Source organism: Marmota marmota, unplaced genomic scaffold, assembly GCF_001458135.2.
Source record: "Marmota marmota marmota unplaced genomic scaffold, marMar, whole genome shotgun sequence".
In the NCBI taxonomy this organism is placed as follows: domain Eukaryota; kingdom Metazoa; phylum Chordata; class Mammalia; order Rodentia; family Sciuridae; genus Marmota; species Marmota marmota.
Window position 1 is genome coordinate 1,630,375 of NW_026000206.1, and position 59,284 is coordinate 1,689,658.

Here is a 59,284-nt window from a genome sequence, read left to right on the forward strand (position 1 = left end):
GAGAGGCTTGTGGAAAGCCGGTGGTGGCAGTTGAGGCTCTGAGGATTTTTCCTGAGAGGCTGTTTTGTTTGGCGTGTGTGGTTCTAAAAATAAAGTTAGTTTCTTTTGACAAGTGGCTCCTGATTGTGCCCAGCCAGACTGCGGCAGCGTGGGTCACTGGCGAGACCAGGGAGTTACAGAGAGTAGCAGGGTCACCTGATGAGACCCACACTGTCACTCCTACTCTAGGCTGTTCTTCCCAGAGCATCAAGGTCCAGACACAAGGCCTCTTCTGGGTCATGTGCAGGCACAGGTAGTGATGTTGGAAGTGCCCATGCTCCAGAGGCCCGAGGAGGGAAGCATGTCCCCCAGCTGTGAGAGCAGGCCCCGAGCCAAGCCACACCTGACAAGCTGCAGAAGCCCTTGCACTCCTGACCCCAAACTTCCCATGAAGAGCATCTGTCTCCGTGAGGAGGGGGCCGGGGAGGTGCAGAGGGCTCTGCAGCATTCCCAGGTTGGAGTATTTGCCTCCAACAGCACTGGGAAAGGAAAGGCCCTGAGAGCTCTGTCCCTGGGGTGAAGCTTCTAGAGACACAGAACTGAAAAAGAGAGCAGATGGGGAAAACTGGCCGGGGAAGACAGAGGAAATGCTTTGCTGAACCGTTTCTAGAAAATATGCTAGAAACCACGTGCTATGTTTTGTTAAATATAGTTTATTAAACATATATTTTAAAATAGGAGAACTCTTTTTTTTTTTTTTGGCAGGGGGTGGGGGTGGGTCTTGAACACAGGGGTGTTCAACCACTGAGCCATTCCCTCGTCCTTTTTTATATTCAGAGAGGGTCTTGTTAAGTTGCTTAGGGTCTTGTTAAGTTCCTGAGGCTGGCTTTGAACTTGTGATCCTCCTGTCTCAGTCTCCTGAGCTGCTGGGATTACAGGCGTGCACCTCAGTGCCCGGCTAGGAGAACTCTGAATGTGATATATTTTTTCACAAGAGAAGATACTAGACCATACTTTGGGAGTTCTATTTGTAAAGTTAGATATTAGTCCATGGTTGACAATATGTTGGGATCCCCCAGGAGGGCTATTTCACTTTAAACTCTGTTCAGGAAGTCCCTAATTCCCAGGGTTAGCCTTTGAGATTCATAACTTCAATTTTGCATTCTGCTTTGGCTTAGCCCCTTGAACACAAGCCAGATTGTGCTGTACAGAGCCTGGACATCCTGTCTGTAGTCTTCTTCCATACTAACAACTCTCTGGCTGCCTGATTGAGGCTGCTTCTCTGAAGAGTGGAATTGACATATCTCTGACCCACAGCCTGCCAAGTGCAGCCATAGCATCTGCCGAGGAGTATAGAACTTCCCTTGGAAATCCGGCCACTGCTCTCAAAGTCCATCTAATGAGAGCAAAATTTGTAGACTGTGCATCAGAAGAGACATTGTAACAAATTAATTGCAAAAATCACTCTTAAAAGTAATCTGGGATGGTCTCTATTATACACCCTATCTTTAAAACTTTTCAAACAAGTATCTTTTTTGAAAGTTTCCAAGAATATGAGAAAACCTAGCCAATGCTGCTGCAAACCTACAAGGATCCATTTACTTCATGCAGCAAGCCGTCTAGAAGGAAATTCCTGGTGTGACCACCTAAAGAACGCAAGAAGGAGCCAGGGCGGTGATGCACGCCTGTAATCCCAGCATCTCAGGAGGCTGAGACAGGAGGATCGCAAGTTCAAAGCCAGCCTCAGCAAAAAAAGAGGCACTAAGTGATTCAGTGAGATCCTCTCTCTAAATAAAATACAAAATAGGGCTGGGGATGTAGCTCAGTGGTCGAGTGCCCCTGCATTCAAATCCTGGTACTGCCCCACACCCCCCCCCCAAAAAAATAAATGCAAGAAGGACTTACATCCTCTGAATTCTTGTGTCACATGTCCTGTGCAAGCCCAAACAGCCTCCATAGCCACAAGATGGGTGCAGCAATTTCCAGACTTGCAGGAGGAGAAGGATGAAGGGCAAAAGGGCCAAAATGCCTTTTCCACAGCAGCTGTATTTCCTAACACTTTATTTTCACAATATCTTAAATGTATAGTTGAAAGTAATTTATAGGAAACATTTGTATACCCAACACCTGGATTCTATTAATATTTCGACATATCTGTTGAATCACACATCTGTCCAGCTATCCATCATCAATTGTCAGAGACGTTTCAACATAAATTACAGAATCGGTACACTTTCCCCTTACTTAAGCATCCTCATGAGTTTTGCCCTGTCCGAGACACTCTCACATCTCATTGGTCAGAAATGTATCCAATGGCCATCTTGCTGCAAGGAAGGCTGGGAGATCATGTGTTTTAAGTCGTCTTGGCATTCCAAATAAAACCAGGGTTGTGTGAGTTAAGAAAGAGATGGGCAATGGACATTGGTTGGGCAACCAGCAGGGTCTGCACAAAAGGGGCAGCTCTTTATAAAGTTTAACCTTACTGGAATTTTTATCGTTCTTAATCTGAAAATGTGCCCAGAGCAGAGAACCAACCCAGCAGCACTGGTGTGCAGCTCTGGAGGCTGAGGCCACATTTGCGATGGCTTAGTTTCACTGGCTGACTTTTACTGGCTGACTTCTCTGGGGACAGGAGCAAACCCGGAACTGGCCCTTTCTCCCTTCCAGCTGCTGGTATAGTTTTTTGGTCTCTCAAAATTTCAACAGAAGACCCAGTTAATGAATATTTATATAGTAAAACATATCAATCTGTCAGCTATGCTTCCAGAAACTCAGCTGCTCAAAAGGTAGCCATGAACCTGAGTACCACTGTGTGTTTCTACTTTCTGAAAATAAGTTGTCGGGGAAGGGAAGTCCTGGGGTCCAGATTGGGGAATTTAGGTTCTGGTCTTTGTTCTGCTCCCAACTAGCTCACTCCTTTTGGGGCCTCCTTTTCCTCATTTGGGATATAATCTATGCATGCTAACAAACAACCTTTGATGAGCAATCCTACACATGGGGTCTGGAATGATTTCATTAAATATTACATGGTCCCCACCTTTGAGAATGTGACGTCTACTCTCTCTATAGGGCAGGTGGCAGCAACCAGGCACCGTGCAGCAAGAACTGACAGCCCGAGGAGAAAGGAAATCAAAGCACATAAGCCCAGCTACAGAGGGGCGTTTGGTGGGGTGAGGGGTGGGGTAAAAGCTCTGCACCCTCAACCGCCCCACGGACAGAGCACACCTATTCTTGATGATTATGGTGAGTACCCTGACCCATGAAAAGGTCCAAATTAGCTTCTAAGTCTGGGTAAGAAAGCAGAGGTATTTGAAACTCATTTTAGAAATATTTCATAAAATGGTTTAATATTTTAAATGCTATTACCTTTATGTTACCGGATGACTCACACGTTTTATGGTATATACCAACATCACAGGGTCAGACCACGATCTGCTGAATGTGTCCCAGACACAGACTCATAACCACACTCACTCAACTATTTAACAGGAGGCATTCTCCTCTGTGCAAAAGCACTGGGTCCATGAGGAGCACACAAAGGGTGACAGGAAACTAGAGGAGGGTCAGAGAGCCACCTTGAACTTCAAGGAGAAAATGGTCCTTTTTCTACACCTTCTTAAACATCAGGTGCAGAGCATCCAATGGGGAGGCTTTCTGAAACAACAGGCAGAGGGTCCAGGAAAAGGCAACATGCAGGAGAGTGGGATTTGTGGAGACAGAGGAAAGGTGCCAAGTGTTTATTAAGTGATATAGAAAGAAACATGGATGCTTTTGGCAACTAAGAATCTGACCTTTACTTACAGACTATGAACTACCATTGAGGGTCTGACAGGATCAGAGCTGTGCCTTTGGAAGAATGTTCTGGAAGCAATGTGTAGGCTGTATTAGTGCAGGGTGAGGCTAGAGACAGCAAGATCCAGCAAGAGGCTACCAAAATCATCTCTTAAAATCACTAAAATGAGCCAGGTGCAGTGGCACACCCCTGTAATCCCAGTGGCTTGGGAGGCTGAGGAGAAAGGATCACAAATTCAAGTTAAGCTTTGCCTACTCATAGCCTTTGCCCAATTTTCTGTTGGGGTGTTTGTAGTTTTGTTTTTGTTTTTGGTTTTTTTTTTTTTGATGCCCTATGTTTTATGTTCTATGTTTTTACATGTTCTGTGTACAAATAATTTATTAGTTTTATGCTGTACATGTGTCCTTGTAAAGACCACGGCTGCTTCTAAGCTGCTTATGGTATCTTGTACAGAATTTTGATCTGGTCAAAATTACCAGTATTTTCCTTTGTGAAAAATAACTAAAGTAAAAGATTAAATAATGAAAATATAATATTAATATTAAATAATGAAATTATAATAATATAATAAGACCTTCATTTTATTTATTTATGTGTGGTGCTGAGAATCAAACCCAGTGCTGCTTACTCTTGTTTTTTTTTTTTTTTTGTTTTGTTTTTATAAGTTATAAGTTGTGGCTCAGTGGTTGAACATCCCTGAGTTCAATTCCTGGTATTTTTTCAATAATAAAAAATTATTGAAATTAATAACTAATGAAAAGGTCCTTGCAAAGACTGATACACAAATGTTTACAACAACATTAGTCACAATAACCCAAACTGGATATGACCAAATGTGCTTCAAAAGAAGAATGGTTAAACAAATTGTGGTATATCTACACAATGGAATACTACTCAGTAATATAAAGAAATGAACTACCGGTACATGCAACAACATGTCTGAATATCAAGATCATTATGATGTTGTAATAAAGAGGCCATTCCCCCCACCGGCCCCGAAAGTATATATTGTTTGATACCATTTGTGCAAAATTACAGAGTTACAAAGTAATCTGTAATGATAAAAAGGATATCAGTGGTTGGAGAATAGGAGTGGGAGATGAATGGCCAATGGGGTCACAAGGAATCTTTTGGGGCTCATGGAAATTCTTAGAAGGTTTTTCAGTATATAATTCTATCTAAACTAATCAAATTGCTTATTTTAAATGGATGTGCCTTGCTGTATATGAATTATACCAAAATAAAATTTATTTAAAAAGTTAAGATTTTTGGATAAAGATGGTGGGTGGAACTTAACTGTTCTATTCTTTCCTTGCAATAATAAAAGTGTTGTTTTTAAAAGGCACATATCTAAAAGGGCAATAAAATGGAAAGAGAGTCATTAGCAGCAAAATTAGTAGAAGCTAGAAGGGAGCCCAAATAGAGCAGACCTGAGATGATGGGATCCAGATGAAATCTGGTGAAGATTTTCTTTCCCATTAAGTCTCAGGTTTTCTTCCTTCCTTCCTTCCTTCCTTCCTTCCTTCCTTCCTTCCTTCCTTCCTTCCTTCCTTCCTTCCTTCCTTCCTTCCTTCCTTCCTTCCTTCCTTCCTTCCTTCCTTCCTTCCTTCCTTCCTTCCTTCCTTCCTTCCTTCCTTCCTTCCTTCCTTCCTTCCTTCCTTCCTTCCTTCCTTCCTTCCTTCCTTCCTTCCTTCCTTCCTTCCTTCCTTCCTTCCTTCCTTCCTTCCTTCCTTCCTTCCTTCCTTCCTTCCTTCCTTCCTTCCTTCCTTCCTTCCTTCCTTCCTTCCTTCCTTCCTTCCTTCCTTCCTTCCTTCCTTCCTTCCTTCCTTCCTTCCTTCCTTCCTTCCTTCCTTCCTTCCTTCCTTCCTTCCTTCCTTCCTTCCTTCCTTCCTTCCTTCCTTCCTTCCTTCCTTCCTTCCTTCCTTCCTTCCTTCCTTCCTTCCTTCCTTCCTTCCTTCCTTCCTTCCTTCCTTCCTTCCTTCCTTCCTTCCTTCCTTCCTTCCTTCCTTCCTTCCTTCCTTCCTTCCTTCCTTCCTTCCTTCCTTCCTTCCTTCCTTCCTTCCTTCCTTCCTTCCTTCCTTCCTTCCTTCCTTCCTTCCTTCCTTCCTTCCTTCCTTCCTTCCTTCCTTCCTTCCTTCCTTCCTTCCTTCCTTCCTTCCTTCCTTCCTTCCTTCCTTCCTTTCTTCTTTCTTTCTCTCTCTCTCTCTCTCTCTCTCTCTCTCTCTCTCTCTTTCTTTCTTAAGGCTAGTCATTTTACTACAATTTGCTTTGCTGTTGGGCAAGACCAATAATTGTCAGGCAGTATGTCCTGAAGCTGACGATTCTGGGTCAATATTCTCAGCCACACAAGATAGGTCTTCAATATGTTTTCGAATCTTTTTCTTTCCAGCTTTTGAAAACATTGCTTGAGTGCAGGGTTTTTAATAGTTATTTTGTTCCTTGTATTGATTTTCCTCTTCTATTATCTATATCTTGTGTCTTCTTCTCTTAATTTCCAAAATTTGTCACTTTCTTTTTTTCTCACAAATTCTTTTGACATCTTTTTGCAAAACTGTTTTGAAATTTTCTTCCTTTTCACTTCCTCTTCATTCCTTCTACTTTACTCCTCATTTCTGAAATTGTCTTTTATTTCTAATTCCTTCTTGCATTTTGTCACCTCATCCCTGAGTTTTTCTAATTTTGTGTTGGTTGTTTTCATATCATGTCATTGTCTGTTGTCTTTTAACCTGTCTTGAAATGGTACATTACAACTTTTGTGAGCTTTTATTCTTTGGGGTAAAAGTTTCATTCTTTGTCATTGCTTATAGGGATGTTATCCTGTTTCTTACTCTTTAAAAAAAAAATTTTTTTTTTTAGTTGTTGATGGACCTTCATTTTATTTATTTATGTGTGGTGCTGAGAATCAAACCCAGTGCTGCTTACTCTTGTTTTTTTTTTTTTTTTTAATAAGTTTAAACATTCGACCCCAATGTTTCTGATGTTTAATTATATATAACTTTAGTTTTCCTAAACTTTTAGAGAGAAGATTGAGTCAAAGTGCTTTTCTAACTTGATAGCACCAATAACGGTGTGTGTGGGTGTGTGTGTGTGTTAAAAAATATGGTGGCTTGGGCTGGGACATAGTTTAGTGGTAGAATGCTTATTTGTGCCAGGAATGAGTGAAGCCCTGGTTTCCATCCCCGCTGCATTTTATACACACACACACACACACACGCACACATTAATATATACAACATATATAGCATTACATATATAATCACACACACACACACACACACACACATGCATGAGCACGCACATGGTGGCTTACTTTCCAAGATTTCCTGGCTCTTCCCTCTCAGCAACTTAACTCTAATCTGAACCTTCTCTTTCCCTCTTCGTCCCTATTGCCCTTGTACTACCCACCTTGATTTCAGCCCCAACACTTTTCCTCTGCTGGGCCCTGACTTGAAAGGGAGCCTCACAGGTTCAGTTTTGAGTTCACAGTGACCAGACTGCAGTGGCCCCTTCAGTGTTATTGCAGTCTCCTGGCTTCCACCTCCCCTGTCCCACCTGTTCAAAATGTCTTGCTGTGCTTTCCTGTGCACACCTGGTGACTCTGTCAAGCTGACTTGGGTCCCTCAGATGCTCTATTGATTTCCGCTGTGAAGATGCTAATAGCATTCAGGTCTTGAAGTTGTTGAGTTTCCCCAACCTTTTGAATGTTGGAGTTCATGGTTTAGCTATCTAGTTGCTGGGGGATTTTGTTTTTGTTTTATTTCAGCTGAGAAGTATGTTGCCCAAATCACAATCACCTTGTGGATTTCACTAACTTAATGGGTAGTTTAGGGAGATAACAAATACAGCCAAGGAGAGAAGGAGTAGGACAGACACAATGAACAAATTGGTCAACTCTTTCTTTTAACATTTTTTTAGTTGTTGATAGACCTTTATTTTATTTATTTATATGCACTGCTGAGAATTGAACCCAGTGCCTCACACATGCCAGGCAGGCGCTCTACCACTGAGCCCCAGCCCCAGCCCCAACTTTGCTGACTCTTAACGTGTGACAGCAAACGAAAAATATTAATCCTCTAATTTTTTTTTTCTATGTAATCCTCACCTCAAGGGCAAATCTGTCAAAATTTTAAAAGTGAGAATTCTTTCGTACAAAGCTAGGTCTTTGGTTCTTAAAATAAAACATCTGTCAAGACTAGACCTCCAGGGCTGGGGATGTGGCTCAAGCGGTAGTGTGCTCGCCTGGCATGCGTATGGCCTGGGTTCGATCCTTAGCACCACATACAAACAAAGATGTTATGTCCGCCGAGAAATAAAAAAATAAATATTAAAAAAAAAAAAAAGACTAGACCTCCACACCAACTCTCCCTACTCCACCCTTGTTTTTCATTTATATTATCTGCCTGAAGTTCAGAACCCTACAGTCCAGAGAGAGACAGAGACAGGGTCAAAGAGACAGAGGAGCTGGGGACAAAATATAATCCCCAAGGGCACAGATGAATTAATCCCCTGATGAGATTACAGCTCATCTATAATCATCTCACTTTGAACATTGCTGTGTTGGATAGCATGTCTCCCACACATGAGCTCTTTGGAGGGCATTTCACAACCAAACCATAGCACAGGTTCTTTTCATGTGCCAAAAATCGTTCCTTATACAAACAGGTGTTAATTCCATGTGTTTATGCTCCAGTTCTGTGAATGATATGCTATTAGGTATCTGCAAAATTAACCAGAGTCAGAACTCCATTGTTACCTCCCCTTGACCACCATTGCTTGCCAATAGAGGCACCCCATTAGGATAAGCTCCAGCTTGGGACAATGAACAGCAGAGGATAGAGATTATTCAAACTGTATCAATGTGAAGATTGCAAGCTTTACATTTTACAACATCAGATACAGTCATTATTTCACCAGGGACATTATTTTTGGCATCATGAAACGTGAAGATAAGTGATGAAATGCACGGGGAAGAGGTTTCAGTAAACAGTCACTATCTTTAACATCCCGCCCAAGAGTGATCTAACCTTTGCAAAGCATTCACTGATTTGAGAAGCTCGAACACATTTTCATTGTTAGGTCTCACTGGTAATTCTCTGTTGCATTACCTTTTCTGTTTAAAAAATAAATTAAAACAATCTAAGAAGGCAGATAATGTTTAATGGAAAAGGGCAGCAATGGACTAATGGTTGCTTAGCAACCACTAGACATTGTTTTGCTGCTTCATTTTACAGAAGCCAAAATGGCGGCTGTAATCCTTCTGCAGCCCCCTGGACTGTGTATGTGTGACAATTCCCTCTGGGTGAAAATCATTTTATTTTTTTGTCTTGGGCTCTGGATCCTTCCTTTTTTCAACCTCCAAGTGGAGAAAACTCACTGCCTAATATTTGGACATGCTAATGCTTTCATGAACTTCTTTGGGTGACAGTATTGTTTTCAGACCTTCCCCACTTGTTGAGTCTCCCTTCCTGCCACTCTTGATGGGTGATTGGATGAATAACCAGATCCTGGTTACATATATTTTGAGGTGAAGAAAGTTACTTGGTATGGTTTAGTTTTGGAAAGTACCCTCTTGTCTCACCCTCCCTTCTGTTTCCAGAGAGTCTTGACTGCTCAGTTCCCAAAGGCCAAGGGAAGATGCTAATTCTTTGTCAATGGGATTTTTCTCACAACTAGAGGATGGAAGGGTGGACAAATATGGCTACAAAAAGTATATTTAGAATTTTCAGGATTATAATTATGTCCAATAAGACTTAATGAACCTATTTTTAAAAAATAACATTTCTATTAGCTTGTCTTGAAACACAATAAGAAAACCCAAAATATCTGAATTTCTTTAACTTTTTGCTATCCTTATCTCACAAGTAGACTGGAAGTAGGTCTTTTGTGGCCTTGGCTACTATGAAATAACAACCATGTTGGGGTTGTTCATGATGGCTTGCTGATTTGGGGCAGATACAGGGGAGGTGATTTCTCAGCCACCTCATGGTGGAAACTGTAGTAAAGCAGGCTGGAAATTGGAGTATTTAAGAGGTAGGAAAGTTTTAAGAGGTTTGTGATCTACTGAAACTGTGCTTAGAATGCAGTGTGTATGTTCATATGTACATCTTTCTAGAAAGAGGGTCTGTAACCTTCAACAGTTAAAAACCAGGAGCAGAGAGGGAGATGAGGAAATGAAGAGTTTTGTGAAGAATCTTTGCTCACAGAACAATACATTGAGGACAAGCTAGAGCAGAAATATCTTCAAAGGAAAGATGAGAGAAAAGGAGGAATTGTCAAGTTAGTTTTTTAGTTCATTAATTCAGTCAACAGACACCTTTTGGACACTTACCATGTATGAGTCATTGAGAAAGGTCCCAGGAACACATCATGAAAGACAAGGCCTATGGTATGCAGCCTAGGGCACTGAACATTGGCTGAACACATACTGTATGCTGGAGCGTTGTGCACATTAATAAAATCTTCATGAACAACCATATAAACTTCAAATTATTATATGACCATATTAAACCTCAAAGTGTATATGAACTAAGATCTGACTCCAAAGCCAGTCCTTTACCAACCCCACCCATAGACTCTTAGCTTTGGGGAATTCTTTGGGCAAAATCCAGGAATATATCAAGCTGGGATTTGGGTGATTCCAAAGACAGCAGCTTCCACCTGGAATGTGCACTGTATTGGGGCCTGACTTCCCTAAAGGTCCAGGGAGGGAACAGAAATGTTCTGACTGTGTGCTAAGCACCAAAGGAGAACCAGTGCTAATAACTGAGGCCCTGACTGCATGCCTGGCTCCGTGCTAAACTCTCCACCTGCGTCATTGGAACATCCACCATACGTTGAGGCTTAAAGGGTTTCTGTCACTTTGAAATTCTTTGAAAACGGGAGTTATCAATTACACTTTTGTTTCTTCACATAGACTAGAGTAATAACTCCAGTCAAGCCAACATTTACACGGACACGGGACGCTCAAGAATTGTGAAGGAGCTTAGATTTCGCCCTCCTTGCAAGTTAGCCTGCACTGTTACATGGATGCTGGCAGAAGACCCTAGATTCTTGGGTCCAAGAGATAAAGGACAGTTTACTATTCACCATGAGAGAAGTAGCTATAGTTTCAGTGTTTTGCACTGATTCCTAAAGTGTAATCTTAGGAGGGCCGATGTCACATTGCAGAGGGGCTCTGATATTAGGGAATATCCTGGTGGAAGTACTGCTGCTCTTGCCCGAGTGAGACACCATCTCAATCTTCCAAGATTGTTTATAATATTTATAAACACCCTTACAAAGATAGTTTGGAACAAAAGGGTAAAGTGCTTCCTGTTTTGCTTGTCAAGATGTGAAAAAAGTCCAAGAATTGTCTGGAGAATCATCTCCTAACAGGCATATTGTGTGCTCCATGTCATAGTCTATTGTAAGTACTTTCATGCTCATTAATTTCTTTAATTCTCACAACCCTATTATCACCTTCATTTTTTTCAGAATAACCTAAGGTACAGGAAGATTAAGCAATCTGCCTGATGTTACACATTCTGCAATCCACCATGCGGCCTGCGCATTGGTTTCATTAATGAGGTTCTTGGCATAAAAGTTAGCTAGCAGAGATGGAAATAAAACACACAGACTCAGTTACCTTTTTCTATGACCAGGTCGGAGACAGCTCCCCTCTCTGGCTCTGACCTCGAACCACCGGTAGGGCAGCAAGGATTACTCAGGGCTAGCAGGAGAGAGCGTGCGAGCACGCCAGGGAGTAGCCTTTTATTGGGGAACAAGAAATTCAGGGGAGAATTCCATCCAATGAAGGTTGAGGGGGGCCACACTCCAAGGTCAGGGTCAGTGATTGGGCCCCCGGGGTCAGTGGTCAGTCACACCCCCACACAGACGGGTTCTCTCATCAGGAGAGGGCCGGGAAAGCTCCGACACAGATTAGTCAGAGCACCTCAGACCCAAACCGGGAGTCGCCCAGTCACGTGTGAGAATGGCTCGCCACACTGCAAGTGTCAGGGCTGAGATTTAAATCTGGGTTGTCCCATAGCCCACTGTGATGTGACTTCACCACTTGCATATCTTCTGGAGTCGGCAACACGTCCCTCTGGGCCCCTTGTTATCCATAACTTATCACCATTGAGAGCACAGTGCTTCTCAACCTGGAGTGCACATCAGAATCCCCAGGGTCTTGTTACAACAGTTCCTCATTCAGGTCCCGTGTGGGGCCTGAGCACTTGCATTTGTCTTTCCCAGGTGATGTCACAATTTTATTATCTGTTCTCCCCACTATAGTACAAACTCTACAAAGTCCAGTATTTTTGTTTTATGCACAGTATCCTCAGTGCTTGCCACAGTACCCAGAACATCACAAGCCTTCAATATGTATTTATTCAAAGAATGAGGAAAGAAAATGGGTATGCGTGTGTGGCGTTTCTTCCAGATTCTCTTATCTGACCTTGAGTTTGGAAAATCTTCTAGTGCCATCCTGGCAGACCATGGAGCAGTCCTCATTGCCTCAAGGCTACAGAGGTAAAGGGACCAGGGCACTGAATCTTGAAGAAGGCAGCCTGCTCCTGAGAGCTGCACAACTGACAAGGTTTTAGACAGCAAGGATTGTTGAAGCCACTTTTGGTAATATATGAATTTCATAAACACACCTTCTGAGGTGCAGAGAAACATCTGAGGACTTTAATTAAGCCCTCCACCGTTGGGAATGGAACTTTCATGTGCGTGGACTTCGGATTTTTCTTTTTGAACACTGCTGGCAAGAAAGCAAGTATCAAGCAAGGATTCCAATTGAGTTCTTTGACACAGACCCTTTCTTTTCTGCTCTTTTTTGAAAATGAAAAGTGGTTTACCAAGTAGAGCCAGCCTGTTTGGGGCTGTGAGCATTATATTAATGCAGTTACTCAGTATTCATACTATATGGTATTCCACCTCCCTATGGTTCGTGGAAAGATGTATGAGTCTCATTGGCTTGCCTTTCTTTCCTTCTCCATGTAGGAAGGAGGTGTTACTCTACAACAACATGTCATTGTTAGGATGCACTAATCACAGATGAGTGTATTAAAATACAGACTCCCAGGCCCAGTTCCCCAAGTGGGACCACGAAGTTTATATTTTAGCAAATGATTCTGCTTGCAGAATGGGCAGGTGGGCATTAATCACACTTTGAGAATCACTTGTCTTACTCAATTTTATGTTACTATAACAAACTATCAGAGACCAGGTTATTAACAAAGCACAGAAGTTTATTTGGCACACAGTTCTCGAGCTGAGAAGTCCCAGAACATGGCACCAGTGATTGCTTGGCATTTGGTGAGGGCTTTCTTACTACAGCCTAACATGGAAGGTGTCACATGATGAAACACAACAAGTGTTAGCCAGTGTGGGTCCCTCTTCCTATTAAGCCACTAATGCCATCATGAGGATTCACCCTCATGAATCCAAATACCTCTCAAAGGTCCCACCTTCAAATACCATTAACATAAGACTTTGGGGATTAAGTTCCCAATACAGGAACTTTCAGGGGACACTTCATAGCAGAATAGGGGGAAAGCGCAAAGGCCTAGCCTTGGTTCTAATGCTGGAGCTTTAATGCTAGATGTATAGCTCTTAAATCTCCTAGCACCTCACTGTCCTCATTTTACAGAACAAAGTATAATGCTTGTTGGGCTTCCTTAGAGAGGTGGTGCACAAGCACTGTATGCAAATAGTAAAAAAAGAGTCTTCAATTTTTGATTACTAGACATTTACACGATGTTTGTATAAGTAAGGTGTCTCTTTAAGGCAGGAGCATAAATAACAATAAATTCTCAGTGTTTAAAAATTTTTCAGTTGAGGGGCTGGGGTTGTGGCTCAGTGGTAGAATGCCTGCCTACTACTGAGGCACTGGATTTGATCCATAGCACCGAATTAAAAAATAAATAAATGTCCATCTATCCATTCTTTCATCCCATGTAAAAAGCTGGCCTGCGATCCTGTACTGGGTAGCTGAATAGGAATCACTCGAGAGGTAGAAAGCAAAGAAGAACAGATCAAGATGGCATGCTTGGAGGCTCAGCAGATCTGGCTGGGTTGGGCTCAGAAATCTATGAGGGTTTTGAGGATGTGATTTCCAACCTAAAGGTCAAGAAAAACCTAGAGGAGTAGGGGACTGTAAATGATCCTTGAATAGTTTCATTTATCCTGGAAGTCAGTAGTCACAATATTTATGACTTCAGCTCCAGCACGCTTCATCCAGCGTATGATTCCACTGAATCATAACCACCAGCTAGAGTGTGCACTATTTAATCCCTTTGACTTCAATTCCCCACCCCATGCTGCCTTGTTTAAACATATCTCAGCAGAAGAACAGCAACGAGAATGGCTTGTCCTGGCGCACACTGCACTGCCCTCTTCTGTAGTAGGTGCCCAGCTCATGGCTGCCAACTGTTCTCAGCTGTCCCTTTTCTGGATAACTACCCTCCACTGGAGAAAGTCTCTAGGTAGAGGCCCCCTTGCTCTAGGCACTGATAGACTGATTCCAGGTGTAAGGATCGTTCCCTCCATGCAAACAGGAGCGCCCCCACCCCATGCACTGGCTTTATCCTGTTCTGCTATTCCTTTCCCTTGCGGGTTTTTCCTGAAGTGCATTCCTTTATAAATTACTTTCACAAGAGATCTGAGGTACTGCTTCTAGGAAACCCACCTAAGGCACCCTCTACTGTGATCCTGGCTTACATGTTGGTTTGGCCATGATCCCCAGCACCGCTGGGTGCTCACAGTCACCTCTCTGCCATTCTCTTGCTTGACATCTCAGATGTTGCTGTTGAAGTGCTACCTTTTAAAACTTTCCTCCTCAACCTGTCTTCTGCACAATCTTCCCTTCTGGAAGATTTTGACTCAGCTTTGTCAACACATTCGAGTAAGTCTGACTACACCAAGTTACAAGAAGCAGTTTCTGCTAGTTAAAATCAGAAAAACTTACAGGTACTACTACTTCAAGGTCATGTGTGATTAAGGCAATGTGGCAGGTCTGCTGTTTATGAAAGCTTACTTCCTCTTCTTTCTGGAAGCAGCCAGTCTACATTTCCCAGCTTCCCCTGCAGTTAGGTGTAAAGTGATGAAGTTCTAGCCAGGGCAGTAAGGAGTACTGAGTTCCACTTCTAGGCCAGGCCTGTAACTTCCAGGAGTACTCTTTCCCTGCCAGTGTACTGGGGCAGGGACACCTGGCACAACTAGGAAAAGGTGGCACAGCACCAACAGCCCGGGTATGAATGAGTGTCCAGGGCAAAGGCTCCAGTTGGTAGGATCATCCCTTGTCCCTTGTCTCATACGCAAGCAACAAACTTCTGTGCTTGAGTCATTATATTTTGGGGACACACGTTTGGCAGAAGCTAGCATTACCCTAACGTGGGCAGGCACTGACACCGCCTACCTGAGGACATATTGACACAGTCTAACAAAAGCTCCAGCTTAAGTTACTAGGTGGTGAACAGAACCCAATGTTAATGTTCATTCCTGAGTCACACTCCACCAGCAATCCTCACCTCTAGAGTGAGCACAGGAAGTGAGGCAAAAGTCAGGGTGTCATCCACCCACTCTAACACAAGCACCATGGATCAGTCCCAAGCTTGAGAACAACTGTAGGCAACTGCTCAGCTAGGCAATTCAACGTCCTGCACGCACACATGTAGGTGACTAAAACTGTTAATTTACTGCATGTGAATTATTTCTTTGTATTCAGCAAAGGAAAATCTCACTGATTTTCTTAATAACCCATCTAAAAATCCAGTTGTCCAAAACTTGGTTTATATATATTTTCCATTAGACTGTGCTTATTTATCTTTGGGTGTGCCAGAGTTAGCTCAGTAAATGCCACATGGTTAAAGCTGTTCAGTAAACGCTCCTCAGATATCATGTGGGGAGGAATTCAAAGAAACTCAAAGCTTCATTGTTTGTTTCATTATTTCTTGTGACATTCATAATTACTTCTCCTGGTATCACCCACTTTACAAATGAAAACACCTTTTTTCCTGGGCAGTCATAATTGTATGCTATCCATCAAACAATAAAACTTTGATAGCTGAGACACATTCAGCATGAAGATGAAGTGATATATTAACTTCTTGACCAAATGCCAGAACTTACAGATGAATATGAAACAGACATCAATAATTACAGCTTGTACTGTAGCTGTTGGTTTCTAAAGCTCTCGGTTCAATGAACAAGTAATGACTGGATGGACACACCCTTCAGAAATGAGAGGTGGGAAAAGATTACCTCATTCCATACCTGTCACCAAGCAGGCCCCCTGCAGCAATTCAGCAAGAAGCAGCCCACGGGCCCATGAGGTGGCACTGGCTGCAGCTGCTAGGGTGGTGCTCAGGAATGGGCACAGAAGGCAAGCTGGCATAGGACCAATAGGAGCCAAGTTTCTCTCAGGCACTGCCCTCCCTCTTTTTTGTTCCTGGGCATTTCTGTTTCCTTAAAAAACAGACCTGGGCATAAAACTAAAAATCAATTTCTTAAAAATGCCATCTCATTTGGGATATTTTTCATGTTTTTCTACTTGAATTTAGAAAGGGATTACTAATACCAATAAAAATATAATTATGCCTCAGATAATTCTTGATTTTACAAGCAGCTCTAGAAACACAGTATACTGCATGGCATTTCATAAACTGTTCCACCAGAGCCTGTCACTGTGTTCCAGGGATCAAAATCACCAGAGCCAGCATAACAGGAAGCTTTTCAGAAGGCACAGCTGTACTTGAAGACACCCGGGCAAAATGAACACCCACCAAAGAGCAGGAGGAAGTGCCACTAAGGAAACACTCCACTCCACTCCCACACCATAGCAAAACTGTGACTCCTTTCTAAGTTCCCTTACAGCCACCCTGAGCTGCCACACGCTGCTCTGCTCCTGACCAAAGAACCCCTTCCCCTAAGTGGGTGCTGATGATTGCCACCATGCTAACGTGTGTGTGTGTGTGTGAGGGAATAGTGTGGAGAGAAAAATAAAATAATAAAGTAAAAAAAACCACAGTTCTGCTCACTTGATTAAAAATCTACAGAGAACCTCAACCTCAGAAATATAAAATTGGTCTCACTAAGTGTGCTACAACGTCCAAGAACCACATATCTTCATAAAATGTATCTTGATAGTTCACTGAAACTTATTCTATTGTATTCTGCTTTACAGCATAAGTCTCTCACTTAAGTTTGAAAACTTGGAAACACGTTCTGATTGTTTCACAATAAAACTACTTGAACTGTGTTGCTATGAGTTTTACCTTCAACCTTTAAAAGTACTTTCAAGATCTGTTACCAGGTTAGAAGGCACCGATGCCACAGATACCAACCTATGCTCGGTTTTGGAAAAAGATTTTCATGTACACATTTTGTCCAAATATTACTATTTGTTTCATGAAAGTCAGAGCTAAGACTTTAGTAGAGTGTAAATTTTAAGCCAATGAATAAACAGTTGGCTTGACAAAATATTAAATTGACATGCAAAGCACTTGCAACCCTGCCAGATACTAAAAATAAAAGTGACTTCTGCCAACACTGAAAAACTTCAATTGTCCCAGTTGGTTCTGAGTTAGATGACTAGGTTTCACTGAGTTAATTTTCCAAAATGGTACTAAACATAACATAGGCTTGTTTCCCCAAACTTTATTCTCTCTTAAAAAAAAAAAAAGATGTATAATGGGCATTTTATTTAAATATCAGATTCATACAATATTTTTTGGTAAAACACATTGCTAAAATAGTAATAATCTTTAACAAATGAGAATTTAGACATTCTGTAAATTACATCTTCATATTTTGAGTTAAATTCAAACTTCTCTAAGTTGTTAATAAGCTGAGTTATTAAAATATTTAAAAAAGAACACTTTAGACAAAAGGCATAAAGGAAATCAGTAGATTTCAACTGTGACGTTCTAAGTTGTTAACTTGAGATAACATTTTATTCCTGTCCTTGGTCTGCCCCTCCTTAATCTGTCTGCCCCCAAAAATAAGTGTTTAAAATATGGAGTCTGAGATTTATGATCAGTTGCAGAAACCTGTTTAACTACTGATTTACAGTCTTGGCTGAGGTATTTAACTCTGTCATCAGAACTAATTATAGCAAGCCTGAGATTATATATTCAAACTCTCCTTTTGGTGAAGGAAATAGATAGAATGTTCTGCTGAAAATCAGAAACATCCTGAGGGCTCCTACACAAGAATGCACTACCAACTTTACTTCTCAAAACCAGGGCTGTAAAGCTCCAAATTACTGTTCTTTAGTAAGCTGTTTTAGCCTAAAGTACTTAAACAATAAATCATAGTTACATTAATGCCATACCAATGGCTTAAAACATATTAATCTCAGTTAACAATAACTGACATTTACATTACTAATCTAATTCAAGCATTCTGGTAGTAGTACATGCACATGTTGAAGCTTCAGGAACTGAAGTTATTACTGATCCATAAAGAATCCTTATTTTAATGTGATCGGAATGGAGAGCCCTTGGGCAACAGGGGTACTCTAGGAATAATGCTCCCATTTCACTTTATAATGAGTAAAATGTCTAATTTGTATCAAGGCTGATCAAACAAACTGGTCCCAAATAAGGTGCAGGCAGGGCCAACATAAGACACCAGTTCCTTCCTCTCTTGAAAATCCTTCCCTTCCACCCACTCTTTGGCTGAACCAGTGTTTTGAAGCTTTTCACAGCTCATACCCTTAAACGAGTAGGGACATCATAGGAGATAGGGTTCCCTTGTCAAGTGAGTCCCCTATTGCATCTGACCCCACCACCTCTGTATTCCACTCAGTTAAAATGCTCACACAGACATAACCATGAACTGGGGGGCACTGTAGGAGCAGTTGCTAGCACCAAACAGGGGTGAAGAAGGGCTTTTGGAGGCCAGCCTTCATTCAGAGACTCTCAGATCCAACCCTAAAGGAAGCCATTCTGGTGAGGCCTCAGCAGGAGAAACAAGGTGTGAAGCACCTGCAGGGGTCACTAAATGCCAAAGGAAGCACATATTGGGGTGGGGGAGGCAGGGGCAAGGCAGAGGTCAAAGAGAAATCTTGTCTTGGGGACCTGTGTATGAGAATAACTACACCACCCAGTGCTCAAAGACAGTATTTTTCATACTGCAGACAAAACCAGTGGATTATGTCATGGATACCTCTTCCACAATGGCTTTGTAGAAGAAAGGTTCCTGTGCTCTAAGTTTGTATTGACCCTTTAGGAGTCTAAAATAAATGTTGTAGGTAACTAGTACATGATAATATCTATAAAATGGAACAAGGAATACTATGTTATAAAATATACAGCTTCCCAATATCTGGTCTGAATACTTGTTCATGATAAATTACTAGATGCACAATCTCCTAAATCTTGCTTTCTCTACATCAGCTTTCCTCAACTATACAGAAGCAAGATATGACTTTTGGACTTTTAAATAACAAGCAATTATTCACTTATTCTAGAACATAAAAAAGTTAAATGCAACACCATAAATGAATAAAGTTTTATTACTATTTATAACATAGGTTCAACTGTGGACTTCCTTACCAGCTTATTGTATGATTTCTCAAAGCCCCTTCCCATTAGGACTATGAAACACACATCTAATGAAAACTACTTCCTGTGGGACCATTCCTCTTTTCAGCCTCATTCATACATTCATTCATTCATTCTATCTGTTAAGGAGAAATGGGGAAGAGAATAAAAACAAACCAGTTCTTAGACAATTCAAAGTTATGTTATCTTGAGTTATAATTGTCTGCTTAATATAATTTTACCACTTTCTATTCCAAGAATCATCTCACAATTTAAAGAATGACAAGGTCACGAGATATTTAGGAAAACATTTCTAGGCCGTGCTGAATTTAAACCATCCTCCAAATACTACATTCTAAAGTATTTTCATACCTTCCAATTGAAGGTATGCAAAAATAATCAGAAGGTATGCAAAATATATCAATTGCTTTTAATATGTGACTTTGAAATATCAACTCTAGTGCCTCCAATAAATAAAAAAGTTGTTTTGATGACATCAGGGTAATTAAAGTCATTTGTAAAGACAGCATCAATTGAGACTTACTTGCACTTATAACTAATCCATTATAAACAAAAGCCAATCTTAAAAACACAATTCTAGAAAAAAGTGTAGTTATGCCAAGAACAGATAAGCAAGTAAAGTACAAGGACCTCACATGCTATGCTATACCAAACACATGAAAAGCAAAATTGATTTTATACTGTAGGTCTATACAAATAAATAAATAAAATCCCATTTCTTTTCTTGTATGTATGCTTAGATTCCTTACATAAATAATAAAATGCTTCATTTCATCCACTTCAATAGAAAGAACTCCTTATGAAAAGGCTGAAAAGAGTTGATAATCAACTCCATAGTTTTATGCTTATTTTTTCTACTTCTATCAATTTCCTGATATATTTAACCTAAGTAGGAAAATCTTTTCAGTAAATTTCTGCAAGTGTCTTGAAGAACTCTGACAAATTACATATATCCCATGTTGCTTTTGGTTTCCCATCTCTTCTTTGCTTCAAATCTAAAATGAAGAACATAAAAATTTCAATTTATTTCTAAAATAGAATAATTTGTTAAAGTAACATGTTTACTAAGTGATCAAAGTCAAAACAAATGTAAAAACGACACATACTCCATTGCTTACAAAACAAACATCAAACAGGGTAAAAAAATGCCTCCATATTTATAATCTGATAAACATTCAGCAAAGATACAAACAATAAAGTAAGGAACAGTTCTGTACAAATTGGATTCACAAAATGTATTAGCAGGCTTTCTACAATTCCTATGAGATCAGTAGAATAACTACTAAAAATCTGAAGTGAACTCACCCCCACGCAAGTTTCTTCTTTTTTCGAGCAGCCTGAGAGTTTTCAGCCTCCTTTTTGGCTTTTACAAACTTGTGACAGGCAATTGCTTTGGCAATTTTTACACCAAGCTAAGAATCACAAAGAAGGGAAAAAATGTGAAAATAAATATTCTAGCTAATACAAGAATTATAATACCAATAACTGAAAATGTGTGGGTAAGAAAGCTACATTTTAGAACTGAGAAATCCTATGCTCAGGCCCCTTAAATACACAAGAATGAATACATAGATATGGCCCATATCTCCCTTCCCTCCCAACACTCAACCCTAGCTGCGCCGTCTCCTGGATGGAAATCCTTCCCAAACAGAGGCCCCTTGAGGGTCCACAAAGGTAGTAATGAGGCTCTTCAAGCTACCCTAGCATTTTAGTCAGCGGAACAGGAATTTGTCCTGATAAGGCTGCACAGACTGACAGAGACATCAACTTTCTTTGCTCTGGGCTAGAATTACAGCAACTCAGTACGGTCACACCAGTTATCTCATGCTGATCAGAAGCGTTGATTGGCAGTCACAGATGGGATTAATAAAACATGGGAAAGCTAATTACTACTTCATAAATGCACTCTGCATGATGGGCAACAGCTTTTAAGTATCTGAGAGAGAAAAGAATATAAGGGGTACTAGGAAGTGAAAAGGCTGGACCCCAGGACCCAGGTATTCCCTGGGCAGGGCCCTCTGCGTACCTCCCTAATGTCCAACTGCCAGTCCCACAAGAGTCATTCAAAATTAACCTCCCACCCCCCAAAGTCTTCTCTAATTCATTCTATCACCATTCTTGCTTCTGCATTTTTCCATCCCTTTTCTGGTTTCAGAGCTTTTCCCCACAAAGTATCTCCAGGTCAGGGATGCTGATTTTAAAATGCCCAGCATACAACAATCAGATCTGTTGAGAGCCCAGATTAACAATGAAGGTTAAACCTTTCCAGTGTTTGTTTTTTTGTATTCCTTCACTCAACCTAATGCTTATTGGTAGACATGCAGACTAGTGGATGAGAAGAAAGGACCCGGAAGCCACCCTAAAGACAACACATCAAAGCCTAAAACTTTAGGGATCTTCTTGCCAACAGGAAGGCATTGTAGGAGGTTAAGAGCACATGTGTAAGGAAAGAAGCCAAGTTAGGAAAGCAAGGTCTGGCATGCTTGACATGTCTTTCAGCTTATCTTGGAGAACAGTTTCCTTTAGGGCAAAACAGACAAGTGGTAATCAAGCACTGGCTGGTGCTTATAAATGGGAGAAAAAAGAGTTTCAGTTAAAAATATGTACATAAAACATAAGCAAATGGAAGGAAGCTGACAATCAAGCCAAGGTGCTGAACCGGTCAACACCAACAGAACAGCCACTGAAGAAGGAATGACTAATCATGACTTGAGAGCTCACTTGAGAAAGCAGACCAAACTTAGTATACACTCAAAACTCAAACCAATGTTAACACTGTTGTTGTCATCTTTTCTACAAGAACACGCTTTTTGACAGCACAAATGCACAATTTTGCCAGGCATGTTCTAGGTGCTGGAGACACAGCACTGAACCAACAAGGCTTGCTTTCAAGCTGTGGGCGAGGAGAGCAAGCGGCCTCAATGAAGGCTTTGTTCTGCTGGTTCTTCTTTTACTCCCAGCTCTTTATTATAGAAAAATTCACCTAAGTCAACCAAAAGAAGGCTTAGAATCAAAGGGTTGTAGCATCATTGTCGAAACTTTGGAAGGATGCTGTGTGTCATTTTTCATTAAGATGGAATTCCTATCCACTGAAAAACCTTCTACTTGTGACACCAGTAAAACCTCAAGTTAGCACCCACTGGGTTAGGCTGGTCACCACTGCAGTACCAAACAAATCCTCAATCTCACTGGCCAAGCTTTTACTTGTTTTGCTTGAAGTCCTTGTGCACAGGCAGGCCTTTCCATCTTGTGCTGTCAGCCCCTCCACACCTGGCCTTCACAGTCAACATGGCACAAGAAGAGGTAGAGGGTCTCATACTGGCTCTTAAATACTTTCATCCCAAAGTGACATACATCATTTCTGCTCACACAGAAATATAAAGGCACAATAGGACACTAGGGGAGCAGTCCGCACACCTAAAAAGCCATCTTCTGCCAAAAAATACAGCTTTCAACCTTAAGTTTATGATGCATAAGAGGCTACCCACATTCACACAGAACCTACAAAGGTAAAACATAAAAATCTATACTTGGGGGCTGGAGTGTGGTTCAGTGGTAGAGCATGGGCCTACCATGTGAAGACCCTGAGCTCTATTCCCAGCATGGAGGGGGAAAATAATCTGTATTTTTCCATAACTCCATTCATATGTATTTATATATCAAATGCAAATGTGATATATATAATACAGTTTTTCCATACGCTCAAAGGGACTCACTCAGCTAGTTTATCTTATATTTAAATTAAGCCTAGACTTTGGGTAAGAAATAAAAACAATTCAAACCATCTCTGCTATACTCCACTAGCCATTTAAGAAAATCATTTTCTAAAACTGTTTTAAATTAAGCTTTATATTTTAAACTTATTGCAATTTCCCAGTATGGGTTTCCTGAATTCAAAAAGACGAACCAAGGTGGATCTCAGTATGTGGACACGCAGCCACTTGACTCCTGTGGGCTCTCCACCTCAACACACTCACCCACTCAGAATGGAAACCCCCCATGTCCCAGCAAGGCCACAGCCAAACCCAACACAGTACAGGCTCAGTGCATACAATCTTAACACACAGTATAAACTTGTTAAAAATGACTCATTAGAATGCATTAGAAAGCGTTCACACGAGATGGGTCCATCATTTTGTGAACTAAATAAATACAAGCAGTTATCAGGTGCATAGAAACACTTTCAGACAAACCGACTTGTTCCTGTAAAAAGTATACTCTCTAACTGTACCTTATTACCATAGGTTACGTTAAATGGAATGTTCTTCAACTGATAAACATTAAATAGAAAACTGTTTTAGCTTGTAATGATGGTGAAAAGTCATAGTCCCTCATGTGCTTAAAAATTAGTGTTTCACTTATTTCTGTGAGGAAAGAAAAAAGAACAAGAACTATCTGGAAACGTAAAAGGATAATAAGGCCTTCAATGGAAAAGACGGTTGAGGGAAAAAACGTAGTTTTCCCAGCAAGATGACTACCTCGAGTTCCAGAATATAAAGGAATACTGCGCTGTTTCAGTATTACAAACAAATAAAACAGGCCGACAAGAATCCCCCTTTTGCTTCTATAAAAAGAAAAATGCATCTTCCTGCCCAATGTAAACATCACAAAAGCTTGGTCAATGGTTTTTATATTAAAAAACTGTTTCAGGTCATCAGATAACTACAGCAACACAATGTGGAAAGACATTTTTTTAAATGAATAAAAAAATATACAGAGTTTCTTGTATGTGTAGCCAAAGTATCAGCATTTTCCATATAGAACATCCAATATTTTGCTGCATTTTAATTAAGGTGTCTAAACATTATCACAAAGAACTGCAAATTGGTCAGAGCATGCGGTAAGGAAAATTAAGCTCTAAAGGCTTTTTATCACCATATTTCAGGAACCAAGGGTGTAAAATGTTCTAATTTGGGATATATTAAAAGCCATAAAAGGTCTTTCAAAAAGATTAATGGTACTTTGCTTGGATTTAAGATAAGGGCTTTAGCTGGTTGGAAAAGCAGGGCCCTGGCTGGACCCTTGAGGCATTCATCTTTACAGCCACTTGGAAGATTTGTAAAAGCGTCTGCATAACCTCAAGCAAATGCACGGCGACATTTTTTTAATTCCTTTCAATTTTACAGGTTTAGCATGTGTAAATCATATTGGGTCGTAAAATAGATATAATGGCACATCCTTATAGCACGGTACAGATATTTTAAAGACAAACTTCAAAATAAAGTTAGTTTTGTACAGAAAATATTGTCATTATAAAGTTTGCTGATAATCATTTGAAGTATCTGATTCAAACAGCTTAATCTAGCACAACTATAAACTTCTTATCCATTTCATAAAATATTTTACTCATCTCAAAATTACTAGCTTGTAACAGATTTATGAAGTTTTCCTCCCTTTTGAACACTTTCAAGGCACTTATTTAAAAATACCAATTATCATACTTTAACTTTTTATGGAATAATAGGTCTCTATGAAAAATATTTATGCCATTCTCTTTTGTTCTTTAATTAAATGAAAACAGATGTTTTCTGAAGTAAAGCGGAACCATTACTGGAGTACTTAAAGTGTTAAGGTCTTTAATTTTTATATCAGTTTGGACGACAATTCCTGATTGTCTTTACTCAAGCTCAACATTAATGTCAAGCAAGTTACCTAGGAGACGAAAGAGATCAAAGAGACAAAAAACCCTCCAATGTCTGATTAATCAAGCCTGCAAACAGCTTATTTCTTTTAGCCTGCATGCAAGTATGAAAATGAGATTCTGGGAGCCGAACATTGTGCAGATTTGTTCATTCTTATCAGAACAAAGCCAGCAGCAGCTTATTTCATGGATCATTGGCACTGTCATCAGTGCTACACAGAACGGGTGACAGCTCCTCATTTTGAGGCTTGAACAAAATTAGCAAAAAGTCGGCACAAATTAGCCTCTCATCTTTTTAGTAATATGACATTATTCATTTACTTTTTATCCAATTTTTAATTTTTTCCTTGTCAGCTATCCCTTTCTAGTGTCTCTCGCATGGCATCATGAAATGCCTTCTAAAAAATAAGCAAAGAAATAGTCAAAGTTGAAATCACATGCAAAGTTCATGAAGCAAATAAGAACAAGCACTTCGAATAACTGGGAATGCTATGTTTTTAAAAACTTTAAAAAAAAAAACTTTGCAGTAATAATTGATTTTTTAAAAACAGCCACTTGGAATGCCAAGCAGTTAAGGAGTTTTATAAAATTGGTAGTATACTTCAAGAACATAATGTTGACTAATGGGTTTCACTCATTCCACAACTGAACATGGGATGTGCTCCAGTAAACTCAGATGTCCACATCTGGATTGGGACCTTTCTTCCCAGGATCACACCTGAGATGCCAAACCTCTGATGACAGCAAATAAGCTATGCCACACCTAGTCATTTAACTCTGATTCTAAATCAAGTCATTTTCTCTGTCAGAGGAAATAACTGAATTTCACTGTCATCTTAAAAGGTGCAAAGCAGAGACTGGCATATGTTTGCATCTGTTTGTGCACAACATGAATCTACATGTGTGTGCAACTGTGCACAATCCTGACTTTAAAACACATCAAATATATATACATACACATACACACAAACCAAATCTTATATATGGTATAAGCAGATATACACATCCATACATGATATAATTCACATATTCAACTTTGATTTAACAGTGAAATAGTTTATATAACACCTGTTTTAATGATGACTATTAAGGCTTCAAGTTATATGTAGATTACAGCATTCCAAAAGACAGAGAAAAGATGCTATACTGTTGAAATTACTCTTGTACACAGACATTTATATTCAAGCAACTTATTCCATTCATAAGAGAAAAAAAGCATTAAAAAATTAACCATAAGCTGTTAGATGCTTTACACAGCCCCCATAAGAAAGACAGTTTTTTAAAAGAACTGTAGTACTGTTTTCAGCAATTTCTTTATCTCTGTTCTTCTAAGTAAGAAAGCCTATTAACAAGCTTTGAACTTAAAATCACATTTACAATAATGTGCCATCAACAGTTTTATAAGCTAATTAGAAAAAAGATTAATTAATGACTGGCTGCTAATAAAATGGCAATCATGAAGAAAGAAACCAAGGGTGCTAAGCTTCAACTACCACCAATTAAGAGCTAATTACAAACAAATTATATATGTGTTTTGCTGTGGGCTTTAATTTACTAAAATGGTTTTAATTAAAAGAGAAAACATGCTGATTAATTGAACTGCAGAAAAAATCTACAGTATAAACTGTGCTTTGTCTGTCTCTTTAATTAGACTTGTAACATCTGAAATCTTTTTTTTTTAAGGTTAGTTAAAAGCACAGATAAACATAATTAAAAGAGAGCATAAGGCATGCCATTCGAGGTGATCACCCAATCGGACCCCAAAGGTCAGAAGAAAATATCCACAGTGCAATGAGATCTGAGTAAGCAAACCTAAAATCCTGAGAGAAAAGGCCTGTCACTGAGCACCACTCTTACTTTTCTGATGTTAAAATGTTCCAACTTCAAGGCAATGTTTTATGAGAATGAACATATCTTCAGAGTAGATGTGAAGGAATGTACCAGGCCTCCTATGCTGGATAGACACAGCGTATTTTCTATATATTTTATTAAGTGTTCACCTTTAGGTAATGAATGAATTGCTTACAAGAAGTAAGGAGAACAAGGCTTCAAAGAATTAAAATAACCATTTAAGCCCCAGACTATATACCCTGAGTACAAAATGATACATGGAGGAACACTGAAATTAAAAAGCAGTGAGAGATGACCAAAGTTAATGAAAGGGAATCAGCTCTCAGGATCCCTAGCAGACACACCCGCCTCCGGAAGATGACAGCCCCCACTCCATAGGTGGCTGATGGAGCTACTGAGGAGAAGGAGGAGGAGGAGGAGGAGGAGGAGCCGCAACCTATTCAGTGAGAGGGCTTTTCTTCCCCAGTGTCCTATATTCTTTCCCATTGCAAATCAGTGAAAATTTATCCAAAACAAAATGGTCCTGACCTCTACTGCCTAATTGGCAAGAGAAATAAACAAAAGAAAAGTAAGAAATCAAAGGCAGAGTAGTAAAATTTGAAAGAGACATAAAATATATTTTTCCAGAGTATCTGCAGACATTAGTTGAATCTGCATGAAGTAATTTAAGTAGAAAACAACCATGTGCTTTTAAAGCAAACCTATAGTTGGACTGTATTCACCATATACATTCCAGTAATCACAGCAAAATAATCTCCATTCCATAAAAATACTGAGGTTGAGCTGTTTAAATTCTTAATATATACAAATAAATGATATTCAGTACATTTTTACTGTGTTTAGCCAGTCTTCAGTGGCTAGAAATCACAATAATTAAGACAGCAGAAAGGACCTACCCTTCTTCAGAAAGGTTACAGGTTCCAGTGATAAATTTTTATAACAGCTAATTGGAATATGCTGTTCAGCTTTGTATCTGAGCAAATTGTTTTATTTCAGAAACATGGTTTGTCAAGATTATTTCTATACAAAGAAAGTATTTACAAAAATGGGAACAATGTTGCTCTCTGGCCTATAGAATGAAGGGTTTAGAATTAAAACTTGCTTCACTATGTCTTTTAATTCAGCTTTTTTAAAGCTTTTGTTGTTTTGGTGCAAACATAACCACCATGACTAGAAGTAACTTTGAACTTCTAGTCAGTCTGATAGCATTTCTAGTTTAAACATTTACACAAATGCTTCACGTTAAAACTTTGGATGTGACAACAATCCAGGTGTATGATAGTCTCTCTCTCAAAATCATATTATTTGAGCGGGGCGGGGGGGGGGGCGTTGGGTTCAAGCTCCTATTCCATAAATCTTACATCTATATCAAACAACTGAAATTAAAGGAATAATTAGTCAAACCCTCTCATGGTAAGCCAAAGCCTAGTAACAAACTGATTTGGAAAACCCCTAATGCTAGAACAAGTGCTTCAGTATGCAGAACACTTGAGAAAGGACTACTTTTTGGATGTTAACATAAAATGCAAAACCTTCTCAAATGTACATGCATAGCTCTGGTTAATGAAAATGCTTTCAGATTTTCTAGGAAATTACTCTAAAAATAAAATATAAGCTACAAATTAACATTCTGCCCCAATTTAGAGAGCATTTAATTCACTCATCTATGGAAGAAGACAATCAATATAAACTTTAATTTTTTTAAAAAGCCATTCTTATCTAAATATTAACAAACTATTAGTACTTTGTTAACTTTAACTGCTTTGCAATCCAAAAATTTAAGTTGTCTATTAATAAAATTAAATTCCTGGTTTAACTCATCCTAGCCATGTAATATTTGCTTACATACATAAAGATAATATTAAAATTATATATAGACATATAGATAAAAATCATATCTACCTGTGGTACTTCAATTAGATTCTAAATGACTATTGTGTTCAACAGCAAGTCATTGCTTTGGGTCCTCAGTTGTTAAATTCAAGAAAATGAACTTTAAAATATGAAATATTTTATCATATCATTTATCTAAATGAAAGGTTTTGGCTTTTGGCCTTGGCCAAAGACGGCAGGGGATTATAACCAAAGTATCCCAGATGTGAATATTAATAAGTTGCAAATCATCAAAAACATTGACTCTTTCCAGTTTGCAAAAAACAGTTTAATGCTACAACACGACGTACTGGTGTTTTCAAGGAGTAAATTTACTCAGTGTGGCCTAAGATCATTGTATTTTAGTTACTTTAAGGACATACAAAACAAAGCTCAAATAAAATTTATAGGAACCCCTGCTCATTCCTGCCCTGACACTGTACAGGTAAAAGTGTCACTCACCTGGGTAGTATAGCTAATGTAGGTGTGACAAATTTGTTGGTAAGAACACCTTGTTCTGCCAAACCAATTGTTTATCTCCAGCAGCCAAAACGAAGATCTAAGAGAAAAGTTTTCTTTACAAAATGTGACGTTCAACCTAACTGCTACCTACTTAATTAAATTTAGGCTTTAGCACTTAATTGCAGAATACTAGTTTCTACTGGTTTCTATAAATTGGTATAGATAGTGTGATGAAGACATCAGAAAAGATATTACCAAAGGACCATATCAATAAACAGAATGTACTTCCAAGTCTAAGGTTAAACAAGCCACAAATACAATACTTGTGTTCATACACTTAACAAAAAACCAAGACATTTTATTCAAATTAGAACAGTTTTATCAGTATGACACAACATTAAGTGTATGTCTCCACTTCATTTTTCCTACAAGACTGTTAACAGCAACAAAGTATTCAACCAACAGGAGGGACAGTCTCAAAGCAGCCCATTAAGACACGACAAACCAAGGATGACAGACAAGCCAGGCTTCAAACACATGAACTCAGGCCATTTCCCCAAACTAGACTCTGTATCATCCTTAATGTCATCATTAATTTAAGGGAATGTGTTTCTGGAAAATTATGTGCTTGCTGTGACACAATGATAGCACACTGACAGGCTTATTCTGACACAGTTTTTTTTTTTCTTTGTTTCATTTTGTTTTTTAAGAACTGTTTTCAAGGAGTATTCTCTACTTTTGGCTTCATTTTTCTCAAAACTAATGCTGCTCTATTAGTTTCACAGGCTTATAAATGTTAAACATCAAAAATTAGCTTCCCTTATTATGGCTGGAAAAGGCTTTAAGAACTCTGGGATCTGTGCCTCTGAGCAAAGGCTTTATCAGCAGGTCCCAGTCGCCGCTTCTTGAAAAAAGAAAATGGTACTGATTAAAAACCAACATACCTGATTTCCAAAAGGACACCTACCAGGCATGCGGACACTTAGATTCATAAAGAGTTTCTATCCTAAATTTACACTTACTTCTCAAAATCCCATCTCCCGTATCCACAGTGATAGCACCACCAAGATGAATAAGAAAATTTAAAGCTCAAACTAAACTATTCATTCAGGAATTCCATCTTCATCAGTTATTCTTCATGGGTGCTTAATTAATGTGCCCTCAGTATCTTTCTAGTACCTAGGTCTGAATGCCATTTTTCAGATGTCTTGATGTCTTTCCACTTATCCAGGAGAAAGTAGAGGGCCCAAATTATTGTTTTCTCTTTTAATCAGAATTATTTAACAATACACTAAATAACTTTAATTTGACACAACAAAGCATTACATTTGTATGGAAGTAAAAAGAATAATGTTTCCCATTTTACAAGTGCTGAAAATATGTATTTTTTTTTTTTTTAAAAACTCATTTATATTAAAGTGCACCAGGAAGTAACAGCCCTTTAGATGAAAAACACCTTGTTGATATTATTTATAAAAGTTCCATTTCTAAAACAGGATAACAAAATACCAAAAATCCTCAAATAAACACTCCTTCCTGAAGCCTTCAGTACTGCTTCCAGGTATTTTTCCAGGCAGCTTTACACTGTACTCAACAAGGCCAGTTCACCTGGATGAGTACAGCAGGTGGGGGAGGTCAGTAATGCAATCCAGGTGCGCACAGTGTCAATGGGCAACCCCTTCCCAACCCAGAACATCATATGTAGGAAACTGTCCACATTTACTGATTTAATATGGACACAGAAAAGATTCTATAATTAAATATCTCACTTCAGCCAAATTTTAGATTTGGTTTGCCAAGTAAAGGCAAATCAAATCTAAAAGATCTAAAGTCATTTGGTAATCATCATCAAGCAAGAAAGGAATCAGCAATGGATGTTAAAACTAGAAGGTACAAGTATGAGAAAGAAGATGGCTAAAGTCTCAGACTACCTCCCGTCTCTCCACAGACACTCATTACAAAACAGATTCACCACCCCAATCAAATAATCAAATTAACACCATCAATAAATGGGACAAAGAGATAGCAGGTGCCTCTGAGTAGCTCACATTGAGAAGGACACATGGCCAACTGCTTGATTTTTCTGCCCAAAACACACAACCTGAAATTAACCTGAGGAAGCATCAGGCAGACCAAAGTTGAGGGGCATGCCATTGGACAAGTGGCCTCCATTCTTCAAAATTACCAAGGCTCTAAGAAACAGAGTGAGGAATTGCTCCAGATTAAAGACAAAGAAAATCCAACAAAATGAAGGAAACCAAAATTGTTATTTTGTTATTTAGGAAATTAGTAAGACACCTGGTAAGTTTAAAGTATGCAGAAAAGAGAGAAAAACATACAAATTTCCAATCTTCTCAAAGTCTGAATAATTTTTTTTTAAAAATTAAGTAAGGGCTGGGGATGTGGCTCAAGCGGTAATGCGCTCGCCTGGCATGCGTGGGGTGCTGGGTTCGATCCTCAGCACCACATTAAAAAAAAAAAAATAATAAAGATGTTGTGTCCACAGAAAACTGAAAAATAAATATTAAAAAATTCTCTCTTCTCTCTCTCTCTTTAAAGAAAAATTAAGTAAAACATGTTCAACTCAAAGTTTTAGCATTACTAACTCTACTAAAAGGAACCCAACCTACAGTGGGGGTGCCACTGTTAAACAGAAAGAGACCACAAGGAATGGACAGCCATCAGTGGGTCACATGGAGCTCTTATTTTAATGCTGTAGCGTAGGCTTGACTTTATCCTTTTCCTTTCTTCCTTTACCAAGGCGAAAATCTAAGGCCACTGACTGGCCTGGGCACTCTGCTGTCACAGTTGCCATGGTATTTGGAAGAGATTAGATAATATGCAACTCTTGGGTCTTAGAAAAGGAAGGCTGGACAAAGAATGAGGATGGGAGACCAGTTGGCTGAGTCCTATGCTCTTGAACAGACCAGAGAAGAGACAGAAACCCACAATACTCACAGCTGCAGTAGTGCAGCCATACTCTATAGCCCTGCTTGTTTTTTTCCACATGCCTGTATTATGCTTTATTGGAACTATCTAGCTGACTCAAAGACCAACCAGCATCAGAGAGCAACCAGTAACACATTTCTGGAATTTTTAAAGGGATTCAAGAGAAATTTGCTCAACATATAGCCCAACATGAAACATGTCATCATCGGTGATGTATTTAAGTACCAGTTCTCTGATTCTCTGATGGGTTTTGTTCCTGATTCAAAGGACACTGCCACCAGCTTCCATAAATCCCTACTTAACTGTGAAATAGTTAAGTGACTGAATATTCTGCCTGTGCTTTCCAGTCCCTGAAAGCCCCCTCAGATCTTGAGCCACTCCTCCCTATCCCAATAGGATGCCTTACTATACTGCCCATTGTCAGAGCCACGAACAATATCTACCCACTGGAGTCTCTTCCAGCCACACAAGCATTGCCCCTCCCCACCATTCCCTAATGATTTCATGGTCAGCACTACAAAATTTGGAGATCAGATATATCACTGGTGTAACCTGGCTATCTCATGAGTTATCTACACTCTCAAGCTGACCAAGAAACTAAGCCACTGTTTCTAACAGCACTTCTATGGAAATATAAGTTCCAAGTGCCAAATAGTTTACTTGCTAACAAATAAAAGATGCTATGTTTGTTGAGTGGAATTTTTAAAAGGATATCTTAGGCACAGTTTTCCAGGTAGGGACGAGGTTCCCTATCTTACCCATACTGAAGAAGAACAGTATTCAAACAGATATTAGTACACTTATGTTCACAGCAACATCATTCAGCTGAATGCACAAACAAAACATAACACCCAGAATCTAACAAATACCTGCAGAGTATTGATAAGTCTGAAAAAGGAAGGAAATTCTGACAAATACTGGGATATGGATAGATTCTGAAGATGTTACATCACAAGGACAAGCATGATTCCACTTGTAAGAGGTACCTATGAGTGAGAGTCCCATTCAGAGAGAGAGAGGGGTGTCCAGGGCTGTATGAAGGGGAGAACAGGGAGCCACTGTTTAATGGGTTCAGAGTTTCAGTTCTGCAAGATGAAGAGAGCTCTGGAGATGGACAATGGTGATGGGCTGCACAACAGAGTAGATGTATTTAATGCCAAGGTAAATTTATGTATGTTTTGCTGCAATAAAAATACTTTTCAAAAATGTCAGCTTAGTTTTTGAAAAGCCACGTACCTATGATTTATGCTACTTCTTGTCAGTGTCCCTAAATGAAGTCCACAGCTTTATAATTTCCATGATATCAGACATTAACACATACATATATGCACACAAACTACACAATGGAAGTATTTAAGTAACAAATAATTTTAAAGGGATTAAAGAAAAACATATTTTTGGAATCTCTAAGGCTCTCTTTTGAACTTTTTTTTTTTTAATTTTTTAATATTTATTTTTCAAGTATCGGCGGACACAACATCTTTGTTTGTATGTGGTGCATGAGGATCGAACCCGGGCCGCACGCATGCCAGGCAAGTGTGCTACCACTTGAGCCACATCCCCAGCCCCTGAACTGTTTTACCTACATGAAAATATAAAATTCACAAGATTCAGCCAAAATTATGAGGAGAAAACACAAAAATCATAATGACTATTAATGGCAGATTTTTTTGTCTTCTGATGAAGAGAACAATAGTATTTCCAAAGAACAGTACACCGAAATAGTAAGTTTATCCCTAGAGTCTCAGTTTAGAAGCAAATATCACCTGCAAGTGAGCTAGAATCTGAACCTGGCCAGCAGTTCACACAGATGGCCCAATAATGCCCAATAATGCCTAAGCACAGGAGCAGTTAGGCTAAGAATGAGTAAGGTTCCAGGCACTAAAAATAAAAACTAGGGTAGAGATTTCTTTTCTAGAAAGAAAAAAACAAAAACAAACAAACAAAATGCATGCCTCCATGAGCTCTTTAGTCTATATATGAAGTTAATTTTCAGTGGGAGGAATCCCCTTATCTCCAGGGAGTAGGAGTCAGAATTTTCTTGTTGCCTTCTGTAGTTGGAAAAAGAATATTCAAAGTACTTGTTCTTTTATACTATAGACTACAGGGGGAAAAAGTAGACATTTCTATAGGGCTAAGGGGGCTGTGCAGAGTAAGCAGTAAAAAGGCTATAGAGCAAGGTTTAAGAAAAGGTTGAGGGGTGTGACTTTAGAAGTATGGATGCCCTCAGGAAGAGTTTAAACTTAAAGACACAAGTGGAAAAAGAAAGCTAGTCTTTTAATCATACCTGGGGAAAAACTCTCTAAGTAAGTAAATGTAGGTTTAGATATCAATTTATGGATTATTTCCAGCATAAGTTTCAGTTAATACTGAGCTTATTAAAAATTGCAAAAAGAATGTAGATTCATTTTAGAAAACACTGATGTGCAATTTGTAATCAGTCTGACTCACCTCTCGAGTAGCAAGCTGGTTGCTGAGTTCTTCAGCCTTCTCAACATCCCATTCCTCCACAGCCTGGTCTATCCTCTTTTCAAGACCTGACTAGAAAAGAAAGAAATCTAAAATTAAGAATACAAATGAAAAGAGTGCATTTGATAGCCAACATTATGTAACAGGACTACACCAAATGTATCAGACATGCAGACCACTTAACTCTCACAATAACATACGGTAGTTGTTACTATTCTATTCATGATTGGAAAGTCTAAGAAACATTACATGACTTATCCAAGATTATATAATTCTTAACTAACAATAAAAAGGAGATTCAAATCGGATTCTTGTGACTCCAAAAACTATACTTTCCCTTAAAACAACATTATTAATAGTAATAACAGTTAAAAATTATGAAGAGCTTATTATGTGGTAGACTCTGGGTTTAGTACTGAGAAGAAAGCTCATTAAACTTTGTAACAACTCCATCGAATAATGCTACCCTTTTTTAAAGATGAAGAAACAGAGCTCCGGACTCCTTAATTTAGCCAAACTTAAGTTATATGAATAAAAGGTTTATTCAGACCCTGCAAGGCCTACACTTCTAGCTCAAGATTTTCACTCAACAGCCCTTCATCATATTTGACAAAGAAGATTTAAGTTGAATATTAAATATGGGAGTTAATCACATTTTATTTGCTTATGGCAATGTCTTAATTTACTAAAGATGCTACAAAAATTTGTAATTATAATTTTCATGGGATTACCTGACTAGGTAGGACTCAGCATACATTTATGGAAAGATGTCTTGACAAAAATGAGTTCTGAGTTGTGAAAATAATTACTAAAAAAAATAATTTTTTAAAAAGAAATGGTCTAACACCTTAAATTATACTACAGAGCCACAGTAATAAAAATAGTGTGGAACTGGCACGAAAACAGATATGTAGACCAATGGTACAGAACAGAAGACACAGTGTCAAACACCCACATAAATACAATATCTCATACTAGACAAAGGTGCCAAAATCATACATTGGAGAAAAGTTAGCCTCTTCAACAAGTGGTGCTGGGGAAACTGAAAACCCATATGTAGCAAAATGAAATCAAACCCCTCTCTTTCACCCTGCACAGGAATCAACTTAAAATGGATCAAGGACTTACGCATTAGAACAGAGACCTTGCACCTAATAGAAGAAAAAGTAGGCCCAAATATGCACCACGTTGGCTTAGGAACTGACTTCTAAAGTGCAAAAAGTAACATCAAGAATCAATAAATGGAATGGAATCAAACTAAAAAGCTTCCTCACTGCAAAGGAAACAATTAGTAGCGTGAAGAGAGAGCCTACAGAATAGGAGAAAATCTTTACCACACACTCCTCAGATAGAGCATTAATCTCCAGGACATATAAAGAACTCAAAAACCAACATCAAAAAAACAAATAACCCAATCAATAAATGGGTAAGGAACTAAGTTGTATTTCACAGAAGAAGAAATACAATTGATCATCAAATACATGAAAAAAATGTTCAACATCTCTAGCAATTAGAGAAATGCAAATCCATCTGGAGAGTGAGATTCCATCTCACTCCAGTCAGAATGGCAACTGTCAAGAATACAAGCAAAAATAAATGTTGGTGAGAATGTGGGGGAAAAGGTACACTCATACATAGCTGGTGGGACTACAAGTTGGTGTAACCACTCTGGAAAGCAGTATAAAGATTCCTCAGAAAACTTGGAATGGACCAAGCTATCATTTGACCCAGCTACCCCAATCCTTGGTATATACTCAAAGGACTTAAAGTCAACATACTACAGTGACACAGCCACATCCATGTTTATAGCAGCTCAATTCACAATAGCTAAACTATGGAACCAACCTAGGTGCCCTTCAACAGATGAATGGATAAAGAAATTATGATACACACACACACACACACACACACAAACACACACTAGAATATTACTCAGCCTTACATAAGAACGAAATTATGGCATTTACCAGTAAATGTATGGAACTGGAGAATTTCATGCTAAGCGAAATAAGCCAATCTCAAAGAACCAAAGGTCCAATGTTTTCTTTGATATGTCATTGCTAATTCACATTAAGGGGTTGGGGGTATAGGGGAGAATAGACATACTTTGGATTAGACAGAGGGGAGTGAAAGAAGGGGAGGGGATATGGGATAAGAATGATAGTAGAATGAATCAGACATTATTAATATATAAAATATAATTACTCCTTAAAAATGTGCATATATGATTACATGACCTGTGTAACTCTATATCATGTACAACCAGAAATAAGAAGTTAGACTCCATTTACGTAAGATGTATCAAAATGTGTTCTACTGTCATGTGTAGAACTAATTAGTACCCCCCAAATGGTCTAACACATGCTTCTTGTAAGAAAATCTTATTCTAACGATGATTTCCCTACTGTATCCTTAAACAAGCACATATTCAGTTAATATTACCATATAGACTTCTCCCTCTTTATGTAACAACAGAAGTCCTAAGAACATCTCTTCCATCAGTATACTGCTTGATTATTCCAGTCAACCAAGAGAAAATTTGTTCCTATGCAGCCTTGTTGAAATGAGACTTAAAAAACAACATAATTTGTTTAAAAAGTCTGGAGAAACAGCCCAGTGAGGTCATCACCAATGTCTATCACAGAGTGAAGCCTGTCCTTTCTCACAAACCCTTCCAAAGGACTGGGAGCCAACAGGCTTTCTCACTTGCTCCAAACAGGAGTCAGAGACCTTCATCAATGGCCCTTCATAATCTTTGACCCTAAAAAGGCCACATGGCTCTCATGCCCTCTTCCCACTCTTGTCTAATCTCCAAATATTTCCCTTCTGGTACTTCTGCAGAACTCTTCCATGACCCAGACACCCTGGACTCACTTTTTCAGAATCCTTCTTTTTCAGGAAGCTCTAACCCTGCTCACCTCAGAAGCCGAGGGCAGTGCCACTCCAACTGTGGTCTACGTTGTGGTCCACTTGTGGTCTGTGAATAGTGTCAATCCATGAACTGTTTCAGTCCAAGCAAAGCTAAGGAACTTGTGTCAGAATGCAAATGAACTTCACAACTAACACAACTTTGTCTGGATGACTTAAGTTTTCTCAGCCCATCTTTGGTAATGCTATGCTTCCTAATCTATGGCCACATTTACCATTTGATCAATGTTCTCATGCCTCTGATGTGCTTCCCTTTGAACATTCTTTCAATCTTACATCAAATGTTACCTTTTCTATGGCCCTACATAACTTCTGAGTCTTCAATCCTGTCCCTGTACCCCGCCAGCCGGCTCATCACTCTGCTGCGGATGCACCTCCTCCCTTCAGCACGTACTCATCTCACATGCTGTCTTCCTTTCTTGGGCTCTATGCTCAGTAAGGACAAACTCTGTGTGTCACTGGCTTGGTGTGTCCCCAAATCCAGCCAGTTCCTCCCATGTAAGAGGCACTCACTCACTGACAGAATATTCACAGTGAAGTAATCAAAACTTTGCATCCATACTGCAGGACCCACCCATGCTGGGGACATGCTTTGAGATGGCCACTGCTTTGAGACGGCCCCAAGAGAATTTTGCAATAGTAATACTCAAGTAATAATGCCCCTATGATTAAAATAAGGTGTGGGGGGGTCACATGTAATAACATTTGTTTATACAAAAATCTATCTAGCTATTAAAATATATATTCCCTGAGGACATGTGAAATATGCCCATCTTGGGCTCCAGGAGTTTAGTTTACCTGCATCTAGAACTTCATATTTATTATTTAACTTAGAATGGAAATAAAGTCATTTAAAAAATGTTGACAGCTTCTCCTTCCTGGCAGAATATTAATTATCTCCTCAAATGCCACTTAGATAGATGAAACAAAACATCAATATCAAATTCAATCATCCTTACATCACAAATTCTAGGTAATCTGACACCTCAACTCAAAATTCACCCAATCAATCAACAAACCCAGGTTTGCTCCAATCTTTCACCTCAGCAACCTGGTTAGGAATCCATTCTTAAACCTGCCTTGCTTGTTCCTTTTAGTTCCTTTAAGTTTTTGTTTTTGATTTTTCTTAATTTCAACCAAGTTTTGCTAGATAAAACTGTTTCTTCCTTTCCTTTTGTCTGATTAATTTATTAAAGCAAAATATAATTACTCCTTAAAAAATTTCTAGTTCCACGTGGACGCCCAAGTTTTCTGTTTGTGTAATAATACAGCAACATTCCAAATACATTCAAAATGTTTATATTAATAAAAAATACATTCACCTGTAAAATATCTTCTTAAGACTCTAAGTTCACAGTAGTTTACAAAGAGCACAGGTCAGGAGGTGAGACCTGGGCTCAGATATCAGCTCCTCCACCTATGAACTGAGCAATCCTGGGTGAGTTTCTAACCTGTGTGAGCTATAATAAAACCACTCTCTCTGAAAGGTTATGGTCAGAATCAAAGAAGATACATGTAAAATATCTAGCCACGCCTGAAATCTCTTTGGCTCGGGAGGTTAAGACAGGAGGATTGTGAGTCCAAAGCCAGCCTCAGCAAAATCGAGGCACTAAGCAACTCAATTTTATTTAGAGACCCTGTCTCTAAATAAAAGAGAAAACAAGCTGGGGATGTAGCTCAGTGGTGGAGTGCCCCTGAGTTTAATCCCCAGTAACCACCCCCCCAAAAATCTAGCCACATTTTCAGAATATAAATGATCACTATTCATTCATTAAGTTGCTCCTATATCTAAATATCCAGATACCACAATGCAAAGAGAGGGCTTTTCTTTCTATGACCATAGACCTAGTCATAGTTCTTCAAGCACTCACATCCAATCAGAGACCCAAGAATTCAATTTTGAGTCAGTAAATAGTCCCATGAAATAAGATTTCAGCATTAAAGCTTTTTTAAAAAGTCTTAAACTGGACCTAAGAGGAACCTATATTATTTAACTTGTTCAGGGCATCTTCCACACCAGAGATCAGACAAGAAGTAGAGCACTGCTGGTAATGGTGATGCTTGGTGGGTTTCTAACCTTGCCTTTTGGCAAGAATGAAAATTCAGATCAAGATATATATCAACACAGACAGATCAACTTAGGAATGGCAATTTGGCCACAGATGGAAAATTCATCTAAGGGCAATACCTAACAGGTTCCCATGAGGCAATAACCAACCTCTAATTAATAAAGTTTTGCTGCAGATGCCAAGAAGGTATGGCTACGCACACAAGAAATTTATGGGTACCAAAATGCCCAAATATGCATTTGCAGAATATCTTTTATTGTATGATTAAAGGTTGTTAAGTCAAACTGTATCGCAATATATTTCTATGAATTTTTTTTTACTAGATATTTATTTTGATACTACATTTAATTTCTGAAGCATGATAACAAATGAATTTCATGCTTTATTATGACTGGACTCAAATATCTAGAAACAATGAGGTAATTTCTCCATAAACAAGGGGGGGAACAACCTTTATATATAAACATATATCATATAATTACAAATGATACTTATGATTTTATTGTCTTTATATCTAAATTATATTCACTTAAATCAGTTGAATCAAGAAAAGCAAAAACTAAATTCAGCTGTTATTTCAGAAAAATCTAGATTTGGGACCAAATGACTTGGTTTTAAACTCATTTCACTAAGAAGTTTCTGCTTTGTTTGTTTTGTAGGCAAATTATATTGTGCTTCAGTTTCTTCATCTATATTAGGAGAATAACACTGGCCCTGCCTACCTACCCCACAGGGATCACACAGGGATCAAGAGAGAATGCTTTGTAATTGATACCAGGGGAGTTTCCTGGTACCACCACAACACTCCCACACCCTTCCTGCTCCCTCCTGCCCAATAGAGGCAACCCAAGCTTTTATATGATCTATGCACTGCAGTTCCACATAAGAGCTGGGATGGAAAAGTGTGAAAAAGCTCTACTACACAATAGCAGTTTCTGCTCACGAACACCTTTAAAAAACCATCAGACACTGTACAATTACTATAAAAATTATTAAAAGAGTATCCATAGACACATAGAAAACTACTTCAATAATGACTGCTGGCTGATCAAATTGATTCAACTAGAATACTTGAGACATTTTTAATGAAATTGATGAGTGAAATTATTCTATAGAAATTCCCACATAGATTGAAAATAATTATGTTACAATTACATAATTATTAGCAAGTCTGAAACACAATTATAGTTGTGTTTAATACAAAGAATATTTTGAAACAGCTTTGGATATTAGGAAGATTGCATTTAAAAAATGCAAGCCTCCTTGTATTGTCCGGCAAGCAGGTGACAGCAGTGCTGTAGACACACATTCTAGGCTGAGCAACAGTATCAGCTTGGCAATATTCCAAAAACAAAACACTGTGGGATAGATGCAAGATTAAGAAATTTGTTTTGCTTTACCGTTACTGAGGGCTGAGTGAATATAAAATTAAAAGACTCTCTGAGATACGGTGACAGATCAGCCTCTGCTCCAGAGAAATAAAATAATGGACTGAAAATCCATGCTGGTCCATCCATGTTACATCAGGTTTTCATGATCCTCAAGAGATTTCATGAGCAGCAACTACTATCTCCTGAACTTACATTTACTCATAGCTTTTATCTTGGTGCTTCCAATGTGGACATTCTCTAAAGTTTATTTACTCTGTTGGATTCACAGCAGAGACTTCAGCACCACAGCAAAGGGGGTGACACATAAAACCACAATCCCAAATCAAAGAACGAGCATGGACTTACTGGCATGCAATTACACTGAAACTCCCAAGAGAACATGAAATAATTTGGCTTCACTAAATCCTTCCTTCCCTTTTATGTTTGCATTTATTTGTAGAATATGAAGTGCTGGCAAAATCCTGGCCAGCATCAGTTTCCTTGTTTAGAAAACTGTCATAACTTTCTTAGCCAGCTGCCACACAGAGGAATGTCTGCATTAAGAAAACCCAGATTTATAAAATAGATCAACGGGTAATTACAACAGGATTTACAGCAATTTCCCTTAAACAGAAGATCTCATTTTTAAAATGGTGTTTGACTTATAATTTTCTTCTAGAACATAGCTAATGCATAATGTGAAATAGAACACCAGTCCCTGAAACTGAATTATTTAAAAGATTTTTGTACAAAGAATTTTAGAATCCTATACTAAAGTAACTTCACATAAATTACAAATTCTAGACGATGAATAAGAGCTAGTATACCTAACCAGGATTAAGATAGTACAATCTCATATGTAATTTCTAAGATAAATTCTAGAAAATATCTCTAAATTTCTATTTTTTAAGAATGCCTAAAAAGTTCATTTTGCGGCTTTAATTCCACTAAAACAATTTAGATAACCTAATCAATAATTGTAAGGAAACATAACAAACACTTTCAATTGCAAATCACATCATTCATCAGTAAAACTTCAAAAAAAATGCCTGGTAGAACCAATATTTAACCATTTATTTCTTAATGAACAATCCAATCATCAGCTGGGACTCCAAATCTGCCAGAGATGGCATTTAGACCAAAGTGCTCAATACCATTCTCCTCCCTTACACTTTAAAATAGATCTGGTACAATCAAGAGCATCCCTCTTTACATAGCCCCTTCTCCAAGTCCTCCAGAATTTCAAGGGTCAGAGGCATGGCAATGACACTGGCAAACAGTCACCATCAGTTCTAGAGTGAACCCAGGGAACTAAGAATGGGTCATGAAACCTGAGTTTTACTTTTAAAACTACTAGTGATCTTTCTTTGCCAGAAATTTTAGCATTTTTGCATCATGGTTAAAGAAGACTGCTCAGTAACAAAAAGTAATCTTAGTTTCAATTACCCAGTGTTCTAGGGACTATTTTTGGATAATAAAAAATTCTTTACAAAGTTGAAATAAAAAATTCACATGTAAAATTCTGTTCTGACAATTGCTTGATATATGTGCTCTCAATGACACAAAACCACCCAATGATGGATTTAAACCAGAGGATTTTTCACAAGAAATACCAACTGATCAAAATGGCAAAGGTTTCCAAGTACACACAGTAGCCTACACAGCAATGATTCATGTAAGAGGCATCTATCTACACTATATACAGGAGACATTGCACTTGGGCTTCAACTACTAGCTCCCTATCATTCAGTACTTGATTTTCATATTCCTAGAGCCTGCCAACATCCCCCTAGGTGAATATGTGAGTTACTTTCATTCAAGCCTTTACTAAGTTCTATAGACTGACAACTCAAAATGTGTACTTCAATCTCAGGCTCTTCTCCAAGCGTTCTATCTCATTTTTTTAGTCACCTACTCTATTCCTGTTTCCCAGTTAATATCCATGCTCCAAACTGAATTCTGAATAGGCTCCACTATAAATCTTTTCCCCTCCAAACTTTCTCGTCTTCATAACTAGCATTATTGTGCACACCGCTGCATAAGGCAAAACCTTGAATGGTTTCCTCTTCCTCCTTATTCTTCAGCACCTTACGAGAAATGCAGAGGCAAACACTGTCAATTCTACTTCTATACTATGCCTCAGATACTATACCCACCCACTTTTCTCCATCCTCAGCAGCACCATTCTTGTTCAATTCACCATCACCTCATGCCTAGAAATTTCTGAACTATTCTGTTCTCGTCTACTTCTGTTGCCTCATAATTGATTCTCCAATAAGAGTTGGGGCAATCTTTTTAAACTAAAATTAGATCACATCACACTTTTGACTTAAAACCCTTTAAGGAGGCTCAACTGCACTATAAATAAAACCCATTTCATGACATGCTCTCTGAGGTCCTACCCAGTTTGATCCCTGTCCATCAGTCTCTATAATCTTATCTTAGGCCACTGTTCTCCATGCTGATGACACTTCAGCCAGGCTGGTGTTCTTACAGTTACTTAACAGTCTCTGATGACCCTTCCCTAGATCTTTACCCACATTATTGCCTCTGCATGATCACTCTTTGATCTTTTCAGACTCTTCAGGTCTTGCTGAAATAGCATCTTCTAAGAAAGGCTTTTCCATCAGGCACAGTGGAGCATGATTATAATCCCAGTGGCTTGGGAGGCTGAGGCAGGAGGACCTTGAGTTCAAAGCCAGTCTCATCAGAAAGTGAGGCAGTAAGCAACTCAGTGAGACCCTGTCTCTAAATAAAATACGAAAAATAGGGCCGGGGATGTGGCTCAGTAGTGGAGTGCCCCTGAGTTCAATCCCTGGTACCGCTCCCCTCAAAAAAATACACAAAAAAGGACTTTCCCTCACCTCTAAAGCTAAAGTGAGGCCTCTGTTTTAATATTTGTTACTATAGTCTGTTCTTTTCCTTCTTAACACTTATTAAAAAATGATTTTATAATTATATCTACTTGTTTATGTATGTCTTTTTGGTACAAAATAGGTACACATTTTTAAAATTTATTCTAATCTGTTATATTATGACAGCAGAATGTAATTCAATTCATATTGTACATATAGAGCACAACTTTTCATGTCTCTGGTTGTACACAAAGTAAAGTCACACCATTTGTGTCTTCATACATGTACTTAGGGTAATTATGTCTATCTTATTCCACCATCTTTCCCATCCCCATTCACCCTCCCTTCCCCACCCTGCCCTATCTAAAGTTCGTCTATTCCTCCCATGCTACCCCTGCAATCCCCATTATGAATCATCATCCTTATATCAAAGAAAACATTGGATATTTGTTTTTTGGGGGGGATTGGCTTAATTCACTTAGCATTATGTTCTCCAACTCCATCCATTTACCTGAAAATGCCATTATTTTATTCTCTTTCAATGCTGAGTAATATTCCACTGTGTATATATACCACATTTTCTTTGTCCATTCATCTGGCACATTCACTTTTTAACTGGATGAACTAATGGACAAGTACCTTAGACAGATTAATAAAAAATATATCCTGGTAGCTAACATAAGATAATAAAAGATCTTACCTTTTCAACTTTTTTCTTTTTAACAGGGGGTTCAAATCTATCATTGGCTCCAAAGTACTGAGTAAGCTCCTTCCATTGGGTTTCATTTAAAGGCTGTTCACTACAAAAAGACAAAAAGTCCTTTTAATCATTTTTATTTTTTCTATTTTTTAATTGGTTACTACAATTACTAGATTTTATGTTTCATCAAGATCACAGATTAGTAGTTGAGCTATTTGGACAAGTTCTACAAATACTGCCTAGAATAATTATTTTAAATCCTACTTACCTATGAGATTCTTTTTCATTCTTCAATTTATCTGAAAAGAATTTACAAAGCATTAATACTTAAGTATTTGGTATTATTTCAAAATCATGTTTTCAAAAAATTATTTAATTAGTCACAATTTAGTACCGATACTATGGACAATGTGAACATAAATCAAAAAACAAAACAAAAAAACCTTTTCTGGAGCGTTTTCTCTTTTTCCCTCTGAATCTTGAGGTTGAGATTTTCTGTTCAGAATGTTTTTTATGCAATTCTTGAAATTTCTATATGAAAGTGAAAATAAGAAAAAAAAAAAGATACTGAGAAACAAATATATTTTGAAGAAAAACATGCATTTAAAAATCTAAATGTGTTAAGTAATAAAAATATTTATATTCTGGCATTTATAAAGATGCCAACTCAATGAAAACAGAGCTCTTGAGATACTGTACTCCCTGAAGATACAACCTGAGTTTTGAAGTTCATTTGTTTTGATAAAAACTGTTGAATAATTGAGACTGAAAAGCTTGATAACTCGTAGATAGATTAAAATGAAGTTAGAAACTCCTCATATACCACATCAGGCAAAATAGTTAATTCCTTCCTCTTTTTATGAAAAACAAAGTAAAAATGAAAAGCACCTAAATGGCTGATTACTCAAAGGACAGTAAAAGCACTCAGAGCCCACCTTCCCTATCTGCTTCATCACAACATTCACACTGACCAGGCAGAGACACTGAACACACTCGTGCACACACAGGCTTTCAGGTGAGCACATTAGGAAAACACCTACATTCCACAAATTTAAGGGAATTCCAGAAGGGCATTCTTCATATGCATCTATATTGGCCTCTGTTTCTGTTTTTGGTCCATCTGCTGGGAAACTTGAGATTTCTGTGTCTCTATTAGTCCCATCCTCTTTATTTTCCTGTAAGTCGAGTTCAGACTTCTCCAGTGTGGCTTCATCTTCAGAATTTGACTCAACATCACTTTCATTTAGGCCAGGAGGCAGCAGTCCACTCCACATCTTTTCTTCTAGAAGAAAAAAAATAAATTTAGAAATAAAAAGTAGCCATGGAAACAATTATAAAATCATTTTAAAAGACACTCCTGAAGCCTAAGAAGTCTACCAATGGTCGGAGAACAGTCGGCCTAAACTTTTTTAAAATCTAAAATGTAATGCACCTTCCATATTAAAATAACTAAAACCTTCACTTGGGTAAGTTAAAAGAAAAGTTTTAAAAGTAGTTGAAACTAGTTTGTTACAGCATACATTTAAAGGAAATAAGACCTCGATTTGCTAATATATAGATAATTTTATCTTGAAAAATGAAATTCAGGAAAGAAATAATTGCTCAAGAATGTGAAAAGTCCAATGACATATATTCTACGAGAAATTTAAGAATTCAAGTATTATATACCAAACTATATAGATCAACTATAGTAAAAGAAAGATGGAAGTTTCACCCATGTTTGAATGCATAAAACTTTTAGGGGAATTACTGATTAAGGAGCAGGGAAAGAATAATTTAAAGGATAATTTAATATGATTAAGCAGTTTGAAGAAGGTATAATAGAAAAAGGATACCACAGTTTTCCATTTTAAAGCACTTGCTAAACTGACAATAAATGAAATATAATTCTAACAGCTTAACAAAACATAGCAGCTTTTTTGAGTAACAATACTATATTTGGAAAACTAAAGTTAAAGTTCAGGATAATATTTAGCATTAGTTGTCTACTAATTGGTAGAGAGAATCACTCGTAGAGAGAACATACGCCATTGGTAGAGAGAATCATTATCTAAGTTTAATAAACATCATTTCTTAAAAAAAATCAGAGTTGTAATCATTTGCTAAAATCATGATAATTGAGTACATTTTCATCATTCATTTCCATGACAGACTATTTTTACGTATGTTCTGAGCCAAAACCGGTACACTCAAAATTAAGTCTAAAATAGAGAAGCTGATTATACTGTTCATAATTTACTATAAATCAAAAGAAATAAAATAGAAGGGCAGAAATCTGTTTTGCTGAGTTTTCTGTCAATTGTCATTAACCTAGCAAGATAATCAAAAAGACATCAGGGGATTTGGCATTAATCTCAATAATTTTCTTTAAAGCATCTCCTCTTGGACCCAAAGAATCAGATCTTATTTGTGTGTGTGTGTGGGGGGGGGGGGGGTTAGTACAGACTCCTCAGTTTCTGGTTTTCTGAAACATCTTCACTAAAATACTCCTGTTTTTTTAAGAGGAAGGACTCTATTACCTAACTGCTCCAACTAGACTCCTAATTCTACCACTCACTAGTGGTACAAGCAAATCATTTACAATCTCTGACCATGAGTTTCTTTATCTGTAACACAAGGATAATTATACTGCTTATAAGTTATTCTGAGGATTAAATGAGATAAGCCACTCAACATAGTATTTAGGAGGTTCTGAGGCTTAATAAATAGTAAGTTCCTTTTGCTATTATTATTTCTGCGGCTATGTATTACATTTTTATCATTTCTATAAATGGAAGGATTCAGAAGATAGTTTTGAAGTTTCTAATATTTGTGGTACATTCACTTAGCAATGAATGCAAATTGTTTATTTCTGATTTACACAGTATTGGAAAGTTTTAAATTAAAAAATATGGCATCTGGTTTTTTTGAATGGAGCAATAAGAGGCAAATTATCAGGAAGACAACAGAGCTTAAGTTTCAAGGCTCCTCATTTGCATAGGTCTTTCCAAAGCATTGAATTTAAATTTTCTATTCAGAATTTATATTCTTTGTTGTTGTTGTTGTTGTTTTAGCAGGCCCATAAGACCTGTATCCATCTATTAATAGGGCCTATAGATGTTAAAGGCTGGGATTGAGTACTCTTGAGATACTTTAATAGCACAAAGGATATCATCCAAAAATATGACAATATTGGAAAACAGCTGTTATATTATTAATAAAAATATTTCTACTACTCTGAGGAGCAAGGGGAGGAAAGCAATAATAAACTCCAGCAAACTTTTTTGTCCCTGGCATAAAATAAACCTGTAGGTTCGCTATCCATTTAAGAAGAGTAGGAGATTTCAGATTTAGATTTCTTAACAGCTTATGTTAGGAAAGCACTGTTTCTTTTCTAGTCCACAGAATCTTTTGCATACTCATCTTCTGCCAGGTACTCCTCCAGACCTTGAAAACATAAGTATTCAAAACAAGCCAAGAATCCTAAACTCATGGAGCAACATATCTATATAAATGGCAAGTTTCTATTGATCAGCAGCCAAGTGTCACTCAGCTTGGCACCTTAAATGGTATGTGCCTCCCCAAGAAACAGTGGCAAGGTCTCCCACTAAACCTCTGTTGTAGCAGGTATGCAGGAGCATACATGCTTTTCCTCAACAGATTTTCAAACAGCTATCCATTTTTTATGACTCTAGGTCCTTCTGATATGGCATTAAGAACTGTCTTCACAGTTATTTATTTATTATGTTAGATATTTGCCTAACATAATCTGAGTGTACCTAAAGAAAATCAATTTTAAAAAAATGCAAATCTGGGGCTGAGGTCTGGCTCAGTGGTAGAGCGCTTGCCTAGCGTGTGTGAGGCACTGGGTTCGATTCTCAGCACCACATATAAATAAATGAAATAAAGACCCATTGACAACTAAAGCATATTTTTTAAAAAGTACAAATCTACCTGCAAATCCATAAAATAAGGCAAAATTCAAAAAAGGTATGTTTTTAAGATAGTTCTTTAAACTCTTTAACATCGCATGCCCTTTTCCTGTGACTTTAAAATAAAAAAAAAAAAGCAAGTATGTTCTGATAAACACAGAAAACTGCTGCCCCTCACTATGAAGCCTGTAATAGGGAATTGCTTCTGTGAGATGCAGCTCAACTAACTGTAAATCAGCCAATATGAAGTGGCTGCTCAGTAACTTCTGCTGTGGGCTCATGTTTGAAAACACCATCTTCTATTCATAACACAAATGTCAGTCATGCATTTTCTAACTGGCACCATGTCTGGCCTCCTATTATTCCCATTGTGGCTGTTCTGGAGGATGACTCTCTCTTCACTAAAGTATCTCTTACCCATGCCTTTCAAAGTATATTTCTTTATTTTAAGGCAGACCATTCCAAATTTCCCTTTAACTGAGAAAATTCACTTGGCCATTCTCAAGAGATGTGGAGTACCAGAGAAGTAGAAATTTAATTTTTTCTTCATGTACATTGTAGCCAGGTCCATCTAATAGCCAATGCATTCATTAATAAGCTTTTAGTTTTCAGCCCAAAACCCATATAATTTTAAATTTAATCATTTTGGTCCCAAGGAAACTGTAACAGAATCAGAATCTCCTTTTTCTCAATGGGTTTGAATATCATCTTCAACATTTCATACATCTGGAGTTAAGATTTATGCCATCTACAATTATTCTACAAAACATTCTGTGTATACTATGCCAAATACATCTCATTCTTGCTGACACAATTTACTATGAACTGATAATATTTCTGTATTGCTCTAGTTTGAGTAGCTGAGTTTTCTTTTGCCCTTGAGAACCAACCATATATATTATTTACTACACTTGGGCAGAAAACAATGTATCAAGAACGGGCAGAATTTAGTGGTTCCCATTCTATGTTTTTTTTATCTGAGTTTTATCATGACAGTAAAAGGGGTCACTAAGTTATTTTCAATATTTTAAAAAACCCAAGATATCAGTCACCTTTAGGTAAGGAATCACAAAGTCCATGTTCACCAGAAATGCTGACTGATAGCTATTGAGCTGAATTTTATTAGAAAAACAATGAATGGGTATAGTTTAATATACATAATCTTTCGAAATAGAGAACTCACAGAGATATCAAAACATAGTAAGAAGAAGTTCTAGACTGTGCAAAGATTGAGAACTACTGGTTATAGGGGCAAAAACACGGTCTTAAAAGTCAGAAAATTATTTCTAGTCCTGAGCAGGCCACTGTATTTGTCTGGGTCCCCATTTTTAAGTCTTAAAATGAAGTTTGGTCAGATGATCTTTGAGATGTCTTGCAGCTCTAAAATGTTTTCCTCTGATCTTAATATTATAAGTGGCACAAATGCCCAGAGCCCACCTCACTCACTCCTCACTCCTTGGTATAATACTCCATTCTCAACCAGTCATATCCAATCCTGATTAAAACCAAGTAGATAAGATTTCTATCTGCCAACTGGCCACCAAGATTACAAGCTTTCAGAGAGACTTTGCACCTCAGGTTGCTAATAAAGGAAACCCCAGTTAAAACAGAAAACAGAACAGAAAGAAAGAGGCATACAAGCAATGTGGCAGGTGCTGGTTTACCATTAATCTTCACAACTCTTCCAGGAGGAATTACTACCCAGGCCCTTTTTACAGATGAGGAAACTGACTTCCCTCATGCATTGAGATCCACTTATTTTACAAAATGATGAACTCTTAAATTATAAACTTTCAGAGAGCAGAGTTGAATGGTGTAAAATATTCTCAGAGGCAAAGATTTGAGAGTAGGTGTGAAGAATGATTGTATATACAGACTTGCTAAAATTTGGTTAGGAAGAATTATTTTTCTGTAGTTTTTAAACACAAAAAGCTACATAAAATGTTATACTAAACCACATAAGTGAAAGTCACAGAGATTAGAATAATTCAAATATATCATTAAAATTAATATAAAAGTTAATAATATTATTCAAATTAATATTTCTTGAAAGACCAGGCAGCTGCTTAAAAATCAAAACCCAAAAGACATAACTGCTGAGCAGCTCAACGAATGTTTACTGTCTAATAATCCTGAATTTAAATTCCATTCTCACCAAATAAAGCTCTTATGTTCTATATTTTGTATTCAATTGGAAATAATCACAGAAATCTAAATCCTTCCTAAATTTAATCATACTTGTGAAATAGCCATGAACCATCATCCACTAATCCGGAAGATCTTGTTAAATAACTACATAATAATCAGTTACTGTGTTTTAAAATTAGTTGCCTAATTAAAATATTTGTACGCAGGTAATATTGACTTCAATGTACAAGTATTTTAAACTTTTCTAAAATAAATGTGTTCCCTTTTCTCAAAAAGTTACAGAAAGTGCAACTGAATCATAGGCCTGAGTTCAGATTAAAGTTGCCAATCCGCTTATCCAGATAAACTATTTACTTAACAGGGTTTTGCATGTATGCGTGTGTTAATTAACGAGGGTGTGAGTTTAGTCGGGACCTGGAAAACACTTCCCCAGACCTTTGACCTTGCACGGAAAGATTATCAATGAACCAGTCACATTGAGGCTCATTTTAAGGCGATGCCGGCGAAAATACTTACAGGGTTGGAGACAGCACGGAGCTCCGCGGGCTCACGGACGGCGGTGTCACGGCCAGGTCCCCAAGCCGGCAGAACCCCGTCCGGGCATGGAACTGACCGCCGCGGGCTCCGGCGCCCAAGTCCAGCCTGCCGGCGTTCGCACTACCTGGCGCTGTTTTCCGGGACACTGCAGTGTAAATAGGAGCCTGCCTCCTCCTCCGAAAGCCCCCTCACCCCTTCTCACTTTGGCCCGGCTGGGACCGAGAAATGCACTACCAGGCTGAGGAAGGCGCCTCAATGACCCCGCCAGGGCTCCCGTGGGCCTGTTTCAGGTGCCCCGGGCAAGGAACCGTCGGGCCGCAGAGCCTGGCTCCTCCGCTGCCCTCCCGCGGCCCTCTCGGACCCGTCGCCGCAGAGCCCGAGCCAGCCAGGAACCAGCCCAGCGATGAGCTCTACTCACCGGTCAGGAAGCGGCTGCCCGGCGTCCATCTTAAGACCCCGTCAACATCGCGCCTTCTCATTGGCTCCTGCGCCTCAGCCAATGGGCTGCGGCCGTTCTGGCTCCAAGATCGCCATGGCAACGGCTTCGCTTGGCTTCCCTCTGCGTTGGCCTGAAAGAGGCAATTGGCGTCTCTCGTCTCTTCCCCACCCCCTCCTTTTTCTCACCGTTTTTCTTTCTCTCGAGTGTTCTTTAAGGCTTTGTTCTCTCGCATTCCCTGCCTTACGCCGATGGGTCTGGGTGAGGAAAGTGCTGACTTCGACACCAAACTGAGTTCGCTCCTGGAGAGAGAATGGTCTCGGATGCTCTGTGCCTTCTGGGACGTTTTCTTTCATCCATCCTTTCCCCTTCCCTCTCTTTCCTTCCTCCCTTTTCTTTCCCCTCGCTTTCTGCACCTCTTTATCTATGTGTGCTGTGTTCCAGGCACCACGCCACTCAATGGCTAGCGGAAAACCGCCCAGCTCCTGCTTTGGGGCGCTCCCCAGCTGGGGCTGGGCCGAGCTGCGCCACCCGCCCGCCGCGCCGCCGCGGCCAAAAGTTTAGGAACTCCTTTTGGTGGAAAACACTGTGTAGGGCCCTGAAGAGGGTCTTGGAGGAGCATAGGAAACAAGGGAAAAGCAAAAGAGAAAAAAGGCACTGTGACGAAAATAGAAAGAGCAATGTGACTGCTTCTAGAAATGCTTCTATTTTTCGAAATAGTGTTCTGTGGTAATATTAAGAATACCTTCCTATTTTCTAGTGTTGTGTGATGGCTATATAATAAAACACACACACAGCCTTCAACCCGTTAAAAGAAAAACTTTAGACAGATTAAATTTAGCAGTTTCTTTGAGCAAATAATTGATTCATGAATGGAATAGCTCCTGAACCAGTAAAGGTTAAGAGAGCTTCATCCCTGGACGGGTAGTCATTATAGACTTTCTTTTCTTTTCTTTTCTTTCTTTTTTTTTTTAAGAAGGAGGAAGAAAAGGAGGTGGAGGTGATGCAGAGAAACAGCTTGATTGATTATAGCTGAGCATTTGCCTTATAAATGGACATGGTCTGATTGGTTGGCAGACATTGAAGCTCAAGAGGTTGTGATTCACTGAGACTTTATATAAAATTATACTCAAGTTATGTTGCAGTTGAAGCTATATAGTTATTCAAATTAAGGAGTCTACTTTAGTCCAAATTTAAATAAAAAAAACACATTACTTGTCCCAGAGTAATTTTTAGTCTTAGCTATTTGTTGTTAGTTAACAATAATGCCTTTAAAAAAAAGCATTCTAAAGATGCATAAAAATTTTGCATTGCACTCAGTAATATATCTCAAGTTAGCATAAAGAGACAGTTAAGCCTATTACTTTTAGAACGATCTGGGAGTTATAGAAACTACTCCTTAACTTGGTCTATCTTTTGGAAGATCTTGGAGGTCAGATGGGGTATTGGTGTGTTTTTGTGGCTAAGGTCCATTGTTATGCTCATATTCCCTGATTCTAGAGTACAAGCAAAGCTGAATAACTTAATGATCTGTATGAAACTCTTCTGGACAAACGTATCCATCTTCTCTATGGGGTTCTTCTTTGATTCCAAACTCTTTAAAATATTAAGTAGTTAAAAAATTATATATATGAAACTGCTGTTGTAACTGTTCACATTGAGCCTCTTAATTACAAGTCTGCTTGGGCCGCTATAACAAAATACTACAGACTGGGTAACTTAAATAACAAATTTATTTCTCAGGTACTAGATGCTGGGAGGGTTTACCAGAAAAAAAATATATTTTATTCTGAAGCCTCTCTTTTTGGCTTGTGGGTAGCTGCCATATCTCTGTGCTTATATGATCTCTTTATGAGCTCAGGTCAGGGAAACTCTCTGGTGTCTCTTCCTGCTACTTACAAGGACACTAATTCTACAGGATCAGGGATCATTCATTGACTTTATTTAACCTTAATTACTTCCGGGTCCCATCTTCGAATACAGCCACATTGTGGATTAAAACTTCCACATAAGAGTTTTGAGGGTACCCAACCCATAACAATTGCCAATGGGGAGATGTGACCAGAACCGGGATAGAAAGGGCAGAGGGAGAAAAACTGTGGCGTGGATGGGAATGTAGTAATGTTGGCAGGTGGAAGAATTATCTGGATTACTTCTAGATCTTTTCCATTAACAAGTGCTCATTATTTAGTTTTTATAATTATGCAATGGACATAGGTGGAATAAGTACTCCAAAGATTTATGAACACCAAATTTCATATCAAAGGTTTTGGAAAGTCAAATATATGTATCTAAATATTAAGTTCCTCAGTGATAATTTGAGATTTCTCAAGGATCTGATTGTGAGATGATTGGGTTCCTATTATAAAGGTAAATAATAGCTTAGATTTTTTCTTCTGGTTTGAGTTGTAAGACTTTCAGTTTCTGAATTTTTTTTGCCAGTTTTCTAAGGGAAATGTTGGTCATTTGATTTATTTGGATCAATAAATTTACCTTCTCTCCAGCAAATTCCTGCCCTGGAGACCTGCCAAGCCATGCATTTTGTGAATGAAATATTTGTATTTTTGAGATTTCTATGAAACAGAATTGTTGAATGCCTTTTACTAAATCATAGTGAAATACCTGATGCAGCTAGTGATTTGTGCTTGAATTGTGTTGCATCTGGCACTAATTTGAAGCATGTAAGTTTCATTTAAATTATCCACCATATCTTTAAAAACACAAAGCAGTTTTTCTTTGCCAAGAAATATGAAAGTCTATGAATAGTTTTCCCTTATATTTAATAATTTTTCACAGTGTAGAGATTATAAGTCACACCCATGTTGTAAAAGATTAATCAATCGTGGAATTCTTTTTGGTGGCTGCTAAATCTGATTGATGAAAAATTTCTCCAAATATAATGAAATACTTTAAAATATTTCTCAGTTGGAAAAAAATGAATACAGTTTCATTGAACATATAATAAATGTGCTTCTTATTGAAACTGAGAAAGAGTATAATTAATTTCCTTCCATACAAAATGCCTCTTTTTCAACATTGAAGTAAAAAATGGTCTAGTCACTTGGCTAAAAGAATTGAAACCAGGGAGCTCTGACTTTCAGAAATTGTATTGATGCTCTTCACAACAAAGGAAGGATAGTTTATCTAGAGTAATTTTTTTAGGTTCACAGTCTGAAATATCCATACACAATGTTAATCTTCCAGGAATATGCTGAACAACTAACATTATGACAAAAGTTGACATTTAAGGAAAGAAAATTTTGGTATAGGATGTTGCCAAGCATATATTATTATTGTACCTTATTACATCTATATTATTGGCCATGTCTAGTATTTTCAAATTCTTCAGGTCCAATGAGTTGTATGTAGAGAGAGGGGGAAAACAGAAGAGGGAGCTTCTACATCCCAAGTTTTATGAGTCTAATATCTTACGTAATTCTATGAAGTAGCTATTGTGCATCCATTTCACAGATAAGGAAATCAAGAGTTTAAGGAACTTAACCTAATGTGTCACATGTAGTGACGTGCAGAACCAGGGTGGGAAGTTCACTGGATTTGAAAACTACTGGTCACCCCACGGGACCTCGTAAGAAGAGGCAGTACAGTGCCATCAAAGTAGAACACCATTACTGCCACATGGAATGGGACATCCAGTGGAAGCGCATGAAAAGAACGGTTATGAAGCAAAATGTCTTTTTTCCCTCCTTCCTCAGTACCAAGGGAGGGATCAGATCCCATCAGAGCCATCCTTTTCAATCATTCCTGTTTGCTACATTGAAATCTTTGCTAGTCTCCCTTTTCCTAATACCTTTATTTTTCAACCCCCCCCCCCCGCGCCCCCACCACTGTCTGCTTAATCTCTCTAAATGAAGGAACACATGTAAGCTTTAATACAGAGCATGGCAAAAAAGAAAAGAAAAGAAACCAAATCAGAGCATGGCATAAAGGTCGATAGTAAATACTAGTGTCCCTTTTCCTGACATGTGAAAAATAAAGAAGCAGATGAATATTGATAGATTGCCAGATTGATCCGCCAATATCTTTGAGGTCTTTACTATATGTCCAGTGCTTAGCACTGTGCTAAGGTTTAAGGATTCAAAACAGTATATGAACTGGTCTGTCAAAAAGTTTGTAGTCTGAGATATGTAATGTGTTTATAAATGATATACTCTATCCTACTAAAATTGTGAGGTTCATAAAAAAAGTATGAATATGGAAGTCCTAAGAATAGAAAAGTAAACTAGATGGAATTTGGCACATATTATTTCCTTTGCCTAGAATGCTTTTTTTTTTTTTTTTAATACCTGTAGAACTTCTTTACATCCTTCAAAACCTAGGTCGAATATTACCTCCTGGCTTAAACCTTTCCTGATCCATGAAGTTCACGCCTTTCTTCTCTGAGCCTTTATGATAGTTGGTACATAGCACTGTGGGATTTTTCAGATTGAAATACAATTAGTTGCCATGGGTTGGTCTCCTCTGATAGATTTCGAGTTCCTCTTTGTCAGGTAGCATGTAGTGTTTGTGGAGAGAATGGCAGGATGGCAGAAGTGGAAGATGCCCAGGCATGGGGTAAAAAGAAATGGGGAATGTGGTTCCCAAGCATCCTGTGAACAGACCAGAGAGGGAGGAATGCCATGGTTTAAGGAAGACATGAAAAATCAGCTTGGGCCAGACTTTGGAGCCTCCCTAAGGCAAGCGGACAAGTTCTAATTGATATAGTGGAAGGAATTATAGGATTTTGATCAAGAGGGTGACATGATGAAGCAGGTGCTTCAGGGAGATTAATGGTATAGTCATGTGAATTTGAAAGATGGATTTGGAGATAGTTGAACCAATGTAAAAGCCAGAAAGCCATTGTGGAATAAATGATTAGCATCTAGACAAAGGCAATGGGAATACGGGATAAGGGGCAGTTCTGAGGATCAAGCCTAATATTTCCCCCATTTATTCAGCCCCACCCCTTCTGGTCCTCATGCTATTGCTCTTATCATTGCTCCCTGCTTTCCACCCACTCATGTTCTGTGTTCAGTTTTATGAATTCAGCCCAGCCTTCAGGGTTGCCTCCTTTGCTATGGACTTCTATAAAACATTTTTAATTAACTCTGACTTTCAGATGCTCTCCACAGCCAGCCTCCTTTCCACCCTCAGCACCACATCCTCAATTTATTCTAAACACCAACGAAGTTGATCCAGACCCTGCAGGTGGCCTCCTGTTGTTCCTCTTGGGACTGAACCAACACTTTTCTTCTAGGTGTAGAGAGAACCTTAAAAGTGCTCCCTGCCTCTCTTGGGATTCTTATAGCTCAGAATATAATGTCAGCTAACCTCCTCCTACAGGTATGGGATGGCACCTGGAAACCTCTTTGCTAGCCAAGGAACTTCAGTGTCTTGTTGTCCATCTTTTTATGACCCACAAAACAATAGTACCTACCCCCATTAATCCTAACTGCCAAGCACAGAGGATGGAGGACCTGTGAAGAAAAGGAAAGGTGAAAGTTTAAAGTGAAAGGAAGGACTCATTTAAGTATTAGCATCTCCCCTCCAAAGTGACTAGAAGACTCCTTCAAAATCTTTTCCAAAGTTTCCTTTCCCCACATAGAGAATAATAATTTCCTATTCAGTGTTATTTAATGTTTGGTGTGTATTGCAGTGTGGCATTATCTTCTTTGGCCTGGAAATCTAATCATCACCCAGAACATGGTCTTTAAAGAAATCACTATTTTGAATGTCCTATAATTATTTAGAGATACGTATTTTAAATATTTGCTCTATTGAGGATATCTTGATGATCTGTCTCACACCATCTAAACCTTACTATGTTCTGTCTTTGAAATTTCTTCAAATTGCCTTCTGTGTTAGTCAGCTTCCTGTCACTATAACAAAATGCCTGAGGTAATTACCTTATAAAGGTTTATTTTGGCTCATGACTGGTTGGCCCCATTGCTTTGGGTCAACAGCAAGGCAGTAGGACATCAAGGCAGGAGCATGAGGCAAAGCAAAACCACTCACCTCCTCATAAGCAAGAAGTAAAAGAAGGAATGAGGAAGGAGCTGGATTCACTGTCCCCTCCATGGGCACACTTCCAGTGACCTATTGACCTCACATAAAGTACCATCTCCAACAGGCTTCACCACCTCTCAAAAGCACTAACCTGGGGACCAAATCTTTAACATATGGTCCTTTGGGGGACATTCAATATCCAAAATACAGCACTTCCTAGATTTAAACCTCCACACACCCCAGCTCCTGGAAATCACTGAGACGGTCTCTACCCTCATAGTTTTGACATTTCTGAATGGAATCATGTACATGAAATCTATTAGCACGTGGACTTTTGAGTCTAGCCTAATTTATTCAGTGACTAAAAGACCTGATAAGAATAATTTTAGGGAAGAAAAAAGTTTATTTAGAGGCTCATGGTTTCAGAGGCCTCAGTCCATAGTCAGCCAGCTCCATTCCTTGGGGCTCAAGCTGAGGCAGAACATCATTGCAGAGGAGTGTGGCAAAGGGAACCAGCTCACAGGGTGATCAGGAAATAGACCCCACACACCAGATACCAAATATATACCACCAAAGCTATGCCCCTAGTGACCCATCTTCTCCAGCCACACCCTACCTGCCTTCAGTTACCACTCAATTAATCCCACCAGGGGACTCGTTCACTGATTGGGTTAAATCAGAGCCCAGTCATTTGTCCTCCAAACCTCCTTGAATTGTCTCACCTCACATCCAAACCATAACAGATGAGTCTACTTAAAAATGAATTTCAGTTAAGAAAAGCACAGGCCACTTTATGATCTTGAATTCCTGAATTGTAGATATGTGCTCAGCCTTCACCACCTTGCCCTCCACGCTCCCAGCCCTGAGCCTTTGCCCTCCCTTAGAGCACTGGCTTCTCAGGCTCACTCACTGGCCCTTTCTAGAATTTCACTCCGATTTATACATTGGGTGTATAAATATATATAGGGTGTATACCCCTTGGGTTTATTTTTTTTTTTTTTGGTCACTCCAGGGATTACACTGTCCAGCTGAACTTTTTAAGTCTACTTAGAGTTAATATCTTAACAGTTCTTGGAAAATGGAGAAATCTTAGAACCATAGTGGCTCTTGACCCATCCTTGGTGATGTCATATATACTACATCCACACTGTAACGCTCACATGAAAGTGGTTTTTGCATTAATATATGTGCTTTTCAAGAAGAAAAAGATAGACTTTTAGACATTCACCAACATAGTTACTCCTTCCAATGCTTTTCATTCTACTACATATCATTCTATGAGTTTACATCTGCTTTAATTTATCTTTATTCTAGAAAATTCCTTCAGCATGTCATGTAGTATAGGTTTACTGGCAACAGAGTTTTCAATTTTTCTTTTATCTGAAAGTGTATTCTATCTTCTTTTTAAAAAAATCAGATTCAGCCATAGAACAGGTAATTTCAGGCTGCCATTCGCCTGCAGCTTGCAGACAGATTGCTAGGGTTCAGTGCCTGGGTGCTTCTTAGAACCTGATCTTATCGGAGCGAACACCGAGCGCGGGGCGGCCGAGTTCCAGCTCCCGGAATCGCCCTGGCCCAGGGCTGCGGAGCCTGCGGAGGCTGCTTCTTGGACCCTGCTCCTATCAGAGCATACACCAAGCACTAAGCGGCCGAATTCCGGCTCCCGGAACTGAGCCCACGGGGACTGCTTCTTGCAGCCTACTCTTATAGGAGCTTACACCGAGCACGGAGCGGCCGAGTTCCGGCTCCCGGAACTTCCCTGG

The 59,284-nt window shown here is 38.6% G+C and overlaps 1 protein-coding gene across 5 annotated transcripts; it reads right to left on the reverse strand.

The window, feature by feature from the left end:
* Nucleotides 1-19,253: 19,253 nt before the first annotated feature.
* Nucleotides 19,254-51,659, reverse strand: Fam204a (family with sequence similarity 204 member A). 5 transcript variants are annotated; one of them, XM_048791286.1, is made up of 9 exons: nt 51,501-51,607; nt 51,062-51,212; nt 45,527-45,768; nt 44,930-45,017; nt 44,755-44,785; nt 44,487-44,586; nt 34,547-34,636; nt 20,626-20,732; nt 19,254-20,315 (listed from the first exon to the last, which is right to left on the reverse strand). In XM_048791286.1, the coding sequence occupies exons 3-9, from the start codon at nt 45,758-45,760 to the stop codon at nt 20,264-20,266; spliced, it is 702 nt and encodes a 233-aa protein (XP_048647243.1). In that variant the 5' UTR covers nt 45,761-45,768; nt 51,062-51,212; nt 51,501-51,607; the 3' UTR covers nt 19,254-20,263. The 5 variants fall into 5 exon arrangements, with proteins under 5 accessions (XP_048647243.1, XP_015353797.2, XP_048647241.1 ...); XM_015498311.2 differs by lacking the exon at nt 51,062-51,212 and having other exon boundaries at nt 51,501-51,659; XM_048791284.1 differs by lacking the exon at nt 51,062-51,212 and having other exon boundaries at nt 45,527-45,765; nt 51,501-51,642.
* Between the last annotated feature and the right edge of the window lie 7,625 nt (nt 51,660-59,284).

Excerpts from the sequence above, each read along its gene's own strand:
- Fam204a (XM_015498311.2), bottom strand. The coding sequence starts at position 51,561 with ATGAGAAGGCGCGATGTTGACGGGGTCTTAAGATGGACGCCGGGCAGC. Across the intron at positions 45,769-51,500 it reads GGGCAGCCGCTTCCTGACCG|AAGAAAAGATGTGGAGTGGA; the intron begins GTGAGTAGAGCT and ends TTTTTCTTCTAG. Across the intron at positions 44,587-44,754 it reads AATGAAAAAGAATCTCATAG|TGAACAGCCTTTAAATGAAA; the intron begins GTAAGTAGGATT and ends GTCTTTTTGTAG.